The 70497-nt window shown below is 40.7% G+C and overlaps 4 protein-coding genes across 8 annotated transcripts; 3 read left to right on the top strand and 1 right to left on the bottom strand.

Moving 5' to 3' along the window:
• The first annotated feature begins 14382 nt into the window (after window positions 1-14382).
• On the top strand, window positions 14383-27098 carry LOC115052654 (uncharacterized). 4 transcript variants are annotated; one of them, XM_029516904.1, is made up of 15 exons: window positions 14383-14524; window positions 16223-16552; window positions 16689-16997; window positions 19017-19298; window positions 19385-19535; window positions 20587-20756; window positions 20843-21124; window positions 21256-21555; window positions 21651-21932; window positions 22014-22176; window positions 24177-24337; window positions 24487-24562; window positions 25732-25759; window positions 25863-25965; window positions 26377-27098. In XM_029516904.1, exons 1-15 carry the CDS (start codon window positions 14458-14460, stop codon window positions 26403-26405), a joined length of 2733 nt encoding a protein of 910 aa, XP_029372764.1. In that variant the 5' UTR covers window positions 14383-14457; the 3' UTR covers window positions 26406-27098. The 4 variants fall into 4 exon arrangements, 3 of the variants coding, with proteins under 3 accessions (XP_029372764.1, XP_029372766.1, XP_029372763.1); XM_029516906.1 differs by lacking the exon at window positions 25863-25965; XM_029516903.1 differs by lacking the exon at window positions 26377-27098 and having other exon boundaries at window positions 25863-26324.
• rrp8 (ribosomal RNA processing 8) lies at window positions 25704-31645 on the bottom strand. Its single transcript, XM_029516907.1, has 7 exons — window positions 31326-31645; window positions 30181-30433; window positions 29211-30087; window positions 28133-28262; window positions 27942-28048; window positions 27766-27862; window positions 25704-27273 (listed from the first exon to the last, which is right to left on the bottom strand). Exons 1-7 carry the CDS (start codon window positions 31428-31430, stop codon window positions 27160-27162), a joined length of 1683 nt encoding a protein of 560 aa, XP_029372767.1. The 5' UTR covers window positions 31431-31645; the 3' UTR covers window positions 25704-27159.
• A 941-nt stretch (window positions 31646-32586) lies between these two features.
• On the top strand, window positions 32587-46776 carry LOC115052821 (integrin-linked protein kinase). Its single transcript, XM_029517186.1, has 13 exons — window positions 32587-32694; window positions 33995-34236; window positions 40026-40191; window positions 41292-41387; window positions 41498-41594; window positions 42009-42092; window positions 42196-42281; window positions 42390-42499; window positions 42736-42863; window positions 43042-43163; window positions 43326-43425; window positions 45015-45145; window positions 45231-46776. Exons 2-13 carry the CDS (start codon window positions 34148-34150, stop codon window positions 45378-45380), a joined length of 1359 nt encoding a protein of 452 aa, XP_029373046.1. The 5' UTR covers window positions 32587-32694; window positions 33995-34147; the 3' UTR covers window positions 45381-46776.
• A 2797-nt stretch (window positions 46777-49573) lies between these two features.
• apbb1 (amyloid beta (A4) precursor protein-binding, family B, member 1 (Fe65)) lies at window positions 49574-58205 on the top strand. 2 transcript variants are annotated; one of them, XM_029518154.1, is made up of 15 exons: window positions 49574-49704; window positions 50336-51003; window positions 52035-52240; window positions 52344-52403; window positions 52723-52802; window positions 52910-52976; window positions 53539-53685; window positions 54181-54308; window positions 54670-54675; window positions 54871-54985; window positions 55099-55183; window positions 55273-55353; window positions 55483-55598; window positions 55895-56071; window positions 56257-58205. In XM_029518154.1, exons 2-15 carry the CDS (start codon window positions 50358-50360, stop codon window positions 56410-56412), a joined length of 2070 nt encoding a protein of 689 aa, XP_029374014.1. In that variant the 5' UTR covers window positions 49574-49704; window positions 50336-50357; the 3' UTR covers window positions 56413-58205. The 2 variants fall into 2 exon arrangements, with proteins under 2 accessions (XP_029374014.1, XP_029374015.1); XM_029518155.1 differs by lacking the exons at window positions 49574-49704; window positions 54670-54675 and having other exon boundaries at window positions 50358-51003; window positions 56257-56412.
• The last annotated feature ends 12292 nt before the right edge of the window (window positions 58206-70497 follow it).

Below are 70497 nucleotides of genomic sequence, written 5' to 3'. Positions count from 1 at the left end.
CGATAGGATTGTCTGGGTGGTAAGAAAATACCAGAGGATCATTTTTTCCTTTTGGCAGATTGACCATCTCTGCCCCCCCCTTCCCGTTCTAAGAGACTCCTTCAAAGACAGAATGATGAACATGTTAGAGTCCAAAGGGCAGAGAGCTGCACAGTCTTACATATTTGGCTCTGGGTTTTTCTTATGGATCAGTCTCTAATTGTGCTCATGGCATGACACAGGATCAGAATGGGTGGGCATCCAACTCACTGGGCCGTGACAGGGGAGACCCCCACATCCCTCTGCATTGTTCTGCAGTGCTGAAGCAGATATAATCTTCAGTGAGATTTAATCCCCGCAATACAATGCAATGTTCCCAGGGAAATATCCATCGGGCAAACACAAGGGAAACAACATCACGCAGCTGAAGGGAAGACACAGCTCTGACTGGACGGGGCCTGTTTGGTTACAGTGTGTTGTGTGTTGGGAAAATCTGGGGTGTGTTTCATAAAACTAACAGTCTACAGACATGGCAGCCGCTCTGCGTGACTACTGGGCCCAGCTGTGTCATTAAATATTAGCATGCTAAGTCGCTAAAGCACAATGAGAAACATGGCAAAGGTCACGTCTGCCTAGCGTTAGCATGATAGCACCGTTGTAATCACTGACACAGCTATCAGGCGTGATGTTCAACATGTTATTCACCTTATGTTAGCCAGTTAGCAGGCTAGCATTAGATAATTGGACAAATACCGCTTGATGAAATGTCAAGAGCAATGAGCTGTAACACATTTCTGGAAAAACAAAACACAATTTTGTGCTTAAATTAGTTAGCTCTGGTATTCGAATAAAAATAGAACTTAACTGAACTGAACTTAGCATAACGGTGACACAACAAGAAAACTCATAATGTTACATTTTAAGGAAATTTCACAGCGAAACTGTCTGTTGGAAGCAGTGTTGGAGAGAGAAAAAATCCATCCAAGATTAATCAATCAATTCAGTAGATTTTGAAGTTAGAGGAGAACTTTGGGGATAATTCAAGATGTTAGGGTCCATCCTCTGGGGACTATGAATGTCTTTCCACAAGTTCTTGGCAATTTATCAAACGGTCGTTGGACTTTTTCAGTCTGAAACAAAGTGGGGGACTGATGGACAGCCCTAGTGCTGCGTCTGTCCATCTGTTGTTATTTTTAGTAGATAAGCTGTTTCCTTCACCTGCCGGCATCTATCAGTCTGTGACTTCGACAAGGCCAAAGAAGTGGCACGTAATCTGCCACTCCCTCTGCATACTTCGCGGGGACAGTTGGACCCCGGCGGTGAGGATGCAGTCTGACAGCCGGCTCGGTCTTCCCTTCTCCCTTCTTCCACCACCAGCTGCATGCATTTGTGCACGTGACAGTGTTCGTCATGTGACTGCCGTCCGCCTCGGTGTCAGAGCTCAGCAGCCAGCAGACCACCACTGGAGGTGGTTGTTGTTCGTTCCAGAGTGGCCACAGAAGATTAAGCAAGCTCAGTTTATTCCACAGCCGTCAACTAGTTCATGTTGTAACGTTTTATCGTCCGTTGAGCTCTGATCAGTGGGTCCGGCCTTCCTCTGCAGTCTTATACTGTATCTAACAGGGAGACCTCTCCTGGTGGGCTCAGCTGTTCGGCTGAATGATGGATAAATCATTTGGGCTTGTGCTTCCAGTCCAGACATGTGCTTTTTTTTCTTACAACATCAACGCAAGCTTAACATATCAGATTTATAACCCTGATTTACCGCAGAGGCAGGCAGCATTCATATATCTAAAGCAGATACAGGCCCACATCACCATGAGGCCTGCCCGATTTAACGACTCATATTTGCACATCTTATTTTTGAATTAAGTGTTACATACACCTGTATATAAAATGTAAGAAGTCAACAAGAATACACATAAATAAATTGATAGACTGATAGAAAAGATCATGTTAAGTTTCCAAAATGTCTCTCTCGACTTTTAATCTTGTGTAATATTTCAACATTTCCTTTCACATAACTTACTGCATTACAACATTTTTCCATTTAACATATGTTTTTGCACTCGGATAATGTTCGACAGTAGGGTCTGATCCCTGGTAAGTTCATCTTGCTTCATATAAAGTTACAACAACCTGATACGTTCACGTGGCACGGGGTAGAACATGGGGGTGTCAGTAGGAACCCACATCTTCTGTTTTGCACCTGAGGCCTCCGGAGGGTTAATCCGGCATTAAGCCTGTTGATGTACTGGCTCAAGTATGTAATTATTTTTTTTATATTTTGAAACAACAGTACATTTAACTAAATTTGTCCATGTGCACACATTATCTTTTACACCTTACTCATATTATATACATCCAATGAAATAGAAAAAACTAACACACTTAATAAAAATCTGTGTGTTTAAAAGAAGCCCATCACTGTCAAAAATGTGTCTAGAATTATAGCACTTACATATATAGAGCTCTCTCTCGTCATCCTGGACTTGTTGTGTCGTTTGCCTCTATTGTCTCTCAGTTCATCATTGACTGCTTGACTCTCTAATCATCTGAGCTCGCCTTTAAATGCAAGCACTTTGGACTTCATTAAATACAACCATGATCATATAAAGGAGCATAGATGGCAAAAGCAAATGGAGACAAAAGGAGGAGAGGATCTCCATTGTTCCACCATAACACGGGCGTGCGTTTCAGGAGAGGCGAGGATGAGGTGAAGCACAACTCGTGTCAAATCGAATAAATTACTCAAAACAGGGAGGAATGGGGGGCAGCGGGACGCCCATTTAGGAGCTTTTAAAGTAGAACAGCGTGAAGTCTTAATTACTGAGACTTAACACTGGTCAGGAGTTGGAGGCTGTTGCCCCCGCAGCTTCAGAGGAAGGAGAAAAGGCCCAATCTGAAGACAAAAACAGAACATTTCCGTGCTCTCTGCCAGCGGGAGGGAAAATAAAGGTTGATTGATTCTAATGTCGGGATTGTTAGATAAACGCAGCCAAGGCCTCATTCTGATTTTAAGTTGGTGTCAAGATGATTTAGATTTCCAGCAAATTAAGCATTTTTTCCACCTCTTAGCCCTTCTGTCAGATGGAGGCTTCATGCACACTCAGGTTTATTGGCAGTAATGATCCCAGGTTGCTTCCCACTCACCAACCACATGCTAGGGGTCGGTTACTTGGAGAAAGAGCAGAGGTGCTGTTAGTGTGAGTCTCTTCAGTGAAATACTGCGTTGGTGTGGATGAGAATGGGGATTTGGATCCTGACCTTTGACCTCTACTGCGATGTTGGTGGAGGATTTGGACAGAATCACATTTTATAATAGCAAACAAACAAAACTTTCAGACAAAATGCAACATTTATATTGAAAAATCCAAAGTCCTACTGTGTATGTACAACCAAGATTCACCGATGTTGGAAGTTTTTGTAACAAATGTTTGTTTCAGTGCAGACAATACTTTTACCTCTGCAGCTGGTGCCAGTCTAAATAAAGCCTATATTAAAATAAAGAGAAAAAAACAAGTACATAACCCTAAGAATCACATGTGGTCCAAAATGTATGTAGCATGCCAGTAAGTACAAAATACAATATTGGGATCTATTGTTAAAGGTTCTATCATTTTATTATTGGCTTTGCTAAGGTTGTTTACAAACGATTACCTGGATATGTGTGAACTGGTGTTTCACAAATAATGCCGTAATGTCTTCTCTCTTTTGAGTCTCTTCTTTGGTAAATGAATCAGCTTTGTTCTCCGGGGCTGCTCAGACCCTTTTAAACTTATGCCAAAATCATTTCAATTCATCTTCTGCACTGAATATGATAAGAAAGTGAAAACAAAGCAGTTTTTTTTTTTTTTTTAAAGCTCTGGTGGCTCCCATTTCTCTCCATCACAATGTAAAGGACTCTGAATTCTTTCCAAATACAGTGAAGGTAATGGATCAGGAGATTCCATTAACGTTAAATAAATAAACATTTGCTTTTGTTTTCCATTTCTATTATTTAATTGTACTCATTATCACAGTAGCTCTACAGGAACTACTTCATTGTACACTCCACAGCTCCACTTTATTCTTCGCAGTCCATGATGTTTTCTTTCCTAATTGGCTGGATATCTGAGCGTCTCCTGTGGAGATATCAGAACAAATGTCAGGCGGCATTCTTTTGGCAGAGGTGCATGCTTGTTCTTGTATAAAACCCTCCGCAGGCTGTGTTACCTTCAGAGGTCACACGTTGGCCCTTCAGCAGCCACAAGGATCAGGGGTCTGGTAGCCCTGACAATATGCTTTCATTTCAGCCAGCAAGTAATCCCACAATGCAATAAAACTGTCTGGCCCCCGTGTCTGGCTCCAGTCAGACCAACTAACTCACAAAAATGCCCCAACTTCCCCCGACCTAATATTATTAAGTGGAATGTAAATTTCAAAATAGAAATTTGGTGCCTTTTTCTCTCCCAAAGCTTGAGCAGTTGGCCCAGAGAGAGTCAGTAATCATACACAGAGAAAGTCATATGTGTTATAATGAAGGAGTCCATCTTGACCAGAGCAAGACTCCAACCGGACAGAGGTCAGGGCAGTCTGCTCAGGCTGTGTTTGCCTTGGCAAGAGTTGCAGCTTTACACAGAAAGTGTGGCTCTGGGTTGAGACATTATCTCACCATTGGTATTTGTCTACAAAACAAACAAATGACCCCTGCTAACTCTTCCACTCTGTTTTGTAAAGGTGAATACCAGCTCGAGTGGATAATAATTACTGAGAGAAAATTCTTACATTTTGGAGAAACCTCCAGGTACTTGATCATCAAAAATGATCATTCATCTGAAGTTTAATTCTGGTCCCCTGGAGGTGGGCACTCAGGAACAGTAAATAATTCATCTGTATTCACAAACCTCAACCTGATTCCTATTTGAATCTGTGCATCCGAGAGTCTCAAAACTCAGAGCTGCCGTGAACTACGGATGGTTTTGTTTTCCTTAATAAAGATAAATTCCATACACAATACCCTGATGTATTAACTTAACCCTGATGTATTAACTTTACCTCCTGAATGTGACATTAATATGAACATGACATGAACAAAATCTAATTATAAGCAAAAACAGAGAGTGTTGTGAACTAACCGGAAGGTGCAATGTTGTAAGCTAACGCAGTTCACCTTCAGTCAGAGGTGGTCTAATAGTTTGATAATGTAACTGAGGAGATATAAGGTTTTAGTTTGTGAGGGGAAGAAATGACAGACTAGTCCTTTCTACCTGAGCAGGAAGAGGGGGAGGTGGTCAATCAAGGCTCAGCTGTAAGCTAGGAGGGGGAAAATGAACAGAGGCCTCAGAGCACCTGTGTGACGAGTGTGAGTGAGGAGGAGCTGTTCTATCCAGATTTTGCTAAAAAAATAAATAAGAAAAACAAGAAAGAACAAATGAAGTAAACCAAGTGACAAGTTGAAAGTGGGGAATCAGGGGAGAATATAATGAGCTGTGTGGGATCGCTGGTTTCCTGAAGCTCTGTTGGACCTGCTGATGTGGCTGCCGTGTTACTTTCCTCAACTCCTCTCATCTCTTGCATCAAGTCGACAGCAGCTAAGTTCTGGTTTCATGCATTTCCTCCACTCCCCGTAGCCCTTACCCCTCCCAGCCATTCAAACCCTGCAGCTTCATGCTGCCATTAGTGCTGTTTTCTAATTTCTAAATTAAAGTTTACAGTCCTTGATTTTTGTTTTGTAACACATATTCTCCTTCTGTATTCAAGGTTATTGGCTTTCCGGGTGTGAAATTTAAAGGTTTCATTTTACTGTCAGGTTAAATCATATTTATATCTTCCCTGTCTACAGTAGTTTTGTTGCTTCTACAAAAAAAACCTACACTACACGTTACTATAATTGCGTTGTCCATTACGTTTGTCTTCGGTGAAATGTAAAAAGTGAAAAATGGGAACATTTAAAATAGTTACATTCTCTTATTAAGAGAGCACGTGGATGGAAAATCTCACAATTTTGTTAGTTAAACAATAAGCAAAACGTTTTCTTTCTTTTTTCCCACCGCAGAAATGTACAAATATTTGCTTATCAATTAAAATCGACTTCACAGTAAACATGGCAAGACTTTGTGCTTGTCATTAGCTTTTAGCCATTAAAGGAATCAATTAGCTTCTGATCAGTGTGTCCAGACAGTTAGGATTTATGTCCTCCGGCTGCATGCAGCCTTTAAAATTGCGGTTAAGAGGATGTCGGACTGATCCTTGACAAATGCCTCTCACACCCACTGGGCATCACCAGCAGCATAATCACTTAACATTATAGCAAATGCTGAGTCAGTGCAGGTAAGATGAAGGTCAGGCTGCGTGTTACTGGCAGAGGCGGTGGGAGCAGTCTCTGAGGACAGAGAGGACACCTCCTGGCTGGGAAGGCTTGTTTGCTGATAATGCTTGTTTTTTTTTTTTGTTTTTTTTTATGTCAAAGAGTTTTCATTGTATTACAATTAAGTTGAAACTTGTGTTAGGGAGAGCACAGTGTTCTGCAGGAATGCACTGGTGGAGCAGTCACTGGGATCTCTGAGGGCACCCGTGTACCTACCAAACAAAAGCGTTGCCACCAACAGTGCACCTACAGGGGACATTTTACTGATGCGTCTGAAGTCACAGTGAAATTATGTCTCTGCCATAAGAGTGAACCTGCACATATCTGAGCGTTAGATGGTTGGACCCAGCACTGCTTCTGCAACCCGGTGAAGGGATTTTCATGATCTTTTTTTTTTTTTTTTTTTTTTTAATACAATATTCCTCAGCATCTTACTGCCTAACATGTCACCACCTCATGGCACTAGAAGGTTCCTCAAGCAAAATTTGTTGATCTTCATGAAAACGTTTCTGTTTTGTAACCCTTTGCATCTGACTCTTCCTTCCTGGAGCCTTTACTCTCAGTGTCACTGCAAGTCCTGAGGCCAAGACCTGCAGAGTAACCCTCTATTTCCCTGACACTCACCCACAGAGTGCTATATTAGGAACAACTGCGCCCGCCTGTTTGTATTCAGCACTGTGGACAGAACAGTTTGCTAATGGCAGAGGTCAGAGAAGAAAGGTCAGACTGGAAAAGCTACAGTCAGTCATATAATCACTCAGGATGCCGGACAAGATGTTGAACCTCGAGGTGGACATGTTATAACAATACCACATCAGGATCCGCCCCTGTCAGTCAGCAACAGAGATCTGAGGCTCCAGTTCACCGAGACTGGACAGCTGAAGACTGGTTTGATGAATCTGGGTTTCTGCTTAGCATGAATTCATTCTCTACTACACCACTTCCACTACATGGAAGCTGCCAACAACTAAAATAACCACTCAGGCTCAGAGCATATGAACTGTCTTCCACCAGCACAGGATGTTAGAGGGTTTCTTGGAGGATTTGAAACTGTAGGTCCAACACTAACCCCCGTGGAGATTTTCAGGCAGCTTGGAGCCCCTCCTCTGTTCATTTGGTAATTCCTAATGTGATGTGTCTTATAGTGCCTTCTTTCTTTAACTGGAAAACATTTTTTTCTTACTCTTCTTTTGGCAGATTAAATCTGTTTGATTCCTAATTTGCTCCTGTTGCGCTTGAGCTGGAAGAAGCGCCGATCATAAAAGAATCAAAAAAGGCACTGTGGATTCTGAGTCTCCACTAACTTTGAAATCCAACACCCAGAATAAGGATGGAAAAATGCTTAGAACAAATTCCCAACGCAATGGTGATTCCTCGTGCATTCAGTTGTGCATTTGGACAGCAAATCTTTGTAGCCTGTGGTTCAAATCAGAGACCTGCTTTGTGTATCTAGCACATCAAAACCAATCTTGCTGTTGTGACATTTATCGTGAGAACTCAGTCAGTTTCATGTTGCAGTTTGTTTCACAGCAGGCCATGTAGGAAGTAGAAGTGCTCTTATTATTAAAGGTGGCGTATAAAGTTGGAAGCTCTTTGTTTTTTACAACAATAATAACTTTTTGTTGTTAAAGAGGAAAGATATTGTGTGTCTTTTTTTTTTTTTTTTTCATTCACCTTCCGTCTGTTACACCTACTACACCTAACTTCATCCTCTTGGTTACCATTTCTGCCCATAGGTGGCAGCCATGAATTTTGTTTAGCTGAAATTCAAAACGCATCAGGCCCTTTTTGTCTTTTACATTTGTAACTCGAAACTCTAAAGAGGAATATGGAATGGCCTCATATCAACTATAAAACCAGGTCCAGCAGCCAAAATAAAGACTTCACATCGACTAATGGAAACCACAATCATGTCCATCGCAGCAGGCGTTTGTGTGTTTCCTGTCTCCTCGCTTCAACAGCTGTAAGGCAGAGGGATGAATGAAAGTAGCAGAGCAAAGAAGGTACATAAGGCATGATTCAGGTCTATAAAACTATATCGATTTCCTGCTCGCCTTCCTGCATAGTCCCTGCCTGGCGGGTGCCAGAGTAATTTGTCCCCTGGGTCTAAGGTTGCATGTGAATTTTCTGTTGTGTCAGCTGAGTTTAGTACACTGCATGCTTGAGAGGAGGTGAACGCTGATTATCCCACACGGCTTTAATTAAGAGCTTGCTGTCAACGAAAGCTCCATCTTTAACTCATTTAGCACCTTCTTCAGTTGGCATCATGGAGTCAATAGGCAATATTTCATCTTGCACAGAAGAATGTGTGCAATTTTGCGACAAACATCTGAAGCACATAAATCTCATGGAAATTCAAGGTTTTTTATTTAACTTTTTTGACTGTAGAAAGAACAAATACGGGTAAAATACGGCTTGTTTGTGTTTTTGTTATTTTAGCATCCTCTCTGACATGGGTCAGAACCAGTATTTATCCCGTCATTAAGCTGTTATTTGCAGAAAAAGTCGGTGAACCTGAAGAATCCCTAATATTTGGTGGATTCATAAATGATTTTGGTCTGCGGTTGATTCCTGCTCTGTTCTGTTGCTGTATTTTCTCTTTTGGGGCTGAAGACAAAGAAGAGTTCACTCAGCAGACACACCAGCTCTCAGTTTGCCCCAGACAGTGGCAGCAACAAACAATAACACAATGCTCACAGAGCAAATTTTCACTCACTGCCTACACATTAGAGTTTGCGAGCTCCTCCTATCTTCTGTTTGAGTTTTTGATTTGAATGAATATTTTCTATTTTATTTTTATTTTTGGAATGTTTTATGAATATATTTTTTTTCTGGCCACATGGCAGCAGTAGAAAAGGCTTTTGAAAGCCAATCTAGCGCATTATCACTTTATAATGTTGACACTGAATCACTGTGTTGCTTATCAACAGATGCAGTGGCACCGCATCTGTATTCATTTGTCATCCTGTTTCTGGCCATTAGCTCTGTTTGGTTTTGACAAACTTCTGAGGTTAACTTCTGAGATTAGTAAAATGCTCCAGTTCTAACTCAGACCAACTGTTTCGTTATTTCCTGTTTTATTTTGAATTTACCTTTCCCTGTGTGTCTGTTGGTGGTTTTGCTTCCTGCCATTCTTGTGTGTTCATGCTGTGTGGCCTGGGCTCCTTTATGCCCCTGCCTCCCTGGTCCAATCTAGAATCACCAGCATATGTCACCTCCTGAGAAGGCTTTTGCTTGAAAATTAATCAGCTTTCCTGAATGTGTCATCATGCCGCATTTGACCAAACAGGGCCTTAATCAAACCTCATTATGTTTACATTGCAGCCCAAACCCTGTGAGGCGACCGCTGATCAACCCTGTTTACATGGCCGCTGCTGGAAGTGGTTACTGAGGTGTGGCCTCTTACTTCTGAAACAGCATCGCGTTGCGGTTTGTGTATCACAACAAAATAAGTATACACAAGTCAAATGTTACTCCTTTAAACGGCTGTATGACAGCAAAATGACCTAAAATGTGGCCAAGAGAGGTTTTGATTTTGGTGAGTATGATGACATCTGCTTTTTGTTGTTTTTTTTTCTGACATAAAAGGCATCTTTTTCTTCGATGAGCCTCAGTAACTTTCCTCCTCCCCTGATGGGAGATATGCAGGTTAGATTAGCACAGACTCGCACGACCTGCTGGTTGAGGAGTGGTGAGGGGGGACAGGACGGGTGCCAGGAGCAGAGGGGGTGCACCGGCCCAGCAACCGGTGCACGAACCAGAACCATCTGCTGTCTATTTCACTTACATTCTCACTTGATGCCCTGCCAGCAGCTTGCTTTTTCACCCCTGGAATGAGGCTAATCCTCCCATCCACACGTGAGCCGCCAAAGCTTTGGGTTCATCTGGCAGAACAACGTGGTTACGCCTCTGGTTTTCCCTGAGAACACAAAGGACCATGCTTCCCTGAAACGTCTTTTAACGCAGTATCTTTTACTGCAAACCCTTCACGCTCAATCATCTTCTTACTGTAACGACCAGATTGGTCTCTCCACTCTTCTTGAGTGTGTTTGAGTAATTCCGGTCAACTAAATAACCATTAAGCACTCAGCATCATGGCCTCAGCTGCTGAAGTCCATAAATGGCTCATGACCTGAACATCAGATGCATCTTGCTCCTGATTCACACATCGTTTGAGTAGTTTCCTCAGACTAAATAATCATTAAGCACTCAAGATCCCAGCCTCAATTGTTAAAGCACATCAAGGAAGAAGAGGAGAGATGTTTAGACTCAGAGAAAGAAATGGCAAAGTTTTTTTCCCCACCATATTAAAATTCAATGCACTCACTCCAAAATCTTGCAGTTGAATTTGAACTTTTATTTCTAACCAGGTATCAGCGTGTTAAAAGAGCTTTCAGATGTGGATTTTCTGACGGTTGGAAATTGAAAGACCCGTGTGTACTACGAGTCGCACAACTCACCACAAAGTTCAAATAGAAAACAATGACTCATCAAGAATCATATCACTGTGTCTGCTGAATGAAATTTCAGGTTCTGGATAATGTACTTCAAAAGCATTAAACGTAATGTGACTTAAGAAAGTTTTAAACAGTCATGATGATTATGATTCATTATAGATGTATGATGCTTAAAAGGAGCTGATAAAATGCTCCAGCAACCATTGTGTGCTCTAAATAACCAGGCCAGGGTCACCCTTGAATGAAGTGTGTGGCTTTGCATGCACTGCAGAAGTTATGTATGTAAAATATTCTCCACTCCCGAAGACGGTGACTCTTAATCCGCTTTAAGGGTGTTCACACCTCATGGTGCTTAGCCTGCTGCTGCTGCTATTTTTTGTGGTTAGCATCTCCTCAGCACCAGGTTTTACATCACCGAAGAGGCTAGTTTTGCAGTACAAGTTTTACTTAGCTTAGCATCGAGACTGGAAACGGCCAGCTCGGCCCAGTATAGTCATCATACTAGATTTACTCATATGGCGAACACTTAATCAAAGCGACTCACTTGAGGATCAGTACAGAGACAGACCAGGTAAAGAAGTTCGCCAAAAGTGCATCCATGCTAGTTAGGCTTGTCGGGGTGTTAGAAGTGCAGTTTGCAAAGATGAATGCAGACCCATAAATTGCTGAATCCAGCATTATTTACTCAAATTGGGGAGGAGAATGTTCTCAGACAGAGTCAAGATACATGCACATCAATCTCAGTTTTTTCTGTCCTTGCATAAAACTTTTCAAGCAAAATTCATGTTGAAAAGGAAAGTTTGTGTAAAAAGCATTCTATTCCCGTGCTGTGGAGCATAACAACCTGCCTGTGCTTTAGTTTACTCTTATTTGTTATTCCCAAAGACAAACTACTGCCAACCACACTCTTTGGTCTTTTTGTCTTTGCGGACCACATGTTGTTACAGAGGTGAGTGGTTTTAGATTGTTCTGCAAGATATTGTTCAGCCAAGAAGGAGACTCATGCAACGGTACTGCGGTTTCTTGATCTCTTCTTTTTATTCATTTCTGTTGCGCGTGAATGCCAGCACTGTTTTGTAACTGACTGATAGTGGCATATCCATCAAGTGTTGTGACAGTCTGGAATCTGTTTGAGTCAGCGTGTGTGTGTGTGTGTGTGTGAGAGAGCGTGTGTGTGTGTGTGTGTGTGTGAGAGAGAGCGTGTGTGTGTGTGTGTGTGTGAGTGCTGGGAGATTTGGTGATAATTCAGCTGTGAATGACTAACAGCAGGAAGAGACGATGCAGCTGATCAGTGATTTTCCTCTTGTGAAAAAGTGATGATAAGGTTTCACGCAGTTAAATAGCTTAACACACAGCTCTTCAGATGGCTTTCATGGTGTTTTACTGCACGCACATTATTACTGGCTAGTCACCAGCTACCTTTTTCCAGCAATATTTCCATGTGTGTGTATAGCAAAAGTGGGGGAAGCACAGCGAAGGCAGCACAGTGAGAATTGATGCCAGTTGTACATCTGTGAAATGTATAAATACCTCGTCAGTGAAATGTTAACAATTAATTTAAAAGAAAAAAACCACAAACACGCACAACCTTTCTGACAGTTGCCCTACACAGGACTGAAATATTCCAGACTTCAGTTCCAAGTTCCAGTCCACCTCTGCCTGTCTTCAGGGAACAAGCACTCCAGGTAATTTAATTAGCAGGAAAAAAAAAGCCCTTCAGTTCACGTGTTCACGTGATTACACCAAGTTTTAAGAGATAGACTTGAGTCTGTGTCAAGGGTTTGCCCTCAAACTCAACTGCTGTGTGTAATTTGGCTAATAGACTGAACTGTGCTTTACCTTCCGGAGATATGATCATTTGGGGCCAACATCAAGTCCAGAGAGCGAGACTGGAAGTAAGAAGAGACTTAATGTTGTCTAGATCATCTCGACAAAGCCTCTCTCATCTGTGTGTCCAACTCAGAAGCTGATTTCTATGATTGGTAGATATAAATTCAAAATATCCCAACTTGCTTTTAATTCACCTACTATTTTTTTTTTTTTTTGTCTTTCTTTCAAATCAGTCTTTCAGGAGTTCAATTTCAAGAGAAATTTAACGAGAGACCAAAAGTTTGGCTTGATAAACACTCAGATATATTAATTAACTAAAAATAGATGAATGAGATATGCATTGAATAAGTAACTTCAAAGGATCAGACATCTGAATTTGATCCTGAACAGACAAAAAGTCGGCACTGAAAGTTTCTTATCATCCTTCATTGACTCTGTGATTAATGACCCAGAGTCTTCCACCTGAAATGATGTTGTATTTAAGAGCCGTAGTGTCTTTGGATACAGAGATATGATTCAGGGTTTTATGTTCCAAAATTTAATGGAGGTGAGTGGATGAAAAGGGGATTTAATTTATTTTAATGGATGTTTGTCCCCTGTAAGCCGTGGTGAAGATTGAATCTTCTTTTTGTTTGTGTGCTGTTCGTTAAATAGAGAACGAAAGAGGGTGAGATGATTCCATTCTTTGTTTTAAAAGCCACTTTCACAGGCTTCAAAATATCACACTACCAGTTTCCTATCAGACAGTTCAGAAAGCCGTTACAAACCACATGCCATCAAAATCTGTTGGCAGCAGTTTTTTTTTTAATGTCAGGTCATTTCATTCATTGTCATCTTCCTGTAGTGTGAATGACTCAACACTTCGACCTGCGCAGGAAATAAAAGACAGCGGATGCACATAAACTGCCCTGAAATGAGGTGCAAAGCAAATCTATCACAGCAGCTTAGTCACCCGCATCTGTTGCCCTTTTCTTTGCAAGTTGACAAACTGTGTTCACAGTAGTGTAGGTCTTTTTTGTGCAATTATTATCTGAACATCTGTGCAATAAGGTCATCACACAATAATTTTTTTTCTACTCATGGGCATTGTGCAATAGTTTTTCTGGGAACTTGGAGTGGGAGCTGATGTTGTGTGTTAACTGAGGTATGGTGATTGTATATGTATAGATCTCTGGGTTTGTTTACTGCAGTGTGATTGTCGCCTGTGTCGTTGTGTCTGAGGCTAATTTCTCCTAAGGGAGACAATAAAGACGTATCTTAGCTTATATACACTGAAAACAAAAATACGCATGCAAACACATCCTCAAAGTGAATTAGAGGAGCATTATGCCATAAAACGAGCAGAAATGAGTGACAGCCCTAAAGTACTGGGCAGGAGCAGGAGCGGCAGCACAGGCGGTCTCTCAGGGCCCCGGTAGGGATGAATGATGTACAGCTGCAGCATTTCCCAAGGTGCTCTGCTGTAGGAGGTGGCTGAGTAACTGAGCAGATACATCGCAAAAAACACACCCTCCGCAAATGGAAACTGTGCGACGCAAATCTATGTCTTTCATCTCTCGTGTCTATCAAAAAAGAGAAGTGGTTAAATGCACAAGTGTGTGTGTGTGTGTGTGTGTGTGTGTGTGTGTGTGTGTGTGTGTGTGTGTGCAAGACGCCTTGTGCATATTGCAGTTTGACTATAGGAGTAGCAGTGAATGCGCTTTGTGTGTGTATACACACATGTGCTTGTCAGCTGTATGGTGTGCACCTCTAACCATAAACCACATTCACACACACACTTTAAATACCTTTACACCCTACGCACAGCCAATTGATCCAACTCTATTTCACTCTGACACCATCATGGGATGCTCTGGGCTGTTGATTTTGGGTCTGGTCCTAAATGTTGCTCACTGCTTGGAAACTCCAGGTAAGTCTGCAGATTATAATCCATCTGTGACCATCAGCTGTTTATAAGGTTCTTTTATGGGCCCTTCAGCTCTTACTTAACTTGTGGCATTTACACTGGATAGTGCTGCCATGGTCTTCTTTTGCATTTGGTTATATATGCAAACAGGCAATAAAACAGGCCACTGTTGAATGCATCTTTAAATAGTCATCTATTTATTACTGATTGTGTAATGGTTTAGTTGCTCTGGCACCCACTTTGTTATAATTGATCATTGCAGAATGTGTCATCTGAAACCCCATGAGTTATTTTACAGTCTATTAAAGTTAATACACAGGGGTTGTTCAGGCTTTTTCTTGGTGTACAGGGAAATCCCTCTGCATTTTCTGCGATCCTGCAGTTTGAGTTTGGGTTCAATGTCTCAGCAGAGCATTGGTACTTCCAGCTGGAGATGTGTAAAAAATGGCTGCTTTCAGACTTGAAACTCTTATTTGTTTACCACATCAGACAGGTCTGCAAATGAAGTGTTGCTGTGTTTGTGCTTCATCGGACTAAGAAGCCCCCAAGGCTCAAGAAATACGATGCAGTGCATGACTGTTTTGTTTTTGTTTTTTTTCCCCACAGTTATTTATTTTTTATCTTTGAAGTGTGTCTTTTGCGTGCTTGGCTGGCATTTATTTCTGGCAATAACCTGCATGGGAAAATGAATTTTGAACCCACCAGGCACAACTGAACTGATATAGCAAAATGTATTTTTTCTTTTGGACTGCAGCAGTGGGCTGCATGTTCAATAGTTATCCATGCAGCAGTGCAGTCATTTTACTCACCACGCATGTAAACCTAAAAGTTCTTGTCTTCAACCGACTGATTGAGCAGACTGTGTCCTCAAATGCACTTTGATGAAGTCAGCGGAGGAAGCAGGCTGAGGAGGATTTGGTATGCACAGCGTCTTTTCTGAAAGTGCTAAAACCTGTCACCTGCTATTAAATGTACTTTACTCTGAAACCTTGACAAATCTTTGCTGATTTCTCAGCAGTGTGGAGGAAGGGTGTCACTGGTGTCTGGGTTTTCATCACATTAACATAACGGAGTCCTATTAAATATACACAGCTGGGACTGTGTCATTAAGTGTCATTGTGTGTTACAAAATCCAGCTCCTGCCTTTAGCTTCATGAGTATCAGAGGGTTTCTGTTCTACAACTTATTTTTCTTTTACAAACATCCTTTTCGTCTGAACAGGTATGATACAACTATTTTTTTTATTACAATTTCAATTTTTTTTTTTAAATGATCTGCCCTGAGTTTCAGACCAAACACAAATGAGACCATTCAGTTGATGTTCAGATGTGATATGAGCACACCAACATTTCTTCTTGAAAATCAAACCTCATGCTGAGCATTGAGCTTATGGCACCACTAACACGTCTTTAGATGTCTTGTCCTTAAATTGATTGGTCTTTGGCACTTTCCAATCATGATAAAATGACTGAGAACCTCATAATTCCTGACCCAGTTAGCCTGCCTCATACATCACACTTTGAAGAAACCAGAAAAGGACAACAGGTTGCTCAGAATCCTCTTTCATAGGCACAATAGACATCGATCAACCTGCTGTGTCACATTTTCCCACTCAAGACGTTTCTGTTTTGCATGTGTTTGTAATTTCTGGTGAACTTTTGACCTCTTACTCTGACTGAACACGGTATCATGCTGTCACAGGTCCTGGTGAGGAGCCAGCTCCTGTGATTGCAGAGAGTGTCACTGCAGTCCTGGGAGAAGTGACATACCTGAGGTGCAGGTATCTGGGCAACGCACCAGTGGAAAAAGCCGAGTGGAAACGCAAAATTAACTCAAAAACTAAATCCAAAGGGTTTGCTGGATTTCGAAACGGCCAGCTGTACAGAAGCGGTAACTTCTCAAAGCCAGACTCCGCCACCAACCTCACAGTCAGCATGTGGGTGTCCAGTGTTGATGTTGAGGGAGAATACATCTGTGAGTTTGAAACAGACACGGGGGAGTTTTCTGAAAACGCTTATGTCACTGTTGTGGGTAAGCCAATCCATTATTGTGTTATTTGTCTGAAAAATGAGTCTAACTGCTGCACCATAGGTTGAACTGGTTGAGATGATCCATCCTTTCCTGTCATTTCCTGACTGGATGATGTTTTTAATCCATTTGCTTGCAGCTCGTCCTGACATAGAGACCCACGTCAATGCAGAGACCATAAGTGGCATTCACTACCAGTCGGTGTTGTGCTCTGCTGTTGGCAGCAGGCCCATGGCTCAGATCAGCTGGCTGGTTAATGGGCGTCCTCCCTCTGGTGACAACTTCAAAGTGAGTGAGCGCAGCTCTGCCCATTCCAACAGCACGTCCACCCTCAGCAGCATCCTGCGCTTCCCCACCCACCTGCAGGATGAGGACAGCGTGGTGTGTGTGGTTAAGCATCCGACCCTCCCACATCCCACACTGATTGCAGTGAAGGTGGAAACCTATGGTATGCTCTGTGTGTGTGTGTGTGTGTGTGTGTGTGTGTCAGTGTTGTTGTGCACCTGTGTTTTTCCAGGAGGTGATATATTGTGTTGCGTCACCAGTCAGAGGTTTATAATCATGCATCATGACTCAGCACAAACTCAGAGGGAACAATAACTGTCTCCTGCTGATTTCCGACATCGGCCGTTGCTTCTCACCCGCTCCAAATACACAGTGACGGGTCATAAATCACAATGCACAGTGTAAAGCATTCATGTGGAAATACCGTCTTTCTGTGTTCTTCCTCCCGGAACAATATAATGCAGCAACAACTCAATAATTAATTACGGTCATAATAACAGTCATATGGTACCATATCAGAGTGCAGCATGCATTTTGATAATTTGCTTCAAATACAAAAAAAAAACAACATATGGCTGGAGATGAAAAACGTGTTTACGCATTTCAACTGCAACAAAGTTTGTGCTTGCCAAAACCAACAAGTAATCAGAGCAGCTATCACCAATACTCATCCGTACAAAGTGGAAAGGTGTAGATTGTTATCTGACTGCAGCCTCTCTCAGCTCTGTGGAGAAATTTAATGTCTTTCCATTTGTTGTTTTGGTTTGTTTGGCCCGCACCTTTCCTCTGGTTCAGTCTTATCAATGTTTTCAGCCGGAGCAGAGTCTTTGTGCTCAGCACCAAACAGCAGATAGACAAGATTAGCAAGTTAGTGGAGAGTAAGAGGAGACAAAATATCAGACTGGAACCCATCAGTGGACACAAACAAAAACACAACTCTGGATGGAGTAAATATGTCATTGTTGTATTTACATCTTCCACTGCCCTGGAGGAGTAAAAACACATTTTAAAAAAAGTAATTGGTCTAGTTGTTCACTTTTGTTTATGTTGCACATTTCATCCCCATGAGACGCGTTACACTTGTAACTTGAAGTCGTGAAATCTAACTAGGCTCATGGAAAAACTAACACGAAATACAGAAGTGGGCAGGAAACAGCTGGTAAAACACACACCACCATACACTACTTTGGTTTTAATATCACCTCGGTATTTCAGAAAATGACCCAGAAACATTCAAGTTTACATCCTCATGTAGTCTCTGGTTTTTAATAACACACATGAGAGGCTCAAACAAACGTTTTACCATTATACTTCTTGATGGGCCCATTTCAATGTGGACATCAAACTTTAATTGGTGTTGTCAAGCCACTGCGATTAGAGGGATAATATCAGCTGCACATACACACAAAAAAGTAATCATTTTTGAAAAGCTTTATTATCTGCTCTGTCTTGGAAGCAGTTCAGAAATTAAATTTTCCATCCCAAATTTTACTGTTATGTCTGTGTATTTAATGTTTTTTCCAAGGGCCTTTGCTTTAACACAAATGTCGGCATGGAAACAGTGTGTGTTCGGGTGGCAGGCTCCATAGAACCATACATTAGCAAAAGCCAGGCTCATTTGTCCACGATAGTCACTAAAAAAACTGCAGCTTTGGTCATTTTATATCCGCAGTGGTGACGTCCACACGCAACTCTAGGTGCTAATAGATAGAATATTTAAAGCCTGGGCTTTAACTCACTTTAACTGTGCAAACCCCTCCTTGGCACTGAGCTATTATGAGGTGTTTGTTCACTTCCTTTAGTCATTAGGGATGGCTGGTAATTGCGTTACGCCTGAACTTTTATGTATTTGATAATAGACTCTGATCTCTGCTGATTCCCGGGATCAAAGCCTGTGGTACTCTCAGCTTTGGCTGGACAGCAGCTGGTCCAGACATCTGCTCTCAGCTGCAGCCCAGCCAACAGATGGGACAGGTGATAAGCCTTAGTCAGCACTCTCCAAAACCTGAGCACAAGCCCCTCATGGCCTCTGTTTAGCTAACATCCAGCTCATCCGGCCCCAGCTTCCTATTTAACAAAAACACCCTGAGCCTTCGCCTGCTATCTGACTTTTTAATTTGCTGGAAAAAACATTAGACCTTTTGGAGGAATGATTCTTCTCGCCTTTCTTCCTGCTCTGCAGTGAGGCCAAATGTGACCGTAAAAGCAGAGATGGTACAACAAGGAGGAAATGACTTCTGGGTGGTCTCTTGCATTTCATCTGGGGGGAGACCCGAGACTGACATCTCCTTGGCCTTGAGCACGAATGAAGAGCTGCAGACAGAAAATAGCACAGACTCAGACATGTTCAGAGTCTCAGTCTCCCTTCCTGCAACAACATACGAGGGTTGTAATGTCACCTGCGTGTTCGCTCACCCCAAATTTAGCCAGAACGAGTCCAGAGTCCTGACACTGCCGTCTTTTCGTGAGTACTCTCACGTTTGAATGAACTCTGTGAGTGCTCATGAGGTAGATGTAAAAGAAAAAACAGATGTTCGTTTTCATCAACAGGTTTGTCTGGAGCCGAGTTGGACTCAGACCAGAGAGTCAGTGGCGACCTCCATGGCGCCAAATCTTTGGAGCTGCAGGAAGGACAGAGTGAAATCCTTATTGGCCTGAAGGTCATCGGGAATGTGCCACGTTACAATGTCACCTGCACAAAGTAAGAAATATTATTATTTACATTATGATTATACACATTTATCTACTGGGACTGTGTTTGAATGTGGAGAGGAAAGAAAGATGATGATGGGGAATCATTCCCACATTTAAAGTGTGCAACTATTTTTGTCATGGGCAACTCAAGATGGCAGCCAACAGCAGGCTGCTTAAAAAAACACACACACACACACACTGTTCGTGGCTGCGATCCAGTGTGTGAGTGTGATTTGAATAGAGGGAAGGGTTTAGTGTAAGGGTTTAAATCACTGTGCTATACTATTCAATATAACACAATACATATTAAATACCTGCTCTTTATAATGATGCAACCACAAGCATTCCAGGAAACACACTTCCATGGCATTATTTATTGTTTTAGTGCTAAATCAGATATATCTATTAGAGACAGTTGAACTTTCCAATTTGTAATTATGACTTGGTGCAGCGTCAAAAAAGTTGCTGTGGAGAATATATGTGTATTAAATTGACAGTACAATATCAGAAATTACATTTTTGGTGCTTGGCACGAAAAATTGCTCCAACAGCTGTGATTTTTTTTTTTTTTTTTTTTTAATTGCCCTTTTGTGGGTCCTACAACTTTATAAAGTGCAAATTTAAATCTCTGAAGCATCCTTTGAAGACAAAAAGCCATGCACTATGCCTTGGTTTTGATGTTCTGTGCAATAATTGGCTTTTGTTTCATTAATTATATTTTTTATTTTGATTGTTGGCATACCAGCGTCTGGCACTTTTTTGTTCTCACAAGAAGAACAATGTGGTTGAAAACACTTCTTTTTCAGAAACAAGTTCCCTTTTTTTTCTTGAAGATTGAGACTGAGACTTACACATCCTGTGGAGGATGTGGTAATGCGAACCCATTTGGTGGCAGCAAACCACAAGTGATAGACAGCAGGCACGAGATTAAAAAAATTCCTCATCAAAATCATCATTAATTTAAGATTTTACATGTCTACCTGAACAATTTCATTGTTGGCAAAACATTTCCACTGAGGCTTGAAAACCATTTCATATATTTTCTTGTTTCTTTTTAGAGATGACGCCCCGCTGCCTCAGGGTTTGGAGCTGGAGGAGAGTAGCCTTAGGGTTCGCGGTCCTCTGGCGCGTCAGCACGCTGGCCTTTATGAGTGTATTTTCTCCTATCACCATCTTAAAACGCTGCTGCAGATCAACCTCACAGTTAAGGCGCATGCTGTACAGCCTGGTAGGTGAAACTTTCTTTCATGATCAATTATCCTCCTTATATTAAGTATTAATGTTGAACCTTTCTCTCCGCACCCTTTATCTCAGTCCCTCCCACAATTCAAGTTGATTTGCAGACTAAAGATGGACACAGGGTGATGGAGTGCTCAGCAGCTGATGCTGTTCCTGCAGCCAACGTGTCCTGGCTTCTACCAGACGGTGAACGCCGAGTCTCTTGGTCCAATTTCACTTCTCATAATGGAAGCCACTCTGTCAGGGAAGTTGTTCTCCTTCCTGCCTGCTTGCTCAGGGAGTACAAAGCCAAGTGTGTGATAAATCACCCAGCATTTGAGGAGCCAGAGAACAGAAGCGTAACACTCCCTCTTTGCGGTATGTTCAACAAATCAAGCAATGGGTAACTCTGACACATGGCTGGCCATGTAGGCTCACCACAGATTTAACCTACTTCTCCGATGAAACCCCCATCACTTTCTGTAGTTTAATCCCTGTTTCTCTTGCAGCTCGCCCTAACATCACCATTACCTCCAGCACTGAGTGGAAAGATGGTAAATGGTTCACAAAGGTGGACTGTTGGGCAGACAGTGTTGCCTCTGCAGCAACTATAACCTGGCAGGTTCACGGGGATAACACCACCATCGGTTCTCAGTCAGAGCCTGAAGTCCAGGCTGATGGTGTGGTTTCAGCTCGTAGGTCTGTGCGCTTCTTGTCCTCTTTGTATGCTGGTCAGAAGTTGACCTGCGTGGTAGTGCATCCAAGCCTGGAAGCACCAGAGACGAGAACAATAAAGATTCCTGTGCTCGGTATGCTGCGCATTTCTTTGAAATATTTCTTTCTAAGAACACAGAACATCACACAGCTTCTCACCTCCTTCCTGTGGCCCCTTGTTTTCTTTCAGAAGTTCCTCTGCTGAGCGTGTCTCTGAGACAGCAGGACTCTAGTCGCTGGCTGGCAGTGTGTGAATGCAGAGCCATGGCTGTTGGGACGAACCTCACCTGGGTTCTTCCTGCAAAAGCTGCGGGTCAAACTTTGCTCCACATGGAGTATAAAGGACCAGCCCAGAAAGCCAGACTGGCCTATCAATTTACTCTGGCCCGTCACGAGGGCCAAAACCTGACCTGTGTGTACCAGTTTGAACATACAATCATAGAAAAAAAGACTGTTCATGTGCCGAGATACTGTAAGTGTAACTCAATTATCAGTCAGACGTCATGTGGAAACTCACAGAAATGCAAAGATTCATGGTTTGACTTTTCTGCAGATATCTCCGCTGTGAGAGTCCTGAACCACACAACTGTGCTGAAAAACCACTACGGCAGTGAACTTGCCATCCGCAGAGTTACTCTCCAGGAAAAAAAGCGCAACCAGAAAATACTGCTCCAAGTCGAAGGGAATGTAAAAGAGTATGACCTCTGCTGTAAGAGGTGATGGATCCTCTATTACCCACCACCTCATCATCATGAGGAAGCACCTGCACACAGAGTGTTCCCACCATTTAAAGGAGCGAATACAGTCAGAATGATGGATGATCACCCTGAGATATAAAAACTGCATCGTTGGCACAACATTAATGTTGTAGAGCAGCAGTAGTACTTTTGATGTGAACTGAAAGAGCTGTTTGACATTTTGGGAAATATACTCATTAACTTTATTGAAGAAAGTTTGGTCAGAAGATTGATGCAGCATTCCATAAGCTACAGCTAGGCTTTGCAAGCTTAGAGGCCTCAAGACTGGAGATGGAACCAAACTGTTGAGCTCTCTCCAAACGACCTAAAAAATGTCTCTAAATACTGCTCATTTACAGTGGGTATGGAAAGTATTCAGACCCCCTTAAATTTTGTTGTTATGTTGCAGCAATTTCCTAAAATCATTTCTTTTTTTTTCTCATTTATGTACACACAGCACCCCATTTTGACAGAAAAGCATTAAGAACAAAATGATTAAAGAACAAAAACTGAAATATCCCATGGCCATCAGTATTCAGACACTTTGCTGTGACCCTCGTATATTTAACTCAGCTGCTGTCCATTTCCTCTGATCATCATTAAGAAATTAGGAAAGGCACACACCTTCCAGCACACAGTGCATGTCACAGCAAATGAGAGCAGAGGAACTCCCTGAAGAGCTCAGAGACAGAATTGTGGCAAGGCACAGATCTGGCAAAGGTTACAAGAGAATTTCTGCTGCGCTTAAGGTTCCTGAGAGCACAGTGGCCTCCATAATCCTTAAATGGAAGACGTTTGGGGTGACCAGAGCTCTTCCTAGAGTTCTAGAGTTCGTCATTGCTGCAGCCCTCCACCAGTCAGGGCTTTATTGCCGAGTGGCCCGACGGAAGCCTCTCCTCAGCGCAGGACACATCAAGGCCTGCACAGAGTTTGCCAAAAAACACATGGAGGACTCCCAGACTATGTGATAAGATTTGATAAAACCAAGAATTAACTTTTTGGCCTTAGTTCTAAGCAGTATGTGTGGGGAAACAGTCCAAACAGTGAAGCATGGTGGTGGCAGCATCGTGCTCTGGGGGGTTTTTCAGCTGCATGGGACAGCACCACTGGTTGTAATTGAAGGAAAGATGAATGTGGCCAAGTACAGCGATATTCTGGGAGATAACCTTTTCCAGAATGCTCAGGATGTCAGACTGGGCTAAAGGTTCACCTTCCAAAAGACAATGACCCTAAGCACACAGCTAAAATAACAAAGGAGTGGCTTCAGAACAACTCTGACTGTTCTTGAATGGCCCAGCCAGAGCGTTGACTTAAACCCCATTGAGCACCTCTGGAGAGACCTGAAAATGGCTGTCCACCAACATTCACCATCCAACCTGACAGAACTGGAGAGGATCTGCAAGGAGGAATGGCAGGGGGTCCCCAAATCCAGGTGTTGCATCATTCTCAAGAAGACTCATGGCTAACTCAAAAGGGTGCTTCTACTCAATACTGAGCATAAGGTTTGAATACTTATAGCCATGTGATATTTCAGTTTTTGTTCTTTAATACATTAGCAAATATCTTTTGTTTTGTTTTTTTTTTTTGTCAAAATGGGGTGCTGTGTGTAAATTAATGAGGAGAAAAATGAACACTTTGTGCCCACTGTGAGTGAACAAACTCTATCCTCTATCCATTATCTACACTGCTTATGGGGTGGGAACTGATGCCCACATGCATGTCTTTGGCGTGTGAGAAGATGCCCACACAGGCCACAGAAAGAACATGCAAACTCCTCAAAGAAAGGCTGCACATATATTATATGTTTCATACACAGGAAAAAAAACAAAAACCTTCTTCTTGGACAGGTGTCGTAACCATCTGGGTAAGAGCTCAGTGAAACTGTGCAAGGAAGCAAATAAGCATATTTCTCAAAATGTCAAACTTGGAAGGCATCAAGACTTAAAGAAAACTTCAATAAAAAGTGCCTTTTGTTCCAGGAGTGATGGCTCATTTGTCTACATGGAAGGACTTGCAATAGTCTTCCAGTCAGAGGTCACAGAGCGGGACGAAGGTCTGTACACGTGCAGGGCATCATTCGATCGCCACTCAGCCACAGTCAAGATTCAAGTGGAAGTCACGAGCGAGGACAAACAGCTTGGTAAGTTTATTTTCAATCAAGCAAATGCTGAAATGTCTATTCAAGAACTAATCATCATGCTCTCTTGCAGAGGTGTGTGATCAGTCTCAATAAGTTTGCTGCAATGTTTACTATAACTTGTGGCTCTGTCTACTACTTTGTTGTTGCAGCTTTGGTGGCCTTGACATGCATCTCTTTAGCTGGAGCCATTGTCGTCATTTTCGTCGTCACTCTCTGGGTGTGCTGGTGAGTTAAACGGCTCCACAGGTGACAGGTTGCAGCTCGGCAGGTAATGCGTCAACGGGCAAATGAGGCCAGCGTTGCTGAGACAAACAGGATGCACGGATCGTTAACCCCACTCACCATAACGTGTACTTATTCATAAACAGGAAGCACTGTGGCTAAAGCAGACAGGTGGTGCTGCCAACACATTCCTACTTGCAGACAGGTAGAAAGCGTCCTCTTTATCAGTTTGAACAACAGATTTATTCTCTGGTTTCCTTCTCGTTTTTTAGCAGCGTGCATTCTCACAAAAGCTGCAGTCGACTCCTCATAGTTATCATCAATGCCTCAATGTAGAAAGCAAAGGTGAAAGGACCAAGAAAAATCCACTTATTTGGAAGTCATTAGTATAATGAAAGTCAAGCTGCCATTCATCAGTGAAATAAATTTGCTTAATCTTACTGTTGTTGGGGAAAAAAAAAAAGAAATCAGTGAGTCACCCATCTTTTATGACTGATAAGGCACGTCTGTCATGGAGTGTTTACAGTTACTGCCTGCAGAAGTTTCCACATTTGTTCACAATTCAATTCCAGATATTCAACTCTACTCAAGAATGTTTGTTAGGATTTAAATCAGGCCTTTCTGTCAATAAAGCTGCAGCATGCAGCTCAACATAGATCCAGAAGCTATTTCAGCAGGCCTTACTCCTGGCTCGTACAATTTGGTCAAGGTGCCATTGGTTGACGGACCCTCTGTCCCAGTAGCTCTCACTGCAGTGGGAGGATCCTATCAGACTAATTTGGGAAGGTCAGTCAAACAGCGTATATGCGTACACAAGAAAACATGACTCCCCTGGAGAGAAGCTATTTTGGGTGCAATGCCAACAGAACCACTGAACTCCTCGTATCCAGTGCTAGGGACACCGTTTGACCGCAGAGGAGTTGATGTAACCAGGGTCATACGCAACAAAGCGAGCTGTTGCTTTTGTGATCGTGTGAGATCGATGATGGGGAATGAAGTCCCCACTCTTCTCCATCAATAGCTCTGTCCTATCTGCAATTTGTTTAGCCCAACCGAAGGTTAGGATATGTCAGATAAGTCACAGTGCCATCTACTGGTGATGTTCTGCAAGCAATTTCCTTAAAAACCACAATTCAGATGATTCATAAAATCCGTTTCTTTTTGTTTTACAGCACAATTAATCACAGGACACAATACAAGGTACGTTTAAATCGTTCTCACATACAGATTTACACTTTTTTTTCTAGTTTGTGTTCAGTAAAGCTCACTGAAAAAAAAAAAAAAAATACTTTCTTAAATTCAGAAGGGCACAAAGGTGAAGAAGGAGTCCCTCTCAGCTTTGACTGCTTTAATGCAGGAGGCCAGCTCTCCCAATTTGCAGAAACCAGCTCTGATGGAAAAAGACAGTAAGGAATATGCCCATCTGTCAGTCAGTTACTCCATAGTCCTTGATGTCAAGAGCACGGTGTGAAGATAAAGGCGCTTTGCAGAGCTATGTAAAAAACATTTGGCTTTACATTAAGCACAGAGGGCGCAGTTTCACTGCAGCCTTGTTGATTTCTCTGACTGTAGCCACCAACGTGAGCAGATTAACTGTTCATGTACTGAAACCTCAGGTCTTTTTTTTTTTGTTGTTGTTTTTGTTCCGTTCGATTTGCATTAATGTTTTAAAATGCATTATTTTTGCACCTTTTCATCTTACTTGAATTTTGCTTTTGTGCACATTGTATTCTCAGGATTTTGTCAATAAAATCAACCAAATCTATTTTTGCCACACCTTGTTTCATTCGTATGAATAATGTACCTCACATTTCCAGACACAGCAGAGATGTCTGACTGGCTGTGACTCACCATCTGGCTGTACGAAGTCTTTGGTTGACTACATTCATGGAACCATCTGCTGTGACAACAGGAGTAATTCTATCAATGAAGTATCATCTAGTACATGATGCTGATGCAGGTGGATTGAACTTGCTTCCTGCATTAGGTTATGATGATGTTACTCCCTCTTGTGGCAAATTATAATTCATGAGTGTGGGCCAATCAGTCTTTATCGCCTTTTATTTAGTTAAATATACCTATAAATGTTATCATTTTTCCTTATGACTGGAACACATTAGCACACATTCTCTCCTAACAGTGATTAAAATAAAAACACCAGAGTAGAATTATTTTACGTTTGGATTATGCACCATTAATATCACTAATGACCCCTCCCCACCATCAAGTAAGCTTAACATTTGAATGACTGCAGTCTTATCAGACTGCAGTCTTAAATTAGCAGGGTGGGCCCGGTGTTCCATGCACTTAATTCAACCAAGTGATGTTGCTTACAAAGTAAACCTGTGTGAACTGATGACACGAAATCAAATTCACTTATAAAAAAATTTGCATTAGATGAAATTTGTAAATTAGGAACATGAACTATGAACTATGTTGGAATCTGTTAAAAAAAACATATCAAACACGTGCATTAGAGTAAAAAAAAAAAAAAAAAAAACAACAACCCCAAAACAAAACAGTGAATCCAACTAGAAGAGTCAATTGATAAACATATGTGGGAAAAATAATGCACTCTTTGATCAAATGCTCTAACTACCTCATCTTTTCTTGTACAGACAAGGCTTCAACTGAAGTCCAAATTTCTTTATATTTTCTGGAGCATCTCCTGATTTCACAAATTCAAAAGAGTAGAAATGTGTATTTTCTGTGTCCTGAAGAGAAAAAGAGATAAAATGCAATCAGTCACAGGTGGCTGTATCTTATAGATGAAAACTTAAGTGACAAAGTTAACTGCCTTCATTTGTTTCAAGTTGTACTCTTTTATATGCATTTAGCACATTTAACTGAGTTGCTTTGCTGCCAACAATAAACCAGTTCACTCAACATCCTGATCTTCATGAGAGTTTCTCCCCAAAGCTACATGTATAAATTATGAAAACAGCAGCTGCCAGCTATAGGGCTCTTTGAGAAAACAGACTTCGCTGAGGCAAAAGGAAATGTTGATAAATCAAAGTGCAAAATGCAAATGTTTATACTCAAGTCACTTTGTTTAATATGACTGAAGATTAGTGTCAGACTCCTATTGTATTTCAAAGATCTGTGAAAAGGTATGCACATTCTGGGTAATATTGAATCATTAGTAGACAGATAAAAACATGTTTCTCTATCCCTGCATACTGATGTCATCTTCTCTGTTGCCTCACCTTGGACACCAACTTGAATCCTAGATTTGCCAGTGCAGTGATGAAGCTCCGCACGTTTTCAAATCTACTCGCCACTTCTGCTATTTTAAGGATACCCCTGCAAAAAGTGTGTACAACAGTGACACAGATGTATAGTAAAAGTAAAGACACATACTCTGAAATGATACATCTTTTACCTCATCTTTAAAACTCGATTGGCCTCTGCTAAAAAATCTGCCAAGTTGGTCCCCATGAGGGAAAGGCAGAAGACAGCGATGTCTACAGAACTGTCAGGAAGGGGGACCTGCTCAGACAAGAGTTTTTTTTTTTAGAGCAGAGGAAATGCATGTTTACCAGGAAACAGAGAAAGTACAAAGTTCACACTCACATTGGCCATGTCAGAGACTGTAACAAGCTCACAGGCAGCTGCCAGGTCGAAGCTGTGGACCTTGTTCTTCACACTGCGGGCTATCTTACAGTCACCACAACCAAAATCTGCAACCACTAGCGAGGCTGGTCTGAAACAATTATAAATACATTTACAATTGTAGCACATCAGATTGACAGGCCCAATTCACCTCTGACAGAAACCAAAGTCACAATCAGAGACTGAACCCAGATGGGCATGAAGTTCATATAACCAAAGAGCATGTCATCTTCTCCCCAATTGCTGATGCTGACAATAGCAGCTACTTCACACAACACTTCACTGAGGCATCAGTTAAACACCCACAGTGGAGCATAATCTCCAGCAGGACTGCTTGCTGTCAAAACGTCCTCAGTTAGTACAGTAACCTAATTACATGCCTTCAGAGGACATGTGAAAGACATTTGATTCCTTTTAATCGTTTGGAGATGTAAACATATGGCCCCTCTAATAGCCTGGGAAAAGGCTTACACTATACAACTGTGTTCTCATAAAAATGTAACTTGTGTATTTACAACTATATGTAAATTCATTCTTGTTTTAATCGGTGGAGAGATCTATGTTTGGTGAATCAAATGAATCGCCACATGCTGCTGTTACTATGATGGATTGTGCAGATGTTGAGCTTTTTCACAGCTGGGCTGTAAAGTAGCCAGCACAGTGCCTTTGTCCAACAAACATCAACGGACATGAACCAAATGAATGAACAGTGATGTAATTTTCCTTTCAGGCTCCTGTGTCTTCATAATTAGTGACCAATATAATTACTTAAGCTATTCAAACCTTGAGAAGCTTTACCATCACATATTCATTTAAATAGAAAATTCATGAATAAAATAATAAGATGTTGATGACGCTATCAACCACAGCTTCCAGTCTGTGAAAATGGATTTGGCAATATTCCCTATGAGATCTGAGACTTTGTTATATAAGGTTGTATTTGTTTTCATGTGATTCAGGTTCTACTCTCAAGGCATGTGCATACCAGTTACTTGCATTTAGTGAACATGCATTTGAAAGCTCTTACTGTTGTACTTACTTTTGCTGAATGTAAGAGATGATGGTGTCTACCGGGTTGGCGGGCCACCTCTGAACCTGTGCAGTGTAACCCCTGTGGTAGACCCAGAAGGCCTCTGGATCCTGCTTGAACATGCGTTTAGCCTCACCGCTGGCTGTGCTGTACAGAACTTCATTAATGTAGCGGAAACGGGCAGATTCCAGGCGCTGCTCCATGCGGACCCTGAGAGAGGCAGAGCGGTCCAGCTTCACCTCTCGGTCTGCTTCTACTTCTGCTGTCGGCTCTTCTTTGTGCTTGGCAGGACTCTCTTGTTGCTTTGGTTCCTGGACGTGAAGCATCTTCCGCAGCCTCTCTCTTTTCAGAATCTGTTCTTTGCTCAGCTCCGTTTTCTTTCTTTCTACGGGTAGCTCCTGCTGATCACTGGTAATTTCCATTTCAGCAGAAGATTCAGCACCCTTTTCAACTTTGTCAGCCTTTGTTTTTTTCTTCTTTAAGAAAAGCTGCTTTTCCTCTTTTGTTGTTTGCATTTCTGATGCAGAGGACGTGTCGGTGTCCTCTGCAGACTTTTTCCTTTTCTGTGGTACGCATTCTTTCTGTTTTGTTTTCTGAGCTGCTGTGTGAGAGTTTTTTCCACTGTTGTTATTGTTGCTATTTGAATCAGTTTTTACCTCTACCTTCAGCTTGTTTTTATCTGGAGATTCTGCTTTATCCTTTTCCCCCTCAGACACATTCTGCTGGTATTTATTTTTACATTTCCTCTTGTTCTTCATTTTATTTTTCCACTGTTGTCTGGTCAGGCCCTCTGGGTTCTTTTGCTTGTTTATATTAATCGTTGCAGATTTAGTCATATGTTCTTCTTTTGTCTCAACTGCATTTGGGGTTTTTAGCTTTGGGCCTCCTTCAGGAAGAAAGAAAACACATTTTCTACAGTGGTCTGATTATGAATCTATTAAATATTTCATATAACTGCATAACTTAGTTAATTACTCACCAGATTTCTTGCCTGTGTTTCTCCTTTTTGCAGCGGGTTTTTCCTCTTCTAAGTCTCCATTCTCTTGCTGCTCATCTGATGTTGCTGCATGTTTTCGCTTTTTTCTTCTCTTCTTCTTTTTCTTGCTGTGTGATGGAGCATTGGCTTCTGGTTCGCTGTCACTGTCCTGCTGGCGTTCCTCAGCTTTCCACTCTGGCACTGATCCCAGTGTCTGCAGGGTCCTCAGCAGGCTCTTTTTACCGACAGCCTTGGACTGAACAGGAGAAGGCCATCATTTTAAATAATTAGTGATTTAACCAAACAATGTTTGGCTAATGTTGGACTAATTTTGGGCAGTGTGGCAGCATAGTGGTTAGCACTGTTGTCCCCCAATAAGAAGGCCGTGGGTTTGGTTCCCAGCCTGGGGCCTTTCTGTGTGGAGTTTATATGTTCTCCCAGTGTCTGTGTGGGTTTTCTCCCACCGTCCAAAGAATCACGTTTGAGTTAACTGGTGACTCTAAATTGTCTGTAGGTTTGAGTGTGAGTCTGGTCTCTGTGTGTTGGCCCTGTGATGGACTGGTGACCTGCCCAGGGCATACCCTGGTATCCCACCCAGTGTGAGCTGGGATTGCCTCCAGCACCCTGTGACCGGGAGATAGATGGATGAATGAATGGACTAATTGTATCTTTATTAATTTGTTTATTTTTCTGTTATTCTCTGTAACACCAGGACAAATAATATTTATATGTCTCTCTGAAAATTAGACCTGAGACTTTTAGTCAATTAATGGAGTAATCATTGGCCAGAGAAATTATCAGAAACTATTAAGTAGAAAAAACATGAAATACCGTCATATTTCTCTCATCTCAGCATCTCAAATTATCAAATATCTTAGTATTTGTCACTGCTGCCCGAATACCTTTTTTGGACATTCAAGTAACATGTCAATACACTCGAAGATGCTCTGCACTGGTGTGACGGTCATTTTTGTCCTCATCAAGAAATAATCAGCAGAGTAATAACTCATGAAGATAACAGTTAGCTGCAGCCAAACATATAATGACTAAGTCATTTTTAAATAGCAGGGTTTACTGACACACATTACCAGCCACGTTGTCGATGCAGTGTGCGAGCAGAAAATGGCCAGACTGGATTCATACTTTACCTTGAGATTTGTGGCCTTGTTGACCTTCTGTGTGTTTTCCGGGACACTCTTACTGAGAGACTGAGCGTCTTGTTCATCGTTCCAGTCTTCATCTTCATTAAACATGTTTCCTTCTGGCTGAAAGGAGCACACGTACCTCAGTAAGTGACTGCTGGGGTCACAAATCTACCGGCGTGAACGCGTTAACTCTGCTCCTACAGCTGCTCAGTTGTCAAACGTTGTATTTAATAAACGTTTAACTACGTTTAATAGTTGCGATACTTTTCTGGTCAAAAGCGAGAGCCACGTTGGTTTTTCTCATGTGCGCGAAGGAAGCAAAACAGAAGTCCAGGCGCACGTGGATGACGCTACCACACCGGAGAATTGTGGGAGAAGAAGTTTTTCGGTGGACTGTTACACTGTTACAACTACAGATAAATCAAAATTTGCAATCCATCCAGATTTTCCCGGGAAATTATTTTGTTTTGTTGTATTTCTTGTTAGTTTTTTTTAATAAAAACGGTTGACTAAACAACAAAAAATGAATAATAAAACTAAATGCCATGATTAAAAGTAGCATATTTCTGTAATAACAAGCAAATGTGCGATAAACTCCCACATAATGACTCCCATGGATTCATTATTATGTGGTGTTGTTGTTACTCTGTACATGTAAGTTTTACTCAAAAACTTAAACTTAATTTGTAGCTTTATTCATACTGGGATGGGTACATTCCCTTCACAATCCAACAGAAAATACATTTCACGTGGGTTCAATCCTTTCAAAATATAACCTGAAAATTATTCTCAACAGTAATTTAGACAATCGTGATGCTAGTTTTAATTTTTTAGTCTCCATATAATAGTATAATAGTCTCCTTTAGTCTTATTATAAGGTGTCTTATTGTGTATAGGCTCCGGGATGCTTTTTTTACTAACACTGCTCTAACACAAATGCATGAAGGTTCTCTCTTTTTCAATAGAAAAGCTTCATGGGTCTATAGTTCATCCCTGGTATATTAATGTTGTTGGTGCGTTATACCATTCATAGACAGGACACCCCCGTGTAGCTATAGAGTGCAGAGTGTATCCATTTTGCCTAAACGTCAGGATAAGTTGTATAAATGACAGAGAAATCAATTTTTGGTTGCTATAAGGAATTTATATCTGATTGAATCAATAAAAAACAATGACCGTAATGATAAATAAACATGACCCGAGGCTGTGAGTTTTGATATTTCCTGCATTTTTCGCCGCAGCCTGAAGGGGTCGAGCCGTCCACTTCCTCCTCTCTCAGTGAGGGTGTGGACGCCCACCCCCCCTCCGCCGCTGGAGATAACCCAACGCTGCTAATAACGCTGCATTACCCCGGAACAGGCGGACATATCTGGTGAGTCTAAAGTGTTTTTTTTATTTAAATTTGACCTGCTTAAACCCTGAAAATAATGGATTTCGGGCGTTTCCCTCAGTCATTCGTGGTTAAAGAGCGGGACGGTCGGCGGCGTCAGGTTAGTTTGTTAGCCTGTTAGCAAGCCCCCTGCCCCCGGCTCCCTGCTTCAGGGAACCAGGGGATGCTGGTGTATTTATGGAGCTAACAGAGTCATCTCTATTTTATTCACTGCCACGAAAAACGCAGTGTGGTGCCGCCTGGTGATGAAGGGAGAGCCGGCTGACCCTGAACCGGCTGGTCCCTCTGTGTTAGCCCGGTAGCAGCGCAGCTAGTCCGGCTGCTGCTCAGTGTTGCTGATAAACAGAGTCCACTGTGCTCATGTCAGCCCGATGGACAATGAATGAAAAAACAAAGTCACACTGAAAATCCCACTCCGTTTAAAGGTAGATTACTGTTGTGTGAAGCTGACCTCTCGCTCCGATTTATATTATATATTATAACATTTTCAATGTGACTTTCAGGCTTATTCAAACATTTGAGATCAATTCTTTCATTAATTGATGTTGTGACTAAGGTTCAAATTACCTTCCTACTCTTTTGTTTTTTTTGTTTAAATATACATAGGCTGTGGTCAGTCACTCTGTGTTTAACCAATGCGTTTATCAAATGTATTATTATTATTATTATTATTATTATTATTATTATTATTACTTGATTATCAATTAGAAATTTAAATTACCATTATCCTACATCAACTAACTTCTTCAGTTTTTTCTGAATTATGTGTTCAATAAATTCCCAGAAAATGTCACAAAATGTCATTATTTTAAGTATTTCTTGTTAATACCACATGAATACCAATAAATGTTTGTTACTGGGGAATGTTTTTGGGGGATACATGGTATAAATGATTTATGGTTGATCAAACTACACAAGTTGATCATTCAAACAACAGTTTTTATTTTAATTTTTTTATGCAGAAATTCAAACAGGGAAGCTGGGAAATGAACAACTCACTGGATGCAAATATTTATCCATCAGGGTGCATGGTGATAGCCATGGCCAAGTTCTGTGAGTCACAGTGCTCTCATCAGCACATCCACCCAAAACTACAAAAGTGGATGCCATTATTACTCAATAGGAAGTTTCCTTCTCTGTTGACTTTTTCGTTTTTAATTTTTTAAAACAGAATTGGTGTTGGAGTCATGAACTGATACCTGGCTGGGAAAAAAGATGTTAATGAAAAGTATTCAAAGTTTTTGTGAGTGTGACATCCCTGTTTGTCCTTTCCCTTTTTCAGGATTGTTAGAGTGCTGTTGAGCGTCTTTGTTTCCCTCTGTATCCCAGATGAGGGGCTGATGCTGGCCTGAACCCCTCAGGCCACCTATTTCAACTGTTCCAGTCAAGTTCTGCATCAACTGGTACACCCGAAGAGAAGAACCCTTCAACCAAAATGGATGACATCTTTACGCAGTGCCGAGAAGGCAATGCAGTCGCAGTTCGCTTATGGTTGGACAATACAGAGAATGACCTCAACCAAGGGTGAGCTAAGGTTTATATGTCCATGCATTTTCCCATCAGTTTCAATGTTATCCAGAATTTGTAAATCCAATTTTAATCAGGAAATACCATGCAGTTCACCTGAATATGAGGTCATGTCAAACTAGCTCTTGTTGTTAAGGATGTGCTTAAATGAAGATTCAAAGAAAATATCTATAGGAAGAAAACTGTCATCTGAAAGTGAGTACTGTCTAAGAGACGCTACTGTTTACACATGATCTTTTCCCAATTTTTAGCCATTTACTTTTGCACTGTTGTGCTTTGCCACACACGACTTCTGCACCCTGAGTCGATGGTGCAGGAGTCAGAATCCCAAGGCAGTAAAACTTACACTGCAGTGCCAATGCTTACCAAAAATGTTCCATCGTACAGACTGAGAGCCCGCCTTTTTAGTCCCCAGTGACATTGTGGCCCTGGATTGAACCCATTTCCTTGAGGGCACATGTTTATGCCTGGAATGCCAGTGGAATAAATCAGAGGCACGATGCTGAACAGGAAACACGCAGTGATCATAGAGTTAGTTACGCTTTTTGTTGTTGCTGCAAGTTAAGGCTTTATAAAAATAAATAGAAGAAATGCAAGATTTAGATGTAGACAGACCTGAAGGCTTTAGCATGATAAGTCTGATAATTAGAGATAAACAGTCAATCCTGAGTTTCTTTTGTATTCTCCGCTGACTCACCAGTCTAACTCTGATGGCCACACAAGAAGATTGCCTTTTGGACTTCTCTGGCTGTAGACCGCTAGTTTTTGTTTTCAAAGCAAGCGAAGACGGAATGAAGTAATCAATTTGATCATGATAATTGTGTATATCCTGGAGCTTCTTTTGTTTATTCATTGTTTTAGTCAAGTTTTGGTGGAAGGAAGGAATAGCACAGTTGAATTGTCTTCACCACTGACTAAAGCACTCTAAATATGGAAATCCTTTTTGGTTGACTCTGATTGCTGTTGCAAAATTTAACAGAGCAACCCACTTACAAATAGTGAGAAATTAGTCTTTGACTTGCAATTTAGTCGAAACCATTGATTTAAGATAGAACATGAAAGTGTGCTATTCTGAAGTTGTACAAGCACAGATGTGCTTTTAGATAAACATTTTCATTTTGGTCAGTTGTCAATTAAAGCAGTGTTGTGTTCTTGCTGAGGAAGCTTTTCAAAACTGTTACCTTTATCACATTCTTTCATCTATTGAAAAATAGTGCAATTGCACGTAGAATGCATTAATTAAATGTGTGCAGGACAAGTCGGGTTTCTTTCTTTTTTTCTCTCTGGCTGTTTGATCACAGTAAGTCAGTGTGGATTCAACTTGCATGTCTACCTGACTCGTCCATTAGTGAATTGAATGTCAAGTTCCCCTTTCTGGTTGATATATCAACCCCAGTCTGGACACACACATTTATTCTTGTCTTTTCATTTCCTTTTAGCGTGAGTTCTTCCCTTTCTTTATTCCAATAAAATTGCAGCCTATCAGAACCTTGTTATAGGTATTCTGTGCTGCTCATTGACGGCGTGTTTACGCTGATGAAACTCCCATAGTAGTAGTAGTGGAATGCTGAATCTCCTTACAAGGAATAACACTCAGGCCTTAAGGGAACAGTCTACCACCTACCAAAACTGAGAGAGAGAGGGGGGAGGGGATTATTGTTGTGGGCAGGACTGGAATAGTTATGTATGACAGGAGTATCTTTGTGTGTGTGTGTGTGTGTGTGTGGCTAAATTGTGACTTTTTTTCCCCACCAAAGAGGAATGCATAGGAAGCCAAAGCATAGCACATCACCTTCCCCTCCTCCACCGATTTTCCTGGTATTCATCTCCCTGGGGTATTAGATAGTCCTACTCTACAATTTGCCCTCAAAATTTCAGAGTTAATCACTAAGTTTTATATTCTTTCCACTATAAACACTCTAGTCACTATCTGTGTCATCAACGTATGTTTTATTCTATCGCTCCAATACATTTATGTTTTTGTGCTGAGTTAAGTTGTGCTAAGTTAAGTTGAAACAGTTAATTATTTAGTTTTGGATCCAATCAACATGTATGTCCATTCACATGAATCTGTTATTTTCTTAAATAATGGATTTTTTTGTTGTAATGTCATTATTTATAGATTTTTGATCCATTGAAAGCTCATTATTTCATTCAAAAATAAAGTTCATACAAGTAATACAAAAAACCATTTAGGTTCACTGAAGTAAGATAAGTTGCATACATCCAACCAGAAGAAATTGGAATAAAGTGGAATTATACTAATAATCCATGAATTGATTCCTTGTGATAATAACAAAATAAATATAATACTAAAATTACTTCCATAAACTCTAAGATGATGGTGAAAAAAAGTCAAATATCTGCTGCAGATGATGTTTTCAGACTTGTCAGAGCTTAAAGCCAAACCAAAAGAAAATATATTTTAGTATCATATCACCAAGTAAAGCAGCAAATCACCCCATTTGAGCTGTCTAAATTTAGAGGATATTTGGTACTTTTGATTATACATAACAAACTTTTGTTTTCTTTGGCCTAAGAATGTGTAATTGTGGTTTTGATGGTTGCCTGTGTTGTGTATCCACCTCACCTAACCCGACATCCAAAAGAGGCCCTGTACATGTGTGAATCACAATTCAAGCAGAACACTTAACTTTTCACTCATGATTGTTGGTGACAGCAATTTTAATACAGTTTTAAACATTGTGCATTATTGTAGATGCATCAATATTAAGTTTCCATTTGCAGGTCTTTATTATATATTTCTACAAGTCTCATAAAAGAACTGACTTCAAGAGACACAGTAACTGATGGATTAGAGCAGATTAATTTTGAAATTTGAATTGCAACAACATCAAACCTTTAATCTTTTTACCTTTACAAATGTCACAGCTGGGCTGTATTTGTTGCCTAATAGAACATTTTAGGATTTTAGGTCAGTGGTCCAGCAACATAAAAAACAAACAACAATGCAAAAAACTTAGATTTTTGGACATATTTCAGTGATGTATGTCAAATGTAATAACTGTGTTTTTTTTTTTTTTTTTTTTTTTTACTGTCTATCTGTAATATGGTACAGTAGTTGAAGCTGCTGCTTACTCCTCTCATGTACTCTATGTTCTTGATGATCATGAATTAATGTCATTGACTGAAAAGAAATTTTAAGCATTTGATAAAAACACTGTTGCATCAGCCACTTCAATCTAGTAGGAGAAGTGACAGGCTCACATACAAATTCTGCCCTCTTCTCCTTTATTTAGATCTGAATTTGCTCTCCCTCAGCTGAGGTTTGTTATATGACCTGGCGGTGAGGTTGGGGCAGACACAGAGACACACAGTGCAGACAGGGGCGCTTCCTTGGGCTTTTCTGTCTGCTAAACTGAGCTCTGCTGGCAGGTGGAAGAGCCTGAAATAAATTACCACAGACAGAATGGAGGGGGTGAGCGGAAGAAAACCCTGGCGCTCAGTTGCCTTTGGTTTGTGTGGATGAAGCTGGCTTACAGGGAAACTCCATCCCAGGGAAAAAAAACATGAACAAAAAAAAAAACAAAACACCCACAGACACCAGAGGGCTGATCCCCATATGTCACCACAAAAGTACACTTCTTATTTATATTAAGCCATGTCATTTTATTTTTCAACCAGGGAGACTAGTTTAGCATAAATGTAATATTATTTTTGTAGGAAAACTATTATTATTATTTCATTGCACCCTGTAAAACTCGTCTATTGCACATGAATACACATAATTACTTAAACAATATGTTTTATATGGCCATTACTATTTTACTGGCTCAAGTGCTCAGTTTTGCCAGATAATGACATCTTCAGATGTCTCATTTTGACCAGCCAATGCAGTGAAACTCAGTCATTCAGAAGAAGAAGCAGCATTTTCACTTCACACATCTTTGGAGAAGCTGGAACCAGAGACAAGTGGTCATTGATAAGACGTAATCGTTTTAAAGGCTGTAGCAGCAGATTAGCATATTACTGATCAATTTGTTTTGTTAGATCTAGTTATGAAATCAGAAGGGTTATATTTCAGCTCTTGTCTCTAAAGCATACAGCCATGAAGTTTGTCATGAATCCACCTCCTCCTGGAAACCCATTTAAGCTTAGCAGAGTGAACCTATAACATTATAGATGTGAGCCTGTAAGGAGTTTTTCTCTCAAAAGCCAGGGCTAATTAGTTTTTAGAATTTGGCCTCTTCCACTGAGAGGAAATTACACTGGGGGAAAATTTGGTGTGACTGCAGCAGGCCATTCAGATGGACAGATAGATGTGTGTTGTGGGACTGAGAGTCTCTGTGGGACTCTGAACTCTGCATGTAGTATGAATACAAGTGAGTGAATTGATGGTGGTGTGGAGTAGAGGGTTGAAATTCCTGCAGATCCAGAATAGTCTCTCAGTTCTCAAATTGCATCATTATGCTGTTCGTCTGCTTATAATTTCAGAATAAGGGCATAGCTTTATGCAGAGCCCTGGCACAAACAGGGAAGCATATGGAGAAGTAAAGTGCATGGCTAGTGGTGTATATCAGTAACACAGTCCAACTGTTTTTGTCCAGCTCAAACAATGAGGATCGAGCTGAATGAGAAGAGAAGGGAGAGGAAAGACTCTGCAGAGAGAGGAAACTTTGTATGACAGGAAAACATGACCACAGCCAGGCAGAAAGGGTAGATAAATGAATGATGACGGGATCACACACAGCAGCTGGAGTGTATGCGTGTGCTGAAGTCTCCGTGGCCCTTTAGAAGGACTCCAGTAAACAGCCAGTCTACTGTTTTTCTTTCTTTCTTTTTCCTGACTTCTGACTTCTGACTTCTGATCTTTCTGTCTTTATGTCCTTCTCATGAAGGAGATACACCATTGTTCACTTTTCATGGAATCAAGACTTCTGTTCTACATGTGTAGTTGCCATTGTCACTGAGACACGAATGAACAATGAGTGCCAGGGGCCTTTCAGCCAATGTCTTGAGTTGCATCAACTTCCTTTCTTGATTGAGAAAATTCAATTCCTCATATAGTGCTGTCACGGCTCAGTGGGGGAACTACTGCAATAAATTGCCTAAAACAGCTTAATGCTGAAGTGGTGTATTGTAATGAGGGAAAAGAAAAAGTATAAACACTTCTCAGGAGGTTACAGTGTGTTCGACTGCCAAAATGAAAATTTAAGTGAGTTGGGGGGGGGGGGGGGTTTTGCTCTAGGAGTCAAATCAACTGCTTTAATTTCAGATAGGCCTAATATACTGTGAACTGCTGAAGTGACAGAAAATTGGTGGCACTCCACTGTGCCCTGTTGATGCATTATTTGTTTGTCATCAGAAATAAAAACCTGTGGTCTGTGGGTAGATATTGGAAAGGATCTTGCATTATGAAATGACTGACTATGAAATGGCCAACTTTGTTCTTGGTTATACAAAAAGCTGCAATGTCTGTTTTGTTGCAAAGGTTGCATTTACTTTACAATCAATCAGAAAACGAAGGAATGCACCCTTGTTGTTTTTTTTTTTTTTTTTGTGAAAAATTATATTTTGATTTGTTAAAGCAAAACATATGTGCTCCAAAAATCTCTCTCTCTGTACCACGTGACCTTTTGCCTTTTTCACCACCAAGCTGATTGTAGGGAAAAACTAAATTGACATCATTTGGAAGATTAATTTCTGGTGTACTTTCTTCTCCTTTGAGTCATACTTAGTAACTTTTCTGTCTCTTCTGCAGTCATCCCGAGTCTCTCCTATGCTGAAGGCCTGTTCTGAATGTTAATGATTCTCTCTCCTTGTAGAGATGACCACGGCTTCAGCCCTCTCCACTGGGCATGTAGAGAAGGCCGCTCCAGCGTGGTGGACATGCTCATTATGAGAGGAGCCCGCATTAATGTCATGAACCGTGGAGATGACACGCCTCTGCACCTGGCGGCGAGCCACGGCCATCGAGACATTGTGGGAAAGGTGAGGTTCATGTAAACACTGCAGTGCAGCAAAAACTGTTCTTTCCTGGCTCCACTATCTTCACAGTGAAAGTCTCTTTTTTTTTTTTTGGTTGTTGTTGTTGAAAAAATCTTTTGAACAAAATGTAGCTCTATCTCTTTAAGTTTGACTCATAGAAAAAGGCTATTATGAAACCTAAATTGTCATCATCAGAACTGCAATTATAAAAACAAAGGTTTGTCTGTTCTTGCTGTTCTACATCAGCAATTTTAAACTAGGGGCAGGGCTGTCAGTCTTGTCAGTGTCGAGGGAAAATGTACTACGATAAATCCTTCTTACTGTTAGTTAGTGTGGATAGAACAACTAATGTATGATGTGAGAGAGACAGGGATTTTCCTGTCTTTATTAATCCCTAATTTAGTCAATTTAGCCGCTTGTAAATTTTTATCTAAAACAAATTGGGCAAGGGGGAAAATACATCAGCTGCTGGTTGAATCTATGCCTGATGGACCATTTGCTTCAACAAAATAAGTTCAATAAATAACAGTATAAAGGCATGACTTTTGAACAGTCAATACCTGCAGCACAGGCAGCTTGTTACGGCTGTCATATCGTGAGAGTTTGCATTTGCACGTGCTCCTATGCAGCATAAAAAAAGACTAACCTGCAGCACTGCACCATGCGCCTTTAGGAGACATCTGATGACTTGCTGAAAGCTTTGTAATCCCCAACTTTGCTTTTGTGCATGCAAGGTACAGTTTGGCCAGTAAAAGTCTTCTAGTTGGTAAGATATAGTAACAAAATTGATAGTTCTATAATTGTATCTGTTGAAAGTCATTCATGTCAGGAAGAAATACAAAGTTAATCAATATGTCAGTGTTGTGCACAGAGCTGTAGTCGTAATGTGGCGCTTCTGCTGTAGGGTGTCTCCTTTAGAATTGCAGCCAGGATGCAATTGAGTTTAATATTAGTCATGTCTCAATACCTCTGGTATGTGTTCACAGGAAAGACACACTCCCATTATGTTTCTTGACAGTATTAACAGTCATCTCTGCATACAGCCCAAACAAGATCTGACCAGCTCTGCTGTGCACATAATCCTTTGTTTCTCCCTCTTTTAGCTGATCCAGTGCAAAGCAGACACAAATGCAGCCAACGAACATGGGAACACACCACTGCATTACGCCTGCTTCTGGGGCCAAGACCAAGTGGCTGAGGTTAGTGCACCTCCTGCTGGTGTTTCAGGAGAGCTTTATTAATCGATGTGTCTGAGTCCATCATGATAACTATTATAAAATGCCAATGAAACCACTCTTTACATTCACAGGACCTTGTGACTAATGGGGCTCTAGTGAGCATCTGTAACAAATATGGGGAAACTCCCCTGGACAAAGCCAAACCTCACCTACGTGAACTACTACGAGGTATTCCAGTCTAATACACAGCTAATTATAATCCACCAGTCTAAATGCATCTAACTGCCAACTGCTCAACCTTTAAGGTTGATTTTTTTTTATTTGCATGTTTGCACAAAATGAAATTTGTGCTTTGCTCAGGAGACTTACGATATAAATCAAAAATAATCCATAGTAATTAGTCCAATAATAAGTGGAAGTGCATTCAAAAGGCATGTAGTTCACTAGCCTAAGGTCAAAGGTAGAAGCTGAGATTGAGCCTAGTTATTCTGGTTTTACTGCTTGGCAGGGGAAGGGGTGTACCAGCCCATTAGCTGGGTGGGTAAGGTCCCCCATGATGTAGGCTGCACTGCATGTTGTCACGTTTCTGTTTTGTTGCACTGTGGTAATTTTTTTTATTATTATTATTTCTTTAATACCCAGAAAATGCTGAGAAACTGGGTCAGAACTTGACCAAGATTCCCTTTAAAGACTCGTTCTGGAAAGGCACCACAAGAACTCGACCTCGTGAGTCCGATAGCTTCTGTGTCTATACAGTGCCTTGCCAAATTTGACATGGATAACTGGTCTTTGGTCTAAGCTTCAAACTGTTTTCATCTTGTGTTTTCAGGTAATGGCACATTGAATAAGCATGCAGGAATTGACTACAAACAGCTTTCTTTGCTTGCTAAAATAAATGAGAACCAATCAGGAGAGGTACTTCATTTCTATTACTGCTATTCTTATTAATATTCATGCTAAGCTGTTATTGATCAGACACATATCAGTCACTCCATCTGTTCTGTATATATTTCTTGACTGCAGCTGTGGCAAGGGCGCTGGCAGGGAAACGAAATTGTTGTTAAGGTCCTTAAGGTTCGTGACTGGACCACAAGGAAAAGCAGAGACTTCAATGAGGAGTACCCTAAACTCAGGTTATTATTTAATCCTCTTATTTACAGCCTCTGCTGCCACTCTGCTGTTGTTGTCATCACTTATTTGTCTGTTTGCATTGTGCTGAGCCAAACCTTATTGTTTTTGTTTTTTGTTTTGTTTTGGATTTGGGGGGTTATTCATCTCACATGGCCTGTCTGTTTATGTCAAATCCTCTGGGGTTCTGCCTCCTTGTCTGTCTCTCTCCTGTGTCCCTCCCTCTTGGGTTCTACCCCAGGATATTTTCCCACCCAAATGTCCTACCCATGTTGGGAGCATGTCAGTCTCCTCCCGCCCCTCACCCCATCATCATCACACACTGGATGCCTTATGGCTCCCTCTACAACGTGCTGCATGAAGGCACCAGTGAGTACTTCCACTCCGGTCACAAAGTCCATACTTGTCACCACTTTTGGTGGTTTTGCACTTCAGCATCAATCGTAATGTTGCTATCACATTCTGTACAGCAGATATTGACATTTGTTCAGTTGCAAAGTCAAAATGGCTGAAACCTAATATTATTTGGTCCTTGTCCTGCTGTCAGACTTTGTGGTGGACCAGACACAAGCGGTGAAGTTTGCACTGGACATTGCTTGTGGAATGGCTTTTTTACACACACTTGAACCTATGATCCCTCGCCACTATCTCAACAGCAAGAGTGTTATGGTAAGAAGACGTTGTGATTCAACAGCACTCCTTAACCTAATTGTTGCACATAATTGACTAAGTAAAAAAGACTGTGCTGCCCCAGAAAAAAACAGACAAGCAGAAAGTGATGTCTGTCACACTTTAAATTGACGTCTCACTTGATGTTTCTTGTTTTCACAGATAGATGAAGACATGACAGCCAGAATCAGCATGGCAGACGTCAAGTTCTCCTTCCAGTGTCCTGGCAGGATGTACTCTCCTGCATGGGTAGCCCCTGAGGGTAAGTGTCACTTTTACAGCACAGATCCAAAGTGACAGCTGAAGCAACAGAAGCTTGAGCATGAAAAATGGATGCAGGGAACTCAAGACTGTCTCTGAACCAAATGCAATCTACAACTGATTTCCCTTTGAGATACAGTGAAATCCGAGCAAGATGGAAACATAAACTGGTTATGAAAGGAGAAAATATCCGGGGAACGTTTGCAGCACTGGGGTTTTAATTTTAGAGAGGAGCTCATGAAGCATAATGGTTGTGGTGGTATTGAATGCAGGAGAAATGTTGCAATCAGAAACAAACTCCATACCCTTTAGGTATAGAAGCAGAGAGCCATGAAATTGCATGAGAAGCACACAGGGTGTCACTGTTTATAAGGTAAAAATGTGAAGATATGTTTCTAGTGTAGAATCTTAATAGGCCTCATCTCCAGTGAGGACATGTTTGTAACATCTTCTACATTTAATGCACCAATGAGAAGAATCAAAAATAATTGCTAATGCGGGAGGTGTGAAGTGAAACAGTCAAGCCTGAAGAGACCTGATGTTCCAACTAGTATTAGTGTGGGCCTGGTGCTGTTTGCTCTGCTGGAGCAGAGCAGGTAGAGACTCTCCCTTGGAGAGCAGAGAGGAAGAAACGGCTGGTTTTGTTATCTGTTACAGTGACCACCAGTCACTGGTCAGTGGGGTTTGTGGGGGACCTCATACCGATTTGTCAGAAGTAAGGAATGAGCTATTCATTCATTCATTCATTCATCTTCATTTGCTTGTCCGGGGCCGGGTATGAGCTAGCCCCAAAATTTATCAAGGGGAAAAAATAAAATAAAAACAATCAAAGTTGATATAGCAAAATGCATTTAGAATGTATTTTTGAAAAATACAAAGACATTTTTCCCATTCATCTACTATGTCTTTACAGTATTCTGGATAGGGGTTAACAGGAAATCTATCAGTTGCATTACTTGATCACTCAATCAAGTTAAAAAAGGAACAGTTACATAACTTTTACTTGCAAAAGAAAACCTGGAGTGAAAGCAGAGTGAATAAGAGTATTGGTGTTACTAATCAATCACTAATATGTCTGTCTATGCATCTTCATATGTCCTTATCATTTATGTTGTGTAATTATCCATTTACATTTGCCTGATCTCACATTTCTGTCACCACTTTTCATCTCTAAATCATCTGTTACTGTGAAATGACCTCCATCATATTAAAGTTTAACACCTTGCATCTCCAGCTATGAGGTGGAGTTTCCATAGCAACATTTAACAAGTAGATTCAGGCCTTTGGGACTGTAGTGGCTATGGTTATCAATGAATTTCTTAATGACCTCATGAATAATACATTGCCCTTTTTTTGGCAGCAAATGTTAAATGTGAAGTATTATTCTTGTGAGGGTGGCGATGATGACCACCAATGGAAAATGATGAGAGCTCTCTATTTGACTACACACATTAATTACACCCTACATGCACTTATCTTTGTCTGTGTTGTTGAAATACTCGACTATGCTCAAATAAAAGTCCTGTCTGTTGTGTAAGTCAGTGTTTTTGCTTCACGTAACCCTCCCGTGTTACTTTTTGTGATGCCCAGCCCTGCAGAAAAAGCCAGAGGATATAAACCGTCGATCAGCTGACATGTGGAGCTTTGCTATCCTGCTGTGGGAGCTGGTGACCAGAGAAGTTCCCTTTGCTGACTTATCTAACATGGAAATAGGCATGAAGGTTGGTAGGACTTGCTGATGACACTTGGCACAAGGTTTAATTGATCTATCAGAGATTTGACAGTATCTAATGTATGTATCCTCAGGTTGCCCTGGAGGGCTTGAGACCCACAATTCCTCCTGGCATCTCACCTCACATTTGCAAGCTCATGAAGATTTGCATGAACGAAGACCCAGCTAAGAGGCCTAAATTTGACATGATTGTACCAATTCTAGAAAAAATGCAGGACAAGTGAAAAATGTCTTCTGCCTGCCCCTACTGGAAAGATCAATTACTGGATATCTTGCCCCAGATGTCACTCTGATGTGGTTGTGTGGTGCTTACCAGTATTGCCTTAAACTCTTCACTCTACTTCTGCATACAATGCCACTGTAGCTTCTGCTTCTGAGAATACAGCAGCGTGACTACTTTTCTATTTCTATTTGTTTTGTTTTTTTAAATGTGATTTCAAGTTTTTATTAGTGTCCTCATTTTTGTCATTGATCCGCTAATACGATCTGTGCAGGAACTTGATCTTGACTGATCTTAAAAACTGTAATCATATGGACTGAGTACAATCTTCAAATGAAAGAATAACCTCTGGAGGTCAGCATGCCATTTTGCAGAAATTCCTCATTTGGAATTAAGGCCTTATTTTAAATTGGAGTTTTAAAAGGTCACCTATAAGGTAACTGCTACCTTTTATAATAAAACATATTAACCCAAAGCTTGTATTGTAGGAAGAGTTTCATGTTTGTGATCAGCCACAAACTGTATGTAACTGGCCAAGCATGACAAATGTCTGAAATGAAGCATTTAAGATCACTGAGAAAATCTATATGAATGAGTGGTGCCTGTTACAGTGTGCACAGCATCAGAGCTGTGCTATTCGGCTTGGCTGTGTAATGATGAGCAGATCTCCGGCTGTCTTGAGCTTTTCTCCCTGACTGAATCCTGTATGAAATGGGCCACACTGTGTTTATTTTTCATTTTTTACTATTATTGTTTTTTCTCCAGTGTGGCACAGATTTTGGCGTTGATTATTGCAATTATGGGAAGATGCAAGACACATTTGAGGATTGCTTATTTCTTGTTATGAAGTGTAATAACATCATTACTTACTCAAACATCCTAGTGTAATGTAGTTCATTTTCATCATTTTCCCTCCAAAATTTTAACTTGGCAGTTTTATTGTGCTTTGAATTTTGCTAACTGCAATTCAACAAAGAGTATTGTCAGCCTCTGTTTCAAGATGCCTGAAAGTCTTTGAGGTTCATTCAAGTGTTATTTTTATGGGGAATAATTGTATCAGCAATGATAAAACCCAGTCTAATCCATGAGTATCGTAGGTACAGGTGTATTTTGTCTATTTGTCATCAAACATGATGACTACCTTTCCTGTGCACTGTCCTGTTGTTTTTTTTTTCTCACCAGTTTTTATTCTTTTAGGCCTTCAGGTTACTTCTGACTTTCTATCGATCTTGTGGGTTTTTTTCTTCTACCTTAATTGTTTATGTGCCTCCACCAGCTTGCTTGTTTATGCCGAATCACAGATTGAAGCCAAACTCAAGAATGACTTATACAAATGTATGTATTTATATACAAGTATATTAAAAAGTAAAATTATGGGAAACTTGAATGTGTGGATTTAGAGTTGGATATGGGCATGATCGGGTGGTATATTGTTGTGACGTGTGTTGTGTAGACAATTTCTGCAATATGAAACTAAGATTTAAGAGCAATATGAGTTTCAAGTCAGTAATATTTAAGTCCCAATATTTTCTTCACTGTTGTAGCGCTCCAAACGAGATTACTGTTGTGTGAGCTAACTCTGTGAGTAAATGTAAATATGCTTCTGCTTCTTCATTAACCCTAAAGCAAAGGACAATGAAATTTGCTAGTGGTGAGTGAAATTTCAACAATGGATTTGTTTGCTCTTGAAATATTAGCTTAATTTTATCTGCAATTGTTTAAGTCTTGGACTTGCCTGGGGTGAGCCCACTCTCACCCGGAACATTAGCTGGGATTGTTTAATATCCACCTCACAATCCTCACAGATATACAATAGAAAAGGAATGAATATTCTAATATTTTAGCTCTATAGTTCATACATAAATATATGTAAGCGTGCACTTAGCTCTTTTTGGATTTTTGTGTGGGTTTTAATTTGTCTTTTCTAGAAGTTAACTGAATTTAAGAAAATTAATACCATACGTTTACTTAAGTAACAATGTGGGACTTTTTATGGAGTATTTATTTAATGTCTGTCACATTTACACTAGTTGGCCTTTTTCTTGTCCAATGTTCCTGCTGCAGCATCCCAAAAAAAAAAAAAGCTTTACAAATGTTAAATTCAAGAAGCCTCCTTGAACTTTCAAAAGGTTGGCACGTTGCAGTCTGAAATTGGGGGAAAAAACTTGTCAAAATGCATCTCAAGGTAATTTCCTTTCTTCTGTTCATGGCCACTTCATGAGTCATGTCGATGCTGACCCCAAGTTTTCTGACATTTTGTAGTGTTCCGTTTAAAAGCTCCTCTTTGCTTTAAAGGCTCACTTTTCTGTGTTTTGGATGTTTTGAAACATGTTTCCCTGCACACCACTTCCCCAGCTGCTGGATCTCTTCCCTGTCAACCATCTCTTATCATGAAGTCATCGGCAAACTGTATAATGTCTTTTGAATAGCTGCTCTCCCAAGCCTGATAAAACCTTCGTTCACAAACACAGAACATTTCCAATTATTAGTCACTTGCTTTGCACTTTAGTGTTTCGTCAAGCCAATTCATGAAAATGCTGGAGGTAAGAATTTGCAAGATAAGCAAATGTTTTTGCATACTATGACTCTATGACCCTCTTGAAACTTGAGCAAAATGAGACAATATATAAAGGCCAACTGGGCAACAGGCATAGCAGATAAGAATAATAAGCAAGTAGATAATATCACATGAAAAATGTTTGATGGAAAGGGAAGCAATGGGATAAATAATGTTTGACATGCCAATTTTTGAGATGGTTAAATTTATCATTCCTATCCTTAATGATGAGGTTGAGAGTCCTACAAATATTCCACCTTCAATAATTAGGTAATGGCCCATTTAATCTGGCCCAAAAAGTTGCAGAGGAGACACGAGTTTGTGTCTATTTTTTTTGTTTTTTACTCTCTCTCTTTCCATTTAGTTTAAAGCTTGTAGTGTTATCCTGCTGGATCAGAATTCAGCAGTTGTATCACTGTGTCCGCAGCATAAAGGAACAGGACCAGAGCTGGTGTTTTACTGTTTAGTTGAGTAAGGCAAAGCATCAGGACATGTCTGTTTTCTTATTCATTTCCTTTTCAGACAATACTCACTTTTTTTTTTTTTTATAAATCACTGGGGAAGTTTGCTATTTGAACATTCACACCTGCTTTTTACATTTGTCCGAACCGTCTTTTTGATGTGTATCCTTTAGTGGGTTTGGGAGGACAGGACTTGGATGAAGACACAAGTCTTTTCCAGGTTGTACTTAAACAAAAGAGGAGTTTGCAGTGGAGGAGAGATTACTGCCAGCAAAAGATCAACAGTTTAAACAAATGTACTCAAAATGAAGTATAATGTCCAATGTGACCCCAACCATCTTCAGATAAATGGTGAAGATGTCTAGAGCTGTATAAGTTAGAATTAATAGAGAATACAGAATTAATACAGGCCTACGAAAGTCCCAAATATTTTGAAGTTGTTCTCATGTACAGAACCAAGGTTCTTCTGCACAAATCAAGTGAGATATAAGTTTTTAATAGCATGTTTAATAGTACGTTAAATGCATAGGCTGAACAGGCAAAGTATGAAATACTGCAGGGATGATGAGGTAATTAAAAGAAATAATTTAATATAATTCATTTAACCAATTTCACGAATTTATTGAGATCTATGTCATATTTTTGTCAGCACCTCCCAGGAGTAATTCCTAACATCATCTACGTTAAGTGGATAAACAGCAGAAAATGGGAGGAAGCCATTAAGGGCAAATAAACTGATTAGAAAAACTGATTTAGTTCAGCTCCACCACCCGCTTTGGAACAATCTGGCAGGTCAAAAAAAAAAAAGAAAAAAAAAAAAGCAGCAGCCAGTGGGTCATTTGTCAGACCAGTCAGCCTTTGATGAAATCCTGTAAAATCATATTTTATAACTGTTACTGTATGTAACACTAATGTCACTTACAGTAAAAGAAATGTCTGCCACTGTCGAGGGATTTTAAGAGTTCCTGATAAATAAAACAGCTTTTGCCCTGCAGATCGTACTTAATCGTACTTATATTATTTCGGCCCAGTTTGTGGTTGGTGACTTTGGTCCTTAGAAATTGACCAAGTCCAGACCGGATCAACGCGTCCCGGAGAAGGAGAAGTGGATTAGAAATCCTTAAGTTTGTCTCCTGTCTCTTGCCCGGCCGTGACGTCAGTCCGTGACGCAGGTCTGCCCTCCATCACCAGCCGAGCCCACTGACAGAAACACCACCTACAGACGAGCACAGCCCTCACGATTCAGGGGAAATATGTAGCTAGCTCGCGCGATTCCGCATCTTTCGACAACAGGAGACCTGTTGGTGCTGGTAAGTCAAACGTTTTCACCGTAAGATTGACGATCTTAATCGCCGCACTGGCATTTTTGGCCTTGCTGTTTGGGGCTAATTTTAGCTTAGCCAAGATGACGGCGGTGATGATGGCGGACGGTGCCCGTTATCTCCAGCTGCGGCGGTGGCATCTGATAAATATCGCCGTGTTTACGCACGCAGGCTGCTTTCACAGCTGGGTTATTGTTAACAACCAGTCGGCGGATTCTTAAATGACACACCGAGCTCATGACAGGCTATCTATTTTTTCTCAATATCTAAGTAGGAAAAGGTCGTGTTGGCAAATTGAAGGCTAAACTGCTGAAGTACGTTTCATTTTCGTGGAATAATCCAACGGTGAAAGTGAACACAGCAGTCTGCAACCCGGAAAAGACGAATATCAAACTTACTTCATGTCTCTAAACGTAATATTAGTGTGCTTAAAAGCTACAGTCAATTTATCATAACAATTTACAGTTTATGTGTAATTTTGACAAAATAAACACCTAGATTCATTAATTACTAGCAGTCGCGGTACAATTTAACGAATTCAGGTAATCGCTAGCCTGATGGCTAGCTAGCCAGCCTGCTAACAGCAAAGCTAATACAGTTCAATCTCTTCCTCCATTAGAGCAGTTGCATGGAAAGTTACCATGGGTGGCCATGACGATGAAGATATGCCATATGTCGTGAACAAACAAAAGCAAGATGAAGAGCTAAAGAACAAGCTGAATGACGGCAGTCACTGGTGCGACCAGGAGTCTACAGGCAACAATGCCAAATGGCTCAAAGAAGGCCAGAACCAGCTGCGGAAAGTAGCTGAAAACCAGCAGGACCAGGACCACAACTGTAACATCAGCCAGAATGGGAACAAGGAAGACTTCCCTCATCAGAACACCACTCAGGAAGAACAACAGGGAAACGGGGAGCAGACGAGGTCCCAGAAAACAGCAATGACCCCTGGTCTGAGTCAAGAGGAATCCAAGAACATCCTGAATGAGCCTCTACTCATCGACACTCTGGATTCTACAGAGGAGAAAGACAAAGAGAGAGAGGAGGACTGCAAAGAGAAGGAAGGCAAATTGGAGGAAGATGAGGAGGAGACATCAGGCGATACCGGAGGGGAGAAAGTCACAGAAGAACAGACTAATGTGCAATCTCAGAAAGAGAGCAGTGTTGTGGGAAGAAATGCCTGCCTCCTATTCTCCAATATGAACGGAACACCAAGTGATGAAGAGTCCAGCTGGCCCGCACTGTCACAAGACAACACAGCTGACAGCTCCCCAAATGGCAACAGAGGTAAATAGTAGATTCTGTTGATGCTAAAGTTTCACATTTATGGAACAATGCAAAATTTCACATGTCTATACAAGCAGTTGGAAGGCACAGCTTTCACAGACCAGCTACGATGTGCGTCAACATGTTAATGTTCTAACTTATGAAGGATTCGTTGTTGTTACATTATTACATGAAAGAAACACCTAGTAAACTTTGTGGCTATATCTTGCACAGTTGTAATACAATTGTGCTGAGAAAATTTGTCCATAGATATGAATACCAGCGATTCAAGTGTCCAGAAGCCCCTCTGTGGTAATTCATACTGCAGTACTTTCTCTTGGATCATGCTTTGGTATGAGAACAGACACACATACACAGACCTAGGACATGGGCACTATCCCGCCATCCTGTCACAGCTGGTAAATCCCTGTCAAAATACTTGTTCATTGTTTTCACCACAATGCACAATAAAACAGTTCTGTTATAATGTGAAAGAGCCATTAATTATTTGGATACTAAGGAACTGATGCTCATGGCTCCTTTTTTGTGTCTTATGCACCATATTTGTGTTTCATTTATAAGAAGTTTCTCTTATTACTTCAAAATACCAAAATCTGTGCAATTGGATGTGCTCTGGCTTTTGTGCAGTGTGTGACAGGTGGAACATTTGTGCTGTCTAATTTTATCAGTATGAATATTCAGTAATAATAAAAGGGTATACAGTGATGTATAGCAGTTGAATATAGCAACATTATCATCACTTGTTGTTTGATTAAGAAAAGGCTATAAAGTTTAGGTTCATCAACACCATTAAAGCTATGTCTTTTTCTTGGTTAAAAAAAAAAGATAAATTCAAAGATAAATTACAAATGACAGCTGTTGTTATTGATAAAGAAGGTATTGTTTGCTGGTCATTGTGGATAATTATCCCTATTTTTATGTTCAGCATACACATTTGATTTGATCTTTCTTTTTGTTTGCTCTCTTCCTAAAGACTTCTTTTCTTTACCTTTTAATCAGACATTAAATACTCTTGTTCCCTGCCATTTCAGAGTCATTTTGGGACTCCAGTGCTTTTGAGACAGACACTGACCTACCGTCAGGATGGATGAGAGTGCGAGATACATCAGGCACCTACTACTGGCACATCCCTACAGGCACCACTCAGTGGGAGCCTCCTTCACCCCTGGGTAAAGTTGGTGACTCCATGATGTCCTCCACTATGTCTCTTGAGACTACACCCTGCGAGGAGCACGAGGTGAGGTTTAAGGCCCTTTACACTGGGACGAAGACTCTGACGTGAAATTCAAAAGTAATAATAGTTTTTTTTTTTTGTTTTTTTTTTTAATGGCATTTTCTAGGAATCCTGGGCTCACCTCTCCAGCACAGACGAAGGAGTCTGTGAAGGGGAACTATGGAAGGTAAGTCTTGGTGTTGTCTGAATACAATCATTATTAGAATGTATAATATTTCCCCATTTTCCAGTCAACAAAAGACATGTTGTAAGATCTGAACATGTTGGCTTAGGTTTTTGTCAAGACATGCTGTTTTCTAAATCTGCATACAAGCCAATATCAGGATATGATATAAACCTTCTAAGCCTTTCTCAAGCCTTACTTCTTCATGTGTCCAGTATTTCAGAATGTCATATGCCTAGTATACACATCTGTTCGAGCTAGATTAAGTAAAACAAGGTTGAAATTTTTATCGCTACCTGGTTGTTCCTATCTATGTCTTCAGGAGGAAGGAGAGGCAGCATCTGATCAAAGTCTGAAGGAATTTGAAGGGGCAACTCTACGCTATGCATCCATCAACCTGAAGTATGTGCTGTGAAAGCTTTTTAACTAGTTAGTAGTTGGAAATTTGTATTTTTCCTTTGTTGGTTTTCCATGTTCTTATTCCTTTTATTTTAAATCTATTATTACAGCTACAATTGCTCTCAGTCTGAGGAAGAAGAGAAGCTTGCGCCACTCTCCACAGATATAGAAACGAAGGTAAATCAGTGTGTGTGCTGCTGAAATTCTCAAAAATGTCAAAAGTAGAAAGGGTTTGAAAAGCTGACATGGTTTTAGAGATGCTGATGCTATTGATCTTGAGCACAAGACTGGCCTACTAAAGTGTTGGTCTTCAGGGGGCTGCACTATGGTTCTAAACTGCTCCAGAATATTAAGGAAGTCTCAAAAACAAATTTTAGAAAATTTATTATTCAAGTGTAATTTAACTAATTAACTTGTCTTAATAAGGGCTTTACTTGAAATGTCCTATTTGGCTTCGTTTGTGTGTTCTGGAATAAATATTTTCTCTCACTTGGACATATGGATTAGTGTGCTGCAGTTCCAGTTCGTATACCTTTGCTCATATTTTTTTTTTACCAAAGAAAGCTTTTCATAAATAGCTTGGCTTACACAACTAAATGAGAGTAAAAGAGGTGAAAAGAGCAATGTTAACTCACAGTGAAGCAAGTGCACTTCAGATTTTGAACCTTTATTGTTCTGTTCTTAACCCGCTTTGTGCCATCTTGTTTTGTACTAATTTGTTGCATATTTGCATTTTCAGTGCTTTGCGGTTCGTTCCCTGGGCTGGGTAGAGATGTCTGAGGAGGATATGGCACCTGGCAAGAGTAGTGTTGCTGTCAACAACTGCATCAGACAGCTGTCTTATCACAAACACAACCTTCATGACACTGCTGGTATCTGGGGAGAGGTGAGAGGCTTTTGCTAAGTCCTATACATACGATAGTGATTGAAAATGCATTTAAAGATCAACCTGTTTAATGTTTACACAATCTGGCCACCACTTATTTGGTTGAAAGCTGTCTGGGTTAATGGTCCAATATATTTTCAGGAGTTTTTTGAATATAAAGAAAACTTTCCATGGTTAAATTAATACAGGAATTTAAATAAACCATCTCTAATAGTCATGAATGCATAGATATCAGAATTTTATTGAAGCCCACAAATACACTAATAGTTACACTACACTAATTGTTAGTTGAAAGCTAGGCTGCTCATAGTAAATATTGGGGCTGCATAATTAATTGAAATATACCAACACAGCTGCTATATTTTGTGAAGCCTTTTTTTTTTTATAACCATCCCAACCAAAGTTGTTATTCACATTGCTGTATCTACTAAAATAATTCCAATGTGATATTTTTTTACTAATAGCTCAACCTTTTTATACATTTGTTTGTCACAGGGGAAGGACATGCTGATGGTTTTGGAGAATGACACGATGAACCTGATTGACCCACTTGGCCAGACTCTGCTTCATGCTCAGCCCATTGGCAGCATCCGCGTTTGGGGAGTAGGTAGAGACAACGGCAGGTCAGTGAGAAAATGTTTCTAGTGAGGTCTCTTAATTTATTAAAAAACAAAAAAGAAAAAAAAAACCAAAAGCCTCTAACTTTTGTTTACAAGTATTTCACATGGGATATTTAGAAATGTTTGCAATTTAAAACATTGGACATCTTTTTTTACTTGTGACTGAGGGTTGTCAAAACTGATGGCAACCGCCACATTGCTCGAAAATGTGCAGCCTTTTTTTGTTGTGCGCTGCTGCCCTCTGCTGAATTATTATATGTATTACATATAAAAATACCACTCAGCTTTGCCCTGTTTCTGCCTCCTGCCTGCGTCAATGTTCTAACCCTCATGTTCTTTCTTCCATGCTGCGTTTTCGAACCAGAGAAAGGTATACATCAATGACTTCTACTTAATTGTCTTGATTGTCAATAATTGTCTTCTGTGGTTGTTACTTGTAGCAGTGAATGAGTTTGTCATATGTGCACATAAGCCAATTTTTCTTTCATCTAAAATGAGCACATTTATGCTGTTTTTAAATATTTAAAATGTGAATGTGACCTTTTCAATATGATTTCACCTGCAGAGATTTTGCTTATGTGGCTCGAGACAACCTCACCCAGGTTTTGAAGTGTCATGTTTTCCGCTGTGACTCACCTGCCAAGAACATCGCCACCAGCTTACATGAGATGTGTTCAAAGGTCAGCCACCTCTGCATATAATTTCCTTTCATTATGAACTCAGCACTGTTCTTAATCAGCTGTGAATTTCTTTGCTGAATTTCACACATTCCCCTCCCTTAACTTCACTTTAGATAATGATGGAGAGAAAGGCAACCAAGCCAGGAATGAACAGACTCAACTCTGACCCAGATAAACCCATGGTCTTCCCTGTTGAAGGTAAGGCTGCACATTTAGAGTGAGAGTATCAAGAAAAGTAAAAAACCTGTATAAACAGATTATGTAATGCTTGTTTCTTTTCTTCACAGAGTTTCCTGCTCCAAAAAATGAACTCTTCCAGCGCTTCCATGTTTATTACCTTGGTTGTGAGCCTGTGGTGAAGCCAGTCGGTAAGATACCAGTTTTATTTGAGTAATGGCTCAGCTGCAGAGAGTAATAATTTGTCCACATTATAACCATGGGTGCTCTCAAGTTAATTTATTGTATCATGGTCTGTGTGTGTTTTCTCCCTGTCTCAGGTATGGATGTAATCAATGACGCACTAGAGGCAGCAATGAATGGCAAAGATAAAAACGACTGGGCTACTGTCTCAGTGAATGTTGCACCAGCCACGCTCACAATACTTTCAAGACAGGTAATTCAAACAGCTTTTTAATTAAGGGGCTAAAATGAAATCGCAATGAGCCTCAACAGAGCTATTGTACTGGGTAAAATAAATGTTCATAACTTTCACTTGATCATTATTAATTGAATATTTCCCTTAAAACAAAAGGATGAAAAAATTACAAATATTAAGAACTTGTTTTTCTAAATGTTTAGCTACAATTATCACAGCAAAAGGTTGTGGTGAGAACATTTGAATATAGAAAATATAAAAAGGAAATATTGATATTGCACTCAGTAAGTTCTTTAATTGTGACATTCATCTAGAATGAGGAGGTGCTGTCAGAGTGCAGGGTGCGTTTCCTGTCGTTCATGGGTGTTGGGAAGGACGTCCACACCTTCGCTTTCATCATGGCTGAAGGTCCCAGAGATTTCACCTGCCACATGTTTTGGTGTGAACCAAATGCTGCCAGTCTGAGCGAGGCTGTCCAAGCTGCCTGTATGGTGAGTTGGAAACGTGTACATGAGATGGAACCTTTGAGAATGGAGATATGAAGGGAAATCAGAACTTTCTGTCCCATCATTGAAAGTTAAGCTAGCACAAATGCCAATCACAATTGTTTGCGCTGACACTCCAGTATTGAGGCAAGTGTCTCTTACATAATTCAGTGTGTGTGTTCTTCTTATAGCTTCGCTACCAGAAATGTTTGGATGCTCGTCCACCCAGCCTAGCCTCCTGCCTGCCAACTCCCCCTGCAGATTCTGTGGCTCGACGGGTCAAGAAGGGGGTGCAGAGTCTGCTGGGCAGCTTTAAAAGCTACAGGTCAGGCTCTCAATCCCCTTGAGTCAGAGCAGAGATGATGCAAGGTCTCTTGGACACAAGTCCATCACTACAGCCCCTTCTCATTCTCTCGTCTCCTTCTCTCATCCTTGTGCCACAGTTTCGCCTTATGACCATTTCACTTGTCTAGTCAGTAGTCTAGAATGTGGAGTCTCTTTTGGAGAAAATGCGTGTCTGAAAATTGCATTTATTTCTTTTTTTACCTTTTACTTTATACAATGATTTTAAACTCTCATCTCCAAACAGATGAACCCCTGGCATCAATTTTGTTTTCTTTGCTGGGATTCTTTCTGTGAGTCTTAACTATTTTTGTGTTTTAACAGAAACAATGCTATGAATGTTGGATATGGATGTAATATGTTTTACATACCGACACTAGAATTTGCTTGGAAAAGAGGTTGCTAGAATTACTCTTGTTCCTTTTTCCTCCTTGGTGCAATTTACCAACTTTAACACTCCTCCTTTTTCTACTGTCTAAAGAAGATAATGTAATGTAATTCAGTAGTTGTCAGATGGTGTCGATTATCCTAATACTAATTTTCTAAAACATCACTGCACCTCTCTCTGCTACCTTAGGTTGTCACACAAGCGCTGTGAGCATCTCAGTTTGTGTACCATATAGTTAAATGTTCCTGACCCTCCCAAACAACGTATTTTAGTCTTCCAAAGAACTGTATGGTCATCTGTCACATAGTGAGCAACCACTGATTTGAGTGTAGTGTGTTTCTCATCCATTCTGCATGAACATTTGCAAGTTCAGTGCTAGTGTGCAATAATCAGATATTCCTGTATGGTGTGGTGATATGACAGCTGCAATGTGATTAATTGTGACTGTAATGAGAGTCATTTGGGTGCGAGGCTTATGGAACAGCAGAGCCATGTTGAAAATCATTACCTTGTGATAGAAATAATAACAATAAATACAAACTCTGGGTTTTCACACAGCTGTTTACCACCAACAAACCACTGAATAGTACTGTAGAAACTCACCACAAGCTGCATGTTTTGATAGCTTAGAGTTCTTGCTGCTTGCAGCAATTTAGTGCTTAAGACCCATCAATGTATCTTGTAAATTCTTTCTGTGTTTCTCAATGGTAAGAGGAGGCTGGAGGTGATGTGCTGTTTCGTGTTACATAGGCATGTCACTCTAGTTAGTGTCAGTGTATATCATAAACTAGCAGTAGAAAGACTTGTGAGACTGAAAAGATGAGAGCAGATTCATGTTTGTATTTACCGTTTGTGTAAATGAGCAATCTACAGAAGATTAGTCCAATGGTTGACATTTAATTTTTTTTCCTCAGCCACATTTTGACGTGTGTGGGCCCTGGCCACTCAAGTTTTTTTTTTTTTTTTTTGGTTTGTTTTTGTATTGTTTCCACACACTACAATGTACACAGTCAAGATTTTCACATTAGCTTGTTAGATTTACTTTTTATAAAAAAGACACTTATTAGCCAAGCTGTATTTTATCTTTATGTGTCTGTCAGTGATAAATACTGTATGTAGCACAATAGTAATAGTTATGTTAAAGAAGTAGTTGGTAAGATTTTTGGTGATCGACTTGCGAGTAATTTGTTTGGCCATGTTGTCTGAAACCTTAGTACCTACATACTGAACTTTCTCAGGTTAACTGATTCCAAGAGATCAAATAAAATCTCAATGTCTTTGGTGTTACGGGGGAGGAACCGAACAAATGAAACACTCATTTAAAACACAAAATGTAATGAAAAAAGGCATAAAAGAAGGTTTGCAAATACAATTGTATTTAAAAGTCACATAATCTCTGATAGACATATTCCCTGGTAGGAAAAAGTTTAATGTTCAAACTGTGTTAAATTCAGTCATTTTATTTAATTTCATGTCAGCATTGTGTAGCTCACAATTAGAGATGTTTATTTCAAATTGCATTGGAAAAGACTCACAGTTGAGATTTCCAAATGTATCATCGAGACTGCTTTGTGACTCTTATTCAAACTTCAGAATTCATCAATTCCTTTTGTTCTTGAAATAACTTATCAAACACTGAAACTCTTACCAACTGCCTCTTTTATATGTATGATATAACACTAATGAAAACTAGGCTGCGGTGACCCATAATACTGCCTTGTCACTCATGTGTCACTTGGAATTATTGTGCTTTTTCTCCTTCAAAGTTTGCTGTGTCCAGTCAGTGGCAACACTAAAACCAGATGAGTTTAAGAACATTAGCAGATTAATTTATTTCTGTCCATGTAAATTAGGTGTATAAAATGTATGTATATAAAAGTCACTGCACAATAAATGTGAACATATCAAAAAACGTTTATCTTATGGTTTATTTCATGTTTGGCAGTTTAGTGGCTCTGAATTGAATCGGTTTCTAAAGGCCAGGTCTGGATCCTAGAGTCTGAAAATGTCTTCTTTGGTCTCTGCTTGTGGAGGCCAGGACATTTTTTCATTTTCTATGAGTGGCTTTATCTATCATTCCCAGCTTTTCCATTAAAATGTAAAAGAAGCTGCACACAAACCTGTCTGGCTCTTTTGCATATACATTAAACCTGCTGACACCGGTCTTACCATATGTATTGACACACCAGCGACACAATGCATGAACAAAAAATGCATAACAACCCCCCGCTCCCCTTCTCCCCCCGAAGTCATCTGTTCACTTCATATCAGCACCATTGCCCCCACCTGCTGGGTTCAAAAGGATGGGTTGGGCTGGTTATTGTTTCCCTGGGAGATGGCTATAGAGATGAAAGGTGCATATCAAGTGGAACCCCGCGGAGCTGCAGACTGATAGTAATGGGCTCGACCATCTCCCCACGAATATTAGTGATGTTCTGTCAGCGGCTTCTCCCGGTAGTTGGACAGGTCGAGCTGTCTTTTGAAGGAATAGAGGGGAAGCCCAGAGCTGAGACACTGATTGACTGTCCGGATGAACCCAACACGTGTTAAACGTACCACAAGTTTATTTTAACAGAAAAATTGCTGCCTTAATGCGACTCACGTGTACAACGCAGCAGTCTGGCAGCATGCAGGTGAATTTGGCCATCTGCTGACAGATTTTATACTCAGATGCCAGTTTCAAGTGTTTTGATGGTGACGTCTTTCCCGTTGTGCAAAACAGCAGACAAAGAATGGAGGAGCCAATCACAGTCAGAAAATGTTACAGTTCATCGTAGTAGATGGTGATGAAATGTTTTATGGAAACTGTTTTGTTCTTGTTGGCAGTGGAACTCTCAATTGGTTTTGCTTGACCTACAATTGCAGTAAATACAACAGCGTGTTGATTCCATGTATAAGTGCCAGTAGCATATGTGTAGCCCGGTCAATGTACAGCTTTAGTCTTGTTTGAATCTCTTTCTGAGGAGGTGTTGCTGTCAGGTTGTAGTTTGTGATGTTGTTGAAATGTATCCTTTTAACTTGTTCACTTCCTTTGTGTCAATGGTAACAAAATATTTAAATCCTCTTTGACGGCAGGATTTATTGCAAGGCTGTTGCATTAGACTGTATGAGCTGGACCCCGATTACCTCGATTAACGTTCTGCGTAATGTAATGCATTCTTTCACTCTTTATTCCCTATAAAAAAAAAAAACAAAACATCCAGTTGTTGGAACATGTATATATTGGATAATGACTGCGTGGTGTTGGCATGATCTAAATCCCTTTGTTGCCTCAGTGTTCTGCTGCATGTGATGGTTCTGCAGTGTGTATCCATGAATCTCTGAAGTCAGATTTATGCACTCCGTTTTTGCTGGGTGTCAATCACAATTTACATAGGTTGGTCCATGGAGAAAATAATCACAGTTATAATTATTCCTATAGACTAATTATGCACATGCCATTTGTTTAATGGAGATTTATTTTGGAGTAATGAATGTGTAGTCTTGTGGAACATTGCTTTTCCTCTCAGTGTGTAGGAGAGGACTTGTGTCTCCTCTGCTGGGCTCCTCAATCTAATCACCAATCTCAGGCTGGATAAAAGGAGCCGGCGCAAACTCAGTCTTCAACCTGGTATCAAGGCCTGAGAGGGATGATGGGAATCGCTGTGGGGCACAGCCTGTTCTCTGACGGATTCATATTGCAAAAATATGCCTTTTTGTACAGGGATTTTCATATCCTCTCCTGCCTTTATTTCAGCAGTGCTAACCCATTATGATTTCTGCTGCTTTTTTTGTTTTGGCACCTCCCGGGTTCTGCAGAGATCTGTGCTTGTCGGTAATCAGGGCCGACTCCACGGTGTGCTGAGCCATGGTCAGGGCCACAGCAAATCAAGCACAGCCACGGGAGATGAGTGAAGGCACAGAGATGTATCAGCTACAAAGGCGAGCTGTAGGACAGAATAATACTTTTTTATGCTACCTCTACAGGGAGCGTTATAAGAAAACAATCCCACAGTCCAATGAAATACGAGCCATATTATAAAACACGGAAAGGCAGGTGATGGAGAATAAACGAGAGATAATACAGATGCAAGACTCAAATGCTCTGAGCATTTCATGGGAGGATTAAACAGCCTAATCTCAAAATGTTCAGTAATTCATTCTCTCCCAAATAACGCGGTGATTGCTTTGCCAGTGGGAGCAGCCAGCAGCCCACTGCTGTCTGGATAATCATTTCTCCAGTGGTTCTCCAGCGATTTCAGCAGCTCAGCAGTGGTTCAGTAACAGTTCACTACACACGCCAATCTAGCAGGAAGCGCCGTCTTTTCTGACTCCGCTGTGCTGTAGCAGGCAGCATGTGATTATGAATGGCAACACCAGTCCAGACCACAACCCAAACCAATAAGGACACCCTAATGTTCAACTCGGTTATAAAGCAGGGGACAAAAGGAGCAGCACATCAATTGTTTCCAGTAGAGGAATAAGCATTTACCAAAACTTCTTATGGAGAGTTTTGCCACAGTGAAAACAAATTCAATAGCATAACCAAAGTGCAAACACAGAGCTGTTATCAGCAACATGAACTGAAAGTATAAAAAGTACAAGTATTTGTTCTGCTGAGAAGTAGCCCCTGTCAATGCTGTGGAATGAGTGAGTGAAGTGATTTAACACATAAAAGGTCTTTTTGAATGTTGTATCATACGTTTGGTGTATCTAATATTAATCTTAAAAAAAAAAAAAACCCAAACTTTCATATATCTGTATTGGAATACATTTATTTGATGTATTTGTGGTAAAGTATTAGGTATCCCAAAAGGCTCTTAGTCACAGCAAGCCGTTTCCACTTTCTGCTTTATCATGGCCTACTGCACCCCACCCTAAAAAAAAAATAAAATAAAAAAAAAAGCGTTATAGCAAACAAGTCTATTCAACAGAACAGAGATAACAGGAGCCACACAGGATTAATGAAAAAGAGGCAATAAAATAAACAGCCATGATAACACAACTTTAAAATTCTATTTTGTTTGTTTGTTTGTTTTTTACAATAATGAACACTGTAAGAGAGAAGACAGGGTTGGGGGCATTGAGTGTAAAAAAACACTATCCGTCTGATAAATATCTGAGCAAACAACATGAAACACTATTGAGCTCTCTTCCACCTGTTTTCAAGGCAGGCATGAATGGAAATGTCTCTGATTCTGATGCTGAAATCACAATGCGACTCCCTGACAAGTCCCTTTGTTCAAGACAAATATACTTCTCTGGCACGCTTTGGATGTCTCTCTCTCTCTCTCACTCTCTCTCTCTCTCTCACCAATAATTCATTGCTATTAAAATTTGTCAAATTCCATAACAGAATAATTGCGATGATGAATAGCAACCGTCACAGTGGATATGGATGGTCTTTATATTTGGTGCACAACCATGTCCCTGGACCCTGAAATCACTAGACTTGAGATGAAAGACAGCGACCAATTTATATTCATACTATGTGATGATTGGGGTTTGTCAGGCTGGAACGTTCACAGAGTGGAGTTAGTGGAAAATGACAGGTCTCATTATACAAACCGATCAAACATTCTCAGAAGTGTTGTAGAGGTTGGCAGAGATACAGTGCTTTGAATGTCTAGTCTTTTTTCAGACTTCAGACTCGTAGCAAATAGTAAAGTATTAGTCTCCTAAGCTCTAAATCAATACTTTGACATTGTGGCTGATGGACTTCCTCACTTTCTTGGAGAGAATCAGACGAGACAATTGCTCCAAAACCTGTTTGTCAAATATGGAGCTACGGCAACTGGTTGCCTTAGCTAGTTTGGCCTTTTCTGAAGATTGAAAAAAAAAAAAAACAAACAAACCAAGATGCAAGTAAGAATTTCTGAAGCCCATTAATTAGCATGGAGCATTTTGTTTCTTTAAGCCATACTAAAGCTGAAGTACGAAAACAACAAATTGTGATTTTCCAGAGAAAGCTCAGAAAAAAAAAAACATAACTTGGCATTGTAATCAAGCTCCTCATCTTACTTTTGGCAAGAAAACAAATGAGCCCCTTTCCTAGGGATCTTGCAAAAAACAAACAAAAAAAAAAAAAAAACAACAACTGTTAGCTGTTGCGTGTCTTCTTGTTGGAAGGTATCAAACAATATTGTCCTGTAGGTGTCATGATTAACAGTGTGAGATCACTTTACTTGTAGCCAAGTCTCTCTGAGAAGACCACAGACCCCACCAATCTGACGGCTCAAACCCTCCCAAGGCATATTGCAACAAATTGCGTCGTTACTTTGCAAATTTGTTCAAGCAATCAACTCCATCTCACTTGGGGTAGCGATCTGACAACAGGAATGATTAGAATCCAGGGCGGCTAGCTGCTTGTCACTTGGGACTGAGATGAGTGCAGAATTACAATGAAGCCTGAAATTGTGTGTTATTGTTGCCTCCCTGTGTTCCCGTCGCCTTTTCTCCATCCACCCTTTTCCTCTTGCCCCATGTCTGCTCCCTCTATTCTATCCTTTGGAGATGTGGTAACAAGGTCTGACGGTTAGAGACAAAGCCAAAGGCCAATGGTCTACAATGGGAGGCTAAAAATAACAGAGCAGCCGTTCCGTCAGAGTGTTTTCAGAGAGTGAAAACCCCTGATTTGAAAGGTGAAATATGCAAAGTGAGAGTGGAAATGCAATGGAGGATTTGAGCTGATGGCCTTCAGTGTAGTCCTGATGGACAGGAAGTGGCTTAAAAGAGGAATAAATAGAGCAAGAGAGGCAGCTTAGTTGATTTTGCTTCAAGTTTTGACGAAAAATATGTTAAAATGACTCCAGAAATTCTAGCGAAATGCGGGGGGGGGCAACTTGCTTTATATTTATCAGTTTCTCCTCACATGTTGCCTTTGAAAGGAGGGGTTAGGGGATTGAAATGACCTGACAGGGAGCTGAGGGATGGAGAAGCCGGCTGTTGATTCTCATTGCACTGTTCCCATCTCCCAGCAGGATTGTCTGAGACATAGATAAATACTGCCAGCCCTGCAATTTATAAGCTGTGCAGCAGACACAATTTAACGCATTACCCGACCGACTCAACAGTCCACTGTGCCTCAGTCCCCTGCATACACTGCTCTGATTTCTGCTGCTTTGCCTTTCTTTTAATTCTCTCCTGTCAACACCGCAGGCAGACAAAGCAGCTCTTAAAGTCTAAACACTGTTTTTAGTCAACAATGGTTTGGGCTCATTTGTTGTTCCAAAGTTCTCTGTGTTTTTGTGTCTGTGAGGATGTAAACCATTCAAGAATTGTCATCTTATGCAGATGATCATGCTCACATTTGGAGTCCGATTCTATGTAATTTGTGAGCAATCTGGGAACATTTTCCAAACACAAAACGTCAGTACACAGAAGAGCAAGAAAAGGTCAGCCAGGCTCATATTTAGTAGATCCAAAATGATTTTTCCCCCCTAAGTACAGACAGAGTGATGTGAACCAGATTTCAAATATCAAATTACTCTTTGCTAAAAAAAAAAAAAAAAAAAAAAAAAAAGTAGGCCTCATGCTTTCATGTTCGAGCTCACTCAGAGCAATCACTGGACGATCTCTATTCCTAACAGCCACTCCGTTTTGTCTCCACAGCACACATCAAGAGCCAGTTCGCCCAAATCACAAAAAGCTCAGCCGCTTACTTATTCCTCCAATAGTATTTCAGCTTTCTGACAGTTTTCTGGACCTTGTAGTGAGATATCAGCCTGAGAGCCGGCACCTGACAACCCCAGAAAATAAAGATGAATTGTATGTTTGACTGAATTTGACAGAAGTGACCCTTTTGCAGTGAGTTTGTGCCATGTTCCACTTTTCACCGTAGATGAGCTAACAATAGCTTACGTGGAACTCTTATGTCCACATATTGCGTTTCTCTGTCAGTCCTTAGATGCTTATTTTCATTTTGTTTATTGATTATAAATAGTTTTGTCTATTGGTTGTGGTTGAATGTTTCAGTGTACATGCTTGTACACAACTGAGTGCTCCGTTTTAACACTTAACCTTAGAAGAGAAATCCAGTTACGGTCTACATAACCTGTTCACTAACTGTTATTGCTGTCCAGAAACACAGAAATGTGTTTCCTGACATGTTTCTTCATGACCATTAACATGGGGACTGTAGTTTATTATGACCACCCCCTCTACTAAATCAAGCACCAAATGTAAATTCATCCATGACTGAAAATATTCCCAATTCACTTTTAACTCCTGTTTCAACAACATTTCTCTTTAGGCTATTTCAGGAAATAGCTTATGAGGTATGCTGGCGACCTACTCCTTAAACATTTACATCTCCAATTGTACTTATGATATATAGAATTAATAATTATGTAAAATACGCTCAGACCACCTACTGAATTGGCTGGAATGCAGTGCTGCAATATACAAGAGAAAATATCATCAGCACTATCCATCCATCTGCACTACTGTGGCGAACAATGAATACATCATTTGTTGCTGCATTCCTATTGGTTAGCGTGTTGGCCTACAGGTCCTAGCGCTAGTCACACTGCGAGATGAATGTGATAAGATTTGTTTCTCATTCCTGTTGGTCATCTTTTGTCTGGACCAGCCCAAAGCTGCAGAGTACATCTGGTTTAAATCTATCTATCAGTTTTGCAGTAATAGAAACGAATTGAATGCAATTGTATTATTGTATTATTGTATGTCTCAAATGACACCAAGTTGTGGAAATAAGCATTGCATTTTCTTAAAATGTTCTTGAATATTGGAGGAAGCTTCGGATTCTAGCTGCTGGAATCATTTCAAATGTGGCATTTAAAGGCAGCATTCAGGATCTTTTCCTCACTCGAGGATATTTTATTTCCAGAAGTTTTAAATGCCCATTCTCATTCAAAGTCAAATTATTCCTTCAAGGCCTGCCAGTAATATGGGTTAATTGTTCTGGATGGCTGGATCGCTTCCAAGCAGTTCATCCAATTTCCATTTAAATTGAGCTATGGGAGCGTGACATGGGCGACGCTTGGCTGGCACTGTTGCAGACAGGCGACACTGGTGCATCGCCTGCTCGGCTGCAGAGAAACCTGTTTACAGGTCATACCAGAGACTCAAGTGGCTTTCAACCAATGACATGCAAGTGCACACCTTGTTGGTTCTTTCAAAAGGGCTATAAGTGGGAGCAGAAAAAAGCCCTCATCTAGTCAAACCAATCAAGTGTATATGTGCTGCTGCACAGTCAGTCTTCTGATGGCTGTCGTGACCTGTCGGTCTGAACGACAGCGGAGGACATGCTGTCGCTCATTTCTTTCTTTATCGTCTGCCGTCTTTTGAATCTGAGCTGCTCATCTTTCTTCTTGATTCAGCTCTCGGAATTGAAATCTTGGTATCAAGATGCATAGCTTTTTGCCACCTCCTGCCCTGCAGGATTCACATCACAACATTTGACAAACTCTTGGGCAGGTTCACCATGAACAGCACGCCCCACTGTTCTTAATTTCAGCTGTTGATTTAAGGCTTCAGCTCCCTTCTCTCTCGTAGCACACCGACTGATTATGAGCCCTGATTATTTCCTCCCACTGCTATTGTCTTTCACATCTGTCTGAGTAAAAAATCAAGGCAGCATTCTTTCGTTTCAGCACATGAATAAATCTTAGCTCATCATGTGAGTCCTGCCGATGATTCATAACATTAAAAACAAGCTTGCTTTGAAATATGAGAGGCAAAATTCATCAAATATGCCGCAGGACTCTTCATTCCTTCCCTGCCTTTTTTTTTTTTTTTTACATTTTGAACTTGAAGTCGACACGCCCCATTCTGATTGCAAATTTACATGAGAGGAAATGGTGTCTTAAATCAAAAATGTTCTCTCTCGAGTGACTGCGTCCCTCCACTGCAGTGCATTTAAGCCTCTAATGTCACTGGGCTACCTAACCTTTTATGGTGAATAGTAGAGGGTGATAGTGCAACATTTAACATGGCAGTAATTTGTTGTTAAGCAACACAAGGAAAAGAAGGAAAAGGAGAAATAATAACACAGTTTCTAAGGAATAGATTATTATCAATCTGCATTTGCAATAGCCATTCCAAAGTGAAGTCAATACCAAAACGGGAGAAGTACGGAAACTAAGCAATCACAACTGAATGATTACCATGACAAACAAGGAGACCCCTCCATGCACACACACAACCCTACTGAAAGAGCAATTCTTAACCTAGCTGCCATTCTGCCTCTCATGGACATTGCATTCAAGTTACAGAACTCAACATCCAGTTTTCTGAAGAAACGTGCAATTGAATAGCTGGTGATCTTTGAAAAACCCAAAAAGTCATTTCACAACACTTACTGCTGTTCTGACAGTGTTCACAAATTCCTCCCTCACTCCTAATCAGGTGAAGGATAAAAACAAAAACAAAAACAATCGGTTTGATGCACAAGAATAAAGGGATTTTTGTTCCCCTATTGATTTGCACCTTTTTCAATCCAATACAAACAAAAATGGTGGGCCACGTGAAGTGAAAGCTTCCATATTTTTTAGTCTTCCTGCAAAATAACAACAAAGTGGCATATTGCTGCAAGATGCTTTAAGTGTCTTTGGGATCACCTTCAGGGTTTTTTGGGGATTTTTCAGAAAATCAAATGCTCAGGTCTGAGTCTTTGAAATCTTTGATAGAAAGAAAAAAGAGGGCTCAAGGTGAAAGGAAGAAAAGTTCCAAATAATAAACAGTGTCCTCACACGTAGTTAGTTGTGTGATGTCACTGTACGGATAATACATGGCAGGCTCAATCTGTGATTAGACGTACACCGGCCATTTTCCCTTTGCATCCACACATCACCAAGGCAGTGGTGCGCTCTGTGGATCAGCTTGGATGGCTCTTTGGATCAGTCACTCCCCCCACAGTCCAACTTCTCATAAAATCCACCCCAATCTGTATCATCGATTTGTCCCCTTCTAGAAATGGGCCCCATGTCACACGTATTGTTTCTAGATTGAAAAAGAGTTGGCCAACATCTGCTGTAAATCAAAGACTCCCATCAGCCAGAGGGATCTATTGTGCCCCCACACCTCCACCCTGCCCCCCTGCCCCATCATCAACACCTCACCCCTCCTTCTGTCTCCCTCTGTCTCTTCGTCCTGGGTCAAACCAATGTCTTGCTTTCATCTGGATAATTTTTTGCAACCTTATCAAGCCTTCCATCACTGTCTGCACCATCAGAGGGAGGACTCTGGTTTGTGAACACAATGATGTCAGGTACGACATTAAAACGTTTAACCAACTGGTGGGACGCGGTGACCCCACACTCACACTATCAGCCAGGTCAGGATGGGAAAATGGAGGTCAGGTAACACACAAACACGTATTATTCTAAGACACTAAACAACAATTGGAGACGGTGAAGGGGGGGTCAAATCCATCAAGGCTCATATTTTACCTATTTCACCGCTTTATGTTTTCGTTGTAATTGAGTTAAAGGGTCAGTTCACTCAAACCAAATAAAACCTTTTCTCTCACTAACCTTTGGTGGCATCAACCCACATAGATCATTCTGGTTTTGTTAGTCAAGTCTTAAAGATAAAGATTTATACCAGCCTATTGATGGTATTCTACTATATTTATGAAGTCACAATTTCTCGGACTTTCTCGGGCCACAGCATGATTCTCGGACTTGAGGAAGAATTTCTTGGACTCAGCGACAGAATATAATATAAAATAACAGTGAACACTACACAAACATACAGTGTGTTACATGAGCTTTTAGAACGTAGCTCAATATTTTGTGGACATTAGAGTAGTGTTAGTCTTCTAAACCAATTCTTCCACTGAGCCAAAATGTACAATTCCTTAAATGATTTCTTGAAAATCAAAACTATTTGTGTGGCACAATATATTTATCAGTAAGTGGGAAAATGTTTTTTCATGGGTGTGTAATTATGGTGAACTGACCATTTTAAAGAAACTGCAAATAGAGTCTGAGAAATATTTAGTATCTAAATGAGAGAATCATTTTAACTGTTGCTTAATTGGTCATTATGGTAAACTGATTACAGAAAGGTGTGAAAGATGTCAGATGTCCATAATTTTATTGACTGCAAGTCTGTGAAAGGATTTTGAACCCGATTCAGGTCTCTCCCAGCAGCAGTTCCCCTTGAGCTGCCCTTGACATGAACGCACTGAGCCCGAGGCACTAGGCTGAGGGCTGCCCCCCCCCCCGAGGCTCCCCTCCCCCAAGGACACTCTGCAGGTTGCCTGTCTGTCTGCCTGCAAAAAAAATAACTAAAAAAAAATAAAGCATGTCCAGATACTTCTATTGTTCTGCACTCTGATCTTCACACAGGTTGCTAAAACAAAGCCTCCTTATTAATATTTATAGGCTCTCTGATGGGACAGGATCAATGGTGAGAGCAGAAAGAGAAGAGAGAGCGTGGCTGAATAATCATCATCCATCTACCTCCAGCCCTCCTGCCTCTCCCTCCCTCTCTGTGAAGTGGAAGTGAAGTTTTAGAGGGGAATTCAGTGTGTGTGCAAGAAATGGAAATTTGCTTTGGAAGAACTATATCTATATTTGCACACGTATGTTTGTTCTTGCTTTTGTGGCATGCTGGCGCCCACATTGACAGGATGCAAATGAGTTGTTTTTACACGTCTTTATTTCTTTACATTAATAGCTTAAACGATACAAGATGCACTGTACCCTTGTTTTCCTTCATAAATGTACATCAGTCTGTACTGGCATCTGTTTTAAAATGCATTGCCCGGTCCTGTTGACTTTCATTTGCCCTAATTTCAGCTCTGCTCCCACCTCAAGATGTGTGAGCCCCCAAGAGTGGAGCTCATGAGTGGATTTGTAACATACTCCTGGTGTCTTCACTGGCAGACCCAGCATGGTGGATCTCCACGATAAAAGTCTGACAGGCCGAGACAGTCTGCTCTGCATCTTCAGTAGGTGGGCATCCTGCCCAGTGCTCAGTAAGCGAATTAGTTGGGCAGAGAGCCCAACACTGCCCCTCTGACTGACAGGGGCTCCGCCGAGTGATCTTTAACTGCACAAGGAGAAAGTTATTAATCAGACATGTTTGCTTCTTCCAGCTTTTCCTGCACAGAAAAGCAGGAGAAGGCATGGGCCGGGTGGGGGGGTGGGGGGGCTGGTTTGGTGATGAATGCTCTGCCTTCTGCACATTTCAAAAGTACAGTTTATCCATGAGGAATGGAAGAATCTAATACAAGGGCTGAGGGGAAATTGCCTTTTCCTTTGACCTGCAACCAAGGGTGAAGAAGTGAATGGAAAGTGATATGGGAGTGTCTGCCCTCTGAGGTGATGAATACGGTGTAAATTAGAGGAGGAGGCCTTTCAATCTTGAGCGCTTTGGCTTCTCCCCATTCTAACTGCTCTAAATTGTTTTCTGTCTTTTGCTCTACAGCCGGCCTTTCTTATTTTCCCTCTAATTTCCCGCTGCCTTTCTCCTCCGTATTTTTATCTTCTCTGCCACCGGTCCTTCCATGCTGCATTGTAGCAGGGTTCTGGGGATGCATGGGTTGACAGGTTGAGCTTTGGGAGGTCAAGGGGGCAAGGGCAGGATTTGCCGATTGTGGGACAGAAAGCTGAGACAGCATGGCCTTGAGTGAGAATGTAGTGTGCAGCAGGAATCGCAAAGCCGTGCAGAGACACAGAGAACCATGACCTTGAGGCATGAGCAGAGAAAAAAAATCAACACAAATCCATGGAGCCTGGAGATGAACTAACAG

This window comes from Echeneis naucrates, chromosome 13, assembly GCF_900963305.1.
Source record: "Echeneis naucrates chromosome 13, fEcheNa1.1, whole genome shotgun sequence".
In the NCBI taxonomy this organism is placed as follows: Eukaryota; Metazoa; Chordata; class Actinopteri; order Carangiformes; family Echeneidae; genus Echeneis; species Echeneis naucrates.
Note: the sequence above shows the minus strand (reverse complement) of the source record. Positions and strands in the feature narration are given on the sequence as shown.

Bases quoted from the DNA above. Each gene is read 5' to 3' on its own strand.
- rrp8 (XM_029516907.1), bottom strand. From the start codon at position 31,430: ATGTTTAATGAAGATGAAGACTGGAACGATGAACAAGACGCTCAGTCT. The intron at 30,434-31,325 runs GTAAAGTATGAA...TCTCCTGTTCAG, and splicing joins ACAAGGCCACAAATCTCAAG to TCCAAGGCTGTCGGTAAAAA. The intron at 28,049-28,132 runs GTGAGTGTGAAC...TTGTCTGAGCAG, and splicing joins CAGTCTCTGACATGGCCAAT to GTCCCCCTTCCTGACAGTTC.
- LOC115052821 (XM_029517186.1), top strand. From the start codon at position 34,148: ATGGATGACATCTTTACGCAGTGCCGAGAAGGCAATGCAGTCGCAGTT. The intron at 41,595-42,008 runs GTATTCCAGTCT...TTTAATACCCAG, and splicing joins CCTACGTGAACTACTACGAG to AAAATGCTGAGAAACTGGGT. The intron at 42,093-42,195 runs GTGAGTCCGATA...TTGTGTTTTCAG, and splicing joins CACCACAAGAACTCGACCTC to GTAATGGCACATTGAATAAG.
- apbb1 (XM_029518154.1), top strand. From the start codon at position 50,358: ATGGGTGGCCATGACGATGAAGATATGCCATATGTCGTGAACAAACAA. The intron at 54,986-55,098 runs GTCAGCCACCTC...ACTTCACTTTAG, and splicing joins TACATGAGATGTGTTCAAAG to ATAATGATGGAGAGAAAGGC. The intron at 56,072-56,256 runs GTGAGTTGGAAA...TTCTTCTTATAG, and splicing joins CTGTCCAAGCTGCCTGTATG to CTTCGCTACCAGAAATGTTT.
- LOC115052654 (XM_029516903.1), top strand. From the start codon at position 14,458: ATGGGATGCTCTGGGCTGTTGATTTTGGGTCTGGTCCTAAATGTTGCT. The intron at 16,553-16,688 runs GTAAGCCAATCC...ATTTGCTTGCAG, and splicing joins CGCTTATGTCACTGTTGTGG to CTCGTCCTGACATAGAGACC. The intron at 21,933-22,013 runs GTAAGTGTAACT...ACTTTTCTGCAG, and splicing joins TGTTCATGTGCCGAGATACT to ATATCTCCGCTGTGAGAGTC.